At 43.3% G+C, this 60,948-nt stretch overlaps 1 protein-coding gene across 4 annotated transcripts; it reads left to right on the forward strand.

Moving 5' to 3' along the window:
• Nucleotides 1-13,925: 13,925 nt before the first annotated feature.
• On the forward strand, nt 13,926-60,723 carry LOC117969655 (synaptotagmin-6-like). 4 transcript variants are annotated; one of them, XM_059004856.1, is made up of 7 exons: nt 13,926-14,448; nt 45,136-45,496; nt 46,114-46,672; nt 55,759-55,879; nt 56,970-57,141; nt 57,416-57,566; nt 58,540-60,723. In XM_059004856.1, exons 1-7 carry the CDS (start codon nt 14,292-14,294, stop codon nt 58,609-58,611), a joined length of 1,593 nt encoding a protein of 530 aa, XP_058860839.1. In that variant the 5' UTR covers nt 13,926-14,291; the 3' UTR covers nt 58,612-60,723. The 4 variants fall into 4 exon arrangements, with proteins under 4 accessions (XP_058860839.1, XP_058860840.1, XP_058860841.1 ...); XM_059004857.1 differs by having other exon boundaries at nt 13,929-14,448; nt 45,219-45,496; XM_059004858.1 differs by lacking the exon at nt 13,926-14,448 and adding an exon at nt 27,319-27,760 and having other exon boundaries at nt 45,219-45,496.
• Nucleotides 60,724-60,948: the final 225 nt, after the last annotated feature.

A 60,948-nucleotide genomic window follows, 5' to 3' on the forward strand; every position in this document is an offset into this window, starting at 1 on the left:
TGGCCTGTTTTCTTTTGCAGAGGCACTGTCTGTGCGTATTGATGTATTCACCTTGTACCAAACCCCTTTCAAGATTAATTCCTGTGATAAAACCAGAAAGCCACGTTTTGAAATCTGTTTGTATTGATCAGCAGCATATCAAGATCAAACTGGTTTGAACTGGGACTCTGTTAGACCCAGTTAGGATTGCGAGTTGATAGATCTTTATCTCTCCATCTCTGATGTATGGAGTACGGAGTCCAATGAGAAGCATGCTGAAGATACCAACGTGACTTTAGAGAACATTGTGGCCAGACGGATCTGAATGACTTCACAGCTTGTTGCAGGGGGGCAAGTTAATGGACGCACGCTGGTATACCAGAAGCACTGAGAGTTTAAACGTGATTCCACCCCGATGCCTGGTATGCTTTAAACGTTTCCACCAGGGTGTGATGACTGAAACAGAAAATGATTTCCAAAGCAAATCTGAACGACAACAGGAATAAACTTAGATAACTGGGTAACACTTTCCATGAAGTGGCTCTGTACATTTCCTTAGTGGTTACATGGTAAATCCAGGTGCACTTACACATGATTACAATGTTATTATGCAGAGTTTCAATGTGTTTTTACAGAACTGCTCACGTGAGATCTGCTCAGCAAACGGAAGTACACAACAGGTAAGATTTATGGAGTTTTTTCATCAGTTACCACCCTTTTAAAACTTGTCTCTCTTCAGCTGAAATGGTAACTTTGTCCCAGATGTGTGTGTGTGTTTCTGCCGAGGTAGAAGATGCTCAGAAAGCTAAACTAGTTTTCAGTGTAAAGTGAAATATCATTGGAGGAGAAAATGGCTTTAAGAGGCAGCTTTCTTCCAACAGCTTCTCGCCCACGCCTTTCTGGAAACCATTGTTCTGCTCCATTCTCGTCAAAAGCTCCCGGGGTCGTGACTGTGTGGGTTGCTTGGCTAATCACACGAATAATCAAAACCGGTAATTAAACAGAACCGAACTGACTGACTGACTGACTGAATCAGTGCATGTCTGCAAGTAAATCACACACCAATCTGTGCGTAATTAGTATTCTCAATGGGATCATCACCATTGCAGCCTGTTCTGTCTGGACTCCTCTCCCTGCCTGTGATCCACTGTCAGGTCCCCTCATGCTCACATGAAACTCTTCATTGCCAGGATGTCTCTTACCTCGTTTCCATGCACCCCTCAACCCGGGTTTAAACCCTGCTGCCCCCGATCCTGCGTTTCCATGTGCATTTAGCCGACCCCTCACCCATTGGCTGCCAATCTGAGTTGCCCTTGATATTTTTACAAACCATTTTCCCAAAGCAGGATAGGATGAAGTACGCCACAACCCCGACCAGTCAAGCGACGAGGCCACCTGTGTCAAACCTCTGTTAACTAAAACCAGCGTGCTGTAAAGAGAGAATGGAGTTTTTTTAAATTGATGCTGTTGCTCTGTGTCTGATAAAATGTGCCCTGTTGCAGAGCATAACTGTTGAACAAGAAATTCGCTCAACTCCAGAGTTTCTTCCTAGTTAAATATCACTTTTTAAATGATCCTCACCTGCTTGATAAGCACGCACTGCTGGTCGAGTTTCAAAGCAGTGGAGAAATTGATGACAAATCCCATCTGACATCAAATGACTGTGCTGGCATGTCTAAAGCAGTGGATCCGAACGCAATGCCACATTAAGGTTTTAAATGAGTATTCATCTGTTGCTGTGAAGCTATTCTCCTACTAGAACTAGATGCATTATCACTGCTCCCGTTTCACCTTTTGTCTCTCATCAGTGGATGAGAATCTTTATTCTTGCTTTGAAAGATTGTGGAGGGAATATTTTTAACCACGGTATTGAAGTCGCCATTCATCACTCAGATATGTTTGTCATAATACTTGCATAAAGTCGCTCTCAGATGGAGGCAGACCAGGTTTTGTTAGAAGTCCCATTGCTTTGAATCCCCTCTTTCCTAGCTGAGCTCCTGGTTAATAATCTCCACAGCGTGTTCCTTGAATAAAGGGTTCTGCGAGGATAAAGGGGTGATTGATCACTGGATGCAGACTCTCTTTGTGGTAAGGACCAGAATGTTAGATCTCATTTAAGAAATCATTATTGTATGTACTAATGAGATGATATTGCTATTTAAATAGAACTGGTCTCCTAGCCCCCTCAGTTTGTATCGAGCGAGGTGAGAGGGAGTATTGTACACATGACTTGTGTCATCTTTCATCATCTTATTAGGATCGTTTCTGATTCACTTTTAGCATGGGGATCATGCTTGGGATATTGCGCCGCAGCCAAACCACGTTGATTAAAACCAGTGACAGCAGGGTTACAAACTCACACTAGCCTTATACAAGTGTGCCATAGTAAAAGCATGGCAAAGTGTAACAGAGCATAGGGGTTTGGTAAGCACAGAGAGGCATGGTAAAGCATATTAAGCAAACGCAGTGGTAAATGCATAACCACTGGAAAAAGCATGGGGGAAAAAAGATTGCCTCACAAATTTACTGTGGTAACTTTTGTAAGGGCAGCCCTGCACCCAGCCCTTGTGTTCAAAACTCCCCACGCATTGAAAGCACGTGATCGTCGTGCATTGGCAGTGTGATTTGGGTATCGCATTTTAAAAGAAGAATGCATGCTTGCTGTATTGCGCGTTCAATCCTGCACGTTCCAGATCTCTCTAATGAACAGAAGTGAACGCTGGCTCATTATTCTGTCGGCTGCTATCATTTTGAGATTTGCATTTCCTTTTGTCAGTAAACCACCTAAACCTGCTAAGAGTCGCTCCAGAGACGGCCTTTATTAGTGCCTAAGTCAGTGAGGCCGGCTGTTCATTAAAACACTGCAGAAAGCTGCACTAGGCTGTGCGGTGCTGGGTCTGGCTGCGCTCCTCTCACGAAGCTAATCAACATGCAAAGTGGAAAAGCTTTCAATTTAGGGTCTGTTCGGAAATCCAGGGTCTAATTATTATAACATTCTGTTACATTAGAGAGTTTAAATACTTCAGTGTCTCCCTCTGCTCTCTTCTAATGCTTTTAAATGCCACATCAGGGCTCTCATGTGAAGGTTTTGCTTCAGGTGTAAATTAGCCTGCATCTTGCTATGCTTTAGTTCTTCAATGATGGCTACATTTCCATATTGTATTCCATATTTCCTTAATGGACTCGGGGCTTGGTAAAACACTTGCAGTATAGGAAGGAGTCTGTGCTCTTTTAAGAGGGTTTGAATGCAATGCCCATTGAAGATGCTCTGCGTTCATTAATAATGTGGACCCCCCTGTCTTGAGCATGGCTGTGTTGTTGGGGGGGGGGGGGTGATTTTTCATGATTTGGCACCACGAGCAAAGAAAAAAAGGTTGGGAAGATGGTCTCTCTTAGAGAGTAAAATGTAAGACATAAATGACTGTGTTTTCTCTTGTGCCATCTGTTCCGAACAGAGAAAGCTAATTGAATATATTCTGTTAGGAGTCTTGTCTAGGACTTGTGCAGGAAAATCACATGTTTCCTATTACAGTGAAAAAAAAAAGACATTTTTTATTGATGATAAATTTCCAAACGCACAATCTGCTTGTCTGCAGTAATAAACGAGACCCGGCACTGGCATCCTCTCTCCTCTTGCTTTGCTGCTGTTTAATTCCGAGCCCTGTTTCTCATTAAGCGTTATGGGGATCGCTCCTGTGGATGGAGCGCTTTCTTTCTCTGCTGCTCAGCGCTGTCCTGCGCCCTAACGAGCATATTAAACTGCGCGTTCTCAGCTCTCCAGCACTGCTGCCCTGTCTCAAGCACAGTGGAAACACACCGTCTAATTTAGAGATTCAAATTGCCATTGTTTCATGACCTCCTTTGTGTGCAGTCTGTAGATTTTTCTTATGATTTCTCTGAGCGAAAGCTCTTTTATATGTGCAGTTCTTTGAGTTTTAAAAACGACACTGCAGACCCGCTTACCTTCCTAAAGAGGTCTCTGGTGGAGCTGCACGAGTCCTGGGGAGAACCTGCTGTGGTTCAAATTGCATTACAATGTGAGCGAACACATGCTTTCCTACTGAATGGCGAAACGACAGCGAATGATGCATTTAACGTGTCCATGGCATTCTGGCTGTTTGTGTTGCTTTAGGGTCTGATTTTAGGGATCACTAGCAGATCATCTAGTCCAGTAGGAGTGGAGGCTGGGGTGTCACAGAACTCAATCCTGGCTCTCAAAGCCCTGTTTGTTCTCTTTGCAAAACCCAAAATGGCAAATCAATAGAACTGATTAGAGATGCAGCTGACAGACTCCCTGCGGCGAATTGGCTGCTGGGCTCGGACAACAAAGAGAGAAGAGGAGCCTGGGGAAGGATGGATGAAGAGACAGGAGTTTTATTATTCTGTGATTGATCACATCCAGGGGAGGAAATAAAAGAATTGCTCGCATTGTATGGAAACTGTGGATTTCAATGTGAGTGCCAGGTGGAAGGGAGCACTCCTGTCGGTGATGAAACAGGATGACTCCCTACAGTGCCTCAGTATCCTTCTCTCTTTCTCTCCCTCCATGCTTATCGCATCCCTTTCTAAAAGCCCCCCCCCCCCCCACAGATGGGCTGAAGCAATACAAGCTCCTAATATAATTTCAGTATAGAGTGTGCACAGTGGTATCCTGTTATTATATTATGAACATTTGTGTCGCTGCCCTGGGAGCTCTTTATAAAGGAATATAGTTTTCAAGCAAAGCAGATTCTGCTGTTGTAATTTGAGCCTAGTCAAACCACTCGCATTTCATTCCTTTCCATTGAAAAGCTTCTCTTTAAATTGGCGTTCCGAATTGTAACGGCTGTGTAATACACAGTTACTGTGTGGAACCCGGCCACACTCTTGTCTCCTGAATTCTCCATTCTCCATTCTAGAAGTAGAAGCGAGTGTTCTACTTCTAGAATGCAGCTTGTTGGTTATGATGTATTTATTATTATTATTTAGTGCAGTGAAAGGGCTGTTTTCAGGATCTTCATTGGCTTTATAAAGGAGCTGTTTTAATGTCACAGTCCCCAAGTAAAGGGATATGTTATTTTTCTCCTATCTCTTCTGAAAGCTGTGCAGAGTGATAGCATTGAATTCACTAACTCACTAAGGAGTTACAGTATTATACAGGGATTATAATAAAGTCTTGTATTCGCATTCCCAATGCCTGTGATATTACTGGATAAAACAGAAACAGAGCCCCTGTCAGAGGGTCATCCGCTCCATTCCCAGCAGTCTCATTGCTGTCAAACACAAGAGCACCATGCTGTATACCCAGCACTCGCTTACTAAGTGTTTAACTGATTAGATATAAGCCACCTTGTAATGGTCTGTTAGAAAGGGCTACCGGGGGAGTGCGTGCTTACCAGCTACTGCAGCAAACATTGCTTCTAAATGCAGGATTTCTGAAGCGAGGTGGAAATGCCAGCTCTCAGATATGATGCTCTGATCAGCTCCAAACAAACTGAAACAAATGGAAATCACTGAAGAGTGTCTGGATAGAAACCGAGCCGTCACAATCCACAGCACTTCCTATGGAATTGCATTGCTCTCTGTGATTGATGCTCCTTTCTCCTCCCTCGCTGTTCCTCCCCCATGTGACTTTCAAAGCACCCTGTATACGTGTTAGAAACACTCTCTTCATTAAGCCAAATGGACACACTTGACAGGTGGATGTTATTCACACAACAAATGCCCGACTCGAGGGGACTGATATTGAAGACCGCTTTGCACGATGCAGGTACTCCTGAAAATCCATTTCTGTCATACCCTGAGGAGAAACAATTGAGTGGATCGTTGTGGTCACTGCGGTGGTCACTGCGATGCAAAATGAGATGATCTGTCACAATCGGCTGGAGACACGATGACCAAGGGGGGGGGGGGGGGACGGACATTACTCAACAACTTCCAAACAACCTGGAATCGAGGCAGAAGTCTGACATACCAGAAGGTGGCATTTAGCCCAGCAAGATGGTTCACTAGCCCTGGGGCAGTGGCTAATTGATTTCAGTGTTTCTTTGTCCATGCGTTTATCCCCAGTGCTTCTCGTTCTGTTCTGATAGCACTGAGCTTCTATTGGTGACCTCTTGTTCTGTGTTAAGACTGAAATAGAAATGTGTGGGTTATCTGTACCAATTTAAGATTCCGTACACTCCAATTAATGACTCCCCCTTGTTTCTAGGGCTGCTTTCTGATCTGTTCTAGGAATGCGTTTAGAGACACTGGCGCTGGAACCCAGGCTAGCTGTGTTGCTAGCTGTTGTCAGTTCAATGGAAGGGTCTACACACTTAATGTGAAGTTTTACCAACCCCTGCACTGTGCAACACAACCAGACCCCATTGACAGACCTCCATACACTGCCTTCATATCCATGGAGCCTGCAGGGCGCTGTCAGCTCCCATTAATGAAGTTACATCTTATATGAAAATCTGATTTCTGTTTTTCGACCATTCATGACAACTTGATTTTGATGCAGATTTATTCTCTGTCATTTTAGTTTAGCGTTTATTTAAACAGTTATTATTTAAACGTATTATTGAAGGGATTTGAGCTTAAAGCACAAAGCCACTCGTGGCCAAATATCTTACGAGCAATTGCGGCAGGAATCTTACAGTATTTAAGGTCGGTATACAGTACAGAGTTTTTCCAGAATAAATCATACATAATTATATACACATTGTCTGTGATCTCTTGTTTAATTTGAATGAGTACTAAGCTCAGAGGAAATAATCTCCAAACCCATGTGCTGTAGCTGTTTGTATGACTGCATGCGTGGGTGGGGGTGGCCTGTCACTGCGCTGTCCCCAGCAGCTTGAATCTGAGGAGGGGTCAGTGCTTGCAAATGTATATCAGTGCTCTGAGTCACATTAGCTTTCAGATTCACTGCTCTCGGTTTGTGTGGGAGTGTGCCTGTGCGTTATCGGAACAATGGGCTGAACTGTGTGGCATTGTTTGTGCCTGCAGGGGTCCGGTTGGTGGTAGAAGTGGGATATTATCCAATTAGACAGATTATTGAGTCTCCCCGGACTCCTTTTCTCTCAGGATTAAGGCAGATGCCAACAAAGCTGTAACATTGTTTGGACAGGAATTCGTCCCCCGTCAATTCCATTACTCAGTCCAGACACAGGAGTTTGACTGCAGTGAGCTTTGCTTTCTTATTTGTTTGCATGTCAAGTCTGCTTGTGAAAGGGATCAATCTTGCCATATGAACAGTCTATAACCATGGTCTGCGTCCCAGTCAAGCTCCAGTTCTGAATCTAAATGAGAACTGCTGGATTGCATTCAACAGTTTGTTGGACAAAAGGTAGCCTTCAACTGGAGTATTTGAAGATGATCTGTTGAGAAAGAGATACCCTTGATGCAGAAAGCTTGTTAATGCTCTGCCAAATCACCTCAGAGCTATAATAAAGATCAAGACATTTTTTTTTTACAAAACATATGACTGTCATGCCATGCTTGTGTTAACATACGCATTGCAAATATTTCTTAAGAATACAAAAATTGAAGTCACCTCGTCAGTTTCAATGTTTAATCAACGTGATTTAAAAAGAGACACTGCATTAGTTACAACGATTAGATCAAATACGCAGACAGATTGCCAATTAGAACACAGGATAATTGACAAGCACGCCAAATTAAGCAGAAACATTAAACAGAAATAGCAGATTTGGCACAAACACTGCAGCAAAGAAATGAAATGAGACGGCACGTTATGAAGTAGCTCGGGCAGTGCTGCACATGCTTTGGCGCACGTTGTTTCAACGCTGATGCGCTTCCTCACATCAGCCTTGGGGAGTCTTTTCAGAAGTCTTTTAATAGAAAGCACATTTTAAGGCTGTGGTTGTGTGCCTGCAATCTGCAATCCAGCTTCACTGAATAAATAACTGCATGGCAGTTTTCAGAACAGTCACTTGCAACATAAAGCTGTCTTGCGTTTTTTTTTTTCTATCATTCACATTCTAAAATTAAAACCTGAATTATTTTACTGTTTGAATGCACTTTATGAAGATGTGGGATTGCGATCAAGCTTCACTAAGCTAATAATGGCATTGGCAGTACCCCTGTACGACTCCCCCTCACACATACAAACACTAGATAATGATACAGCCCATTACACTGCAGTATCATTCTATCAATACTGTGTGTGATGGGAGGGGAAGAGCCAGAGTCTGCTCTGCATACATTTGAGCGCACTTTTGACTTTTGTAAAAGACAGGCTAGGGGCTTGGAGCTATCATTGCTTATACTCTAGCCATGACTCTCTGCATTGCAATTAAAGAAACTGAAGATTTAGGAAATAATTGAAAATAATCCCAAAGCCCCCAGAGACTCATACTGTAGAAAAATATTGTCTGATTCAGCGCCGGGCCCTGCTTCCCAGCATCGCTGTGCTGTGTTCCTGGAAACCTCTCGCTGTGTGATGGGGAGCTGCAGATAATCACATTGCAGGACTGTCACACTCCTCTCATACACAGTCCAGATCCCAGCCATTAGCTCACAGCAATAACTCCATTCATTTTATCTGCAAGCATTTCAAAATCCTTTACAGTGCTCTGTCGGGTCCACCTTCTTTTTGTAAAATTATATTTATTAGGTCCTGGTCTTTGTTTGTTTTTTTTATTTGGGAAAACTGCAAAGCGGTCTGTAATTCAACATGTCACTGTAACATTATTCAGCAGGTTTCATTCGACTTTATGAAGCAAAATGAGTTCATTCTACAGGGGGATGCACATTTAGAGAATCATGATAAAAAACTCCATCACAGAATAACTGCAAATACCGTTCAAATAGTCAAGTTAAAACGACCTCTGAAGCTACGCACCCTCTTTAAAAAAAAGAGAATACAAAACTAGGTTCACATATCTAGCATGCTTTACTCTGCACACCCCAGACAGACTCTAGTTTCTCAATTGCTCCTTCATCTGGTCGATGATGTTGTTTATACTGTATGTCTGATGGTAGGACCTCTTTGGTTCAATTGGGATTTCTTTGTGAGGGATAATGCCCATTTGGTTCAGGTTTGCAGTATGCATGCCTGTTATATTCCCGGGCTCAGCAGCACTGGGCTTCACTTTCAGTCTTCCCTCAATCCCCATTGCATTGTGTTTCTAACAAAGCGAGATTATGATCAGTAACGCAGAGTCAATCCTTTAGAGTACCGGTGAACTCAAGATACTGCTAATCTTAAACAGCTCTGATGTTGACATCACGGAGACCACAATAGGGGTTTGTTGCCTCCTAAAATGAAAACCATTCATAACTTCAATCACATGTCCTGAGGTAGTCGTCAAGGAGACCAATCTTTCTCTTTTCTCTTGTGTTCATTTCCACACAAGCTAGAAAACAGCAAAGGATTTTAAAACACAACAGTTGAATATCTAAGTTTGAGATTTAACTACAGAACACAAAAAGTGATGAGGTACCATCTATTTAATAAACCTGCATATTCAACTCAAGTAAAAAACAAAACAAAAAAAAAACATGCAGTGCTTTTTAATATATTACGGAGAATCAGTTTTAGTCGGTCAGGTTACAGCTCTGTTGCGCATTACCCGAGTATAACCGCAATCTGCCGCCATGGATCAATTTCCCCTTGTGAAAACACAGTGTGGTCTAATTGAATGATCCAACAGTAATGGACCTAAACAGGGCGCTCTTTATATCTATATGAACCCATCCATGACTATTAAACACGCGATAGTGCCACATTTAGGAATACTAAAATAAACCTACCTTTTAAAATAATAATATAATAAATTCAATGATTAATGGAAGTGGTTTTATACACCCACTTCTTAGCATACACTCAAACGCAATGGAATGAAGTTGAAGAAAAATGTGGTGCGTGCGTTTTATATGACGCTGTTTAGCTCCTGAACGTGGCGAGCACAGCCCGTATGAAACACTGCGCTGTCTGTCTCGATCTGTCTGTCCATGTTTATCTGTTGCTCTGTACAGGGACTGTGAAAACGACCCACCTGCTGCAGAATGACCCCCTGCCTTCAGAATGCAGCGTGCACAACATTCCCTGACAGGTGGCATCACTCACCGTTGTTAGAAATAGCTTTTCATTAGCAGAAGCACAAAGAGGCAAAGCTGCTCTTCAGCCCCCTGTTATTGCAACACACTATAGAGTGGTAGAGTGCTGGTGACCTGACAGCTCTTCACTGTGGTTTATCAAAAGGCCAGCCAATGCACCCAGCAGCTTCACCCAGCCCCAGTCAGCTGCCCTGCAGCTCTCCTTACAGTCTGCACTAGCCTGCTCCCCTAAGGGCTTTGCAGGCAGGTCCCAGTCATCCCACAGGGGCTCAGAGCAAGCTTTCCAGCAATACTGCGCCTGGCTCGGGTGTCAATAAGCAATCGGCTTTAGGGGTAACTGTCCATAGACAGGCTGGTTCAAGCTTGAAATAATGGGGTGCTTTTATATCCTCTGCATTTTCAGTATATTTCATACTATCCTCTGCTGTAATTGCGAGTTAAGCCAGGCACAGCCGGTGATACATTCACCTGACTCCGTATTGTTGCGTGGTGTGCTGTACTCTGCTTTCATTTAATCAAATAAATTAGATGTTCTGAAATTTAGTGGGAGAAAATATGTAGGCGTCATAGTAAAAAAAAAAAAAAACTGTGTAACTGAGTGCAGCAGGGCAATTTATATTAATAGAACAGCAGAATTATGCTGGTAAATTCAAACACGTCTTCTGTTTGATACTCATAATTACAAAGTCATCATGCATAGTTACAATGTACTTGGTCTGCACAGTTTTTGCATGACATAAACCTGACCCTAACCCTTTTCTGATACAATTGTGTACTTAAATGTAACATGCAAAAAGATATACACATTTAATAACTCTGCATAATAACATCACAATTGTGTAAGTACACTGTATTTACCATGTAATTACAATGTAAATGCACAGTAATGGAGACACTTTATATAAAGTGTTACCCAAGAAGGATTCTAATTATAATGATACACAGACTAAAGCTTCTAAGTACTTAGTTTATTCTCTTTATTGTATAACGATAAGGATTTTATAATAAACACACGGCTATTTACATATTTATTTATTCAAGAACACTTATATTAAAACAGCATTTTAAACACCCACTTGGAAAGTAACACTAGAATGTTGTTGAACGTTCTTCCCGCAGTCCTGTGTGTTTTCATAGGTGCATCTTTCCAGGCGCTGCTCGTCCAATGATCTGCCTTCAGATTGCTTGTGCTGGCAGAGCGTTTGAGCGCACAGCGGGAGGCTGATTGTTTCTTGCCCAGGGGGGTGGGTTGCTGTGGTGGGAGACACAGTGCGATATAGAACAGAGATCTAGCTCAAACCATACCTCACAAGCTTTGCTGGCCAAGTCACCCTCCAGCATTCTGTCCTTACATTATTAACACCAGCCAACAGGAGAAAGAGTTCAGCAAACGGTCATTCTCGTGTGCAGCACTGTAAAAAGCCATGCAAAGATAGGTGCATTTATACAGTTATACATATCGGAGACAATTACTAAGAGCTTGCCCTGCGACACAATGCAAAACTAAAACCTGTCTTATATTTGCACCTCCTGTTTCTATAGCAACAAGCACAATCACAGAAGAAAATGCATTAAAACAATTTGGACTGGGAATGAGATGAATCATAGAACACTACTCTGGTGCAGAGGAAAGCACGCATTCATGAAAGGTGACGTGTTTTTGGAAAGGCAGTCTCTAACTCTGACACAGGACTGGTGTATTATGCATTGCTTTGTGTGAATTCAGCTGAAAGTGCCAGCTTTCGTTTGAGGACTGTTTTATATGAAGAACAGTACGTGCTTGTTTTATGGCTAATTCAGTAACATTACCCTAATGAACTATTTTCACATTCTTGTGTTTTTTTTTTCTGTGTTTCATCCTGCATTGGCCCACTTGTGCAATTGTGCTTGTTTTGAAAGTAATTTGCATGAACTTGCAGTCTGGAGCCCCAGCTTTTAAATGCGAGCACCGTGCACAAATAACATCAGCGTGCAGGGTGGGGTTTAGGGATTGGAGATGTGATCCACATTACAGGACGATGCAAAGTAGGAAAAATGACATCACAACGAGCCCTTCATTAAATCAAGTGATGTGGGAGCACCGTTTGTAAACGGTCAAAACCAAACTCAATGTTAGCTATACCGGCTAGCAATGTCAAGCTATTTAAATGCTCTATGCCATCATGCTTTTAGTTTGTAGTCTGGGACTAGGGTTTTGTAAGCGCGTACGCATGATATTTCAGTACTGCCTAGTCCGAGTTGTCAAGTATAAAGCACCCAAAGCACAATCAGTTCTGGATCCCTGGGCCTGTAAATACATGTGATAATGAGCAGATCGGCTGGGAGAGCAGATAAAGGAGGCCGCTGAGGAAGTGAGATGCAGCTTTTAAGCAAGGTCCTTCTCATCTCCCCTCATCACTTCCTTTCACACATGCTGCCCTGGCAATAGGGTTTTGGATAACATGAAGACTGTGAACAGAGAATCTCCAGCCAGCTCAAGCTAAATATACTGGGGGCTCCAGAGATAGGATGACATTTTATCACTGAAAATGATCAAAATGAGTAGATTAAAGAGGGAATTTCACAGCCTTGACTACGTATCGGTCGTAATGTCTAAAAATGTGACGTTTCATAGCTGACAGGACTTGTCGTCTTTATTATAGAACAGCCTGCCTATGGGTTGATTGGATCATCCTATACCCTGGCAAGACACAATCTACAGCACTGAGGTTTCACCCTGATTATGAGAAATCTTTCTGGGACTCTTGTGACCTTTTCTCCCTATCCCTGAAAATCAAAACTCATACAGATTAGCCGACTGCTGCTCGCTGACCCTTAGTAACCTACACAAGAGGCGATTACCTTCGAAATCATGCGAAAACAAACTGTTAAACAAGGCAGTGTTCTTTGTCTTCATCGATATACAATTTGTCAATAGAGACAGGGATTGCCTGGGATACCGCTTGGAGGGGTGGTCTCTTAGGGAGGTGGGGCTGTGTATCGGGCTGTGTCGTGTGATGCGTTTCTGACCCTGTTGGTGAGATGAGCTCCACAGCCACACCTGCGGTCCAGACTCTATTGCAAGTAACTGTAGCGTACACAACAGCTCCATGAATCTGACCTGATCAGCTGCACAGGTCTGAAAGGTGCAGTTTTTAAAGAGGAAGTCATGTTGAAGCAAACGTGTTATCATCTTTTACAAACACAAAGATCTTATTTTCTGTGCCTTTTTCATATAAAAAATGTTGCAATTGCACTTCCTGAGGCAACTTAACACATATATATACTGTGTATGTATTATTATTATTATTATTATTATTTATTTCTTAGCAGACGCCCTTATCCAGGGCGATTTACAATCGTAAGCAAATACATTTCAAGTGTTGCAATACAAGTAATACAATAAGAGCAAGAAATACAATAACTTTTGTTCAAGCAAAGTACAAGTGTGACAAACCACAATTCAATAATACAGCAGATAATAGTGATAGTTACATCAGGATATGATTAAATAGTGATAGTTACATCAGGATGTGATTAAATACAAAGTACTACAAGTTAAACACTTGGCAGATTACAGTATTCTGAAGTACAGGATTAAATGCAGTATGTATATATAGGAATGGGAATAAGACTCCCATTGTAGTTTCACCAATTCCAGATTTTATTACGAGCTTGATTAGCCACAGTGTGTGCAATAGGAGTCTTATTTCCATCCCCGATACACACACTGTATATATACTGTAATAAAGTGTTTTAATTTATATAAGACTCAGATTAGCTCAACAGTATCAAACAACACCACGTGGAAGCCTTACAATTAGGCAGAGTGCAGTGTTATGCACCAACATGCCCAGCTGGATAAGCACTTGCTCAGATCTCTTTTAAGTTCTGCTCCTGCAAAGGGTTATTCACTCAGTCTGCACTACAGGACTCTGCTGGGCTCCACCAACATGTTGCATTAAAAGAAGATCACCAAATTGAATTTAGTGGGAGGTGCTGCAGGAGGGACCACTCCTTGTCAGTAAACAGATATCTGATCTCAGAGGCAATCAGGCAACAAGAGGAGAGGAGAGGAGAGAGGCAGTCGCGTGGCTCTGTTACTGGGAGAGCTAGGTGCTGCAATCTAGTGCTACAGAGCTAAAGAGATGCAGAGAGAGACTGCGTGCCTGAGGACTTCATAGCTGCATAGGGCAGCTTTTTAGATACAGCTAGCCAGAAGGAATAACTGCAGTTTTTGCTCTGTTTTGAATTGAAGCAGTTTTCACGAGGATGCAGTTTGGGAGATGAGTGGTCTCAGGGAGGAGCATGCTGTGCTGTGTCAGAGGGCAGTCCACCTCATCACTGATCTTTGCCACAAGAAAAGCCCCAGCTTGGACCTCGAAACCTGCCGGGACTTCTTGCTGTTGCCGTCGGACCAGAGCCCTAGTATCACCGATCCAGGTAACGTTGTGTGCGGGCCGCGCTGGCATTTAAATTGAGACTGGAAGGTTCAATCAAGGTACACTGCAGCACTTGATCTATAAGGACAGCATGCAGTCTAACTTGAAGTGTTTTCAAATGAAAAGCTTTACAGTTTCTGATACTGTAGTGGTGTGTTTGAGGGTGTGTCCTGCTCTATATGGAGGTTTGATTGAATTGAGCTGTAAAAGAAGACTTGAGCACATCTGTATGTTGGATTGAATCTGAACATGTACTATATACTGTGCAGTGCTGTTGTGTGATTGTTACTTTGAACCCCTTAATCAAACGAATTGATGTCTCAATTAAACGACACAAATAGCATGGGAAGAGCCTTCTCCAGAGTTGAGCAGAAATCCTGATTGTTAGTAATAGCAGTAAAAACCATGCAGAATGATTCCAAGCATCGTGAAATGGGAAGGGGATTAGAAAAAGGTACTCCAGAGGTTCATTGGAAAGTTGTCCTTTTGTCAGGCTGTCCGAAGGTATGGGCTGGCAGGCCAAGTGAGTGAGGCTCACTCTTTATGCAAACGTTATGTCAATTTGAGCAGTCTCACTCCTAAAGGAAAAGCCAGTGCATTCTAGTGCAGTATTCACAAACCTCACTCCTGTTTTTTTATTTCACGTCTCACTCAATCGGATGCCCTTGGCATCTCAGCATCTGAAGGGGTTACAGTCAAAGGTCAAAGGTAAGCCAGAGCCGTTTACAGAACCTCTGCTGAGGTTGAAAAATAGATTCTCTAAAAAGTCTCACGGACTCTGCTACAGCCAGCAAGTTGGCGATTTGGGGCCTGAAGTGAAGTTGCTCCTAATTAATTAGTGCCGCGAGTTCAGAGAGAAACTGAGCTGTTTTTATGTTTGGAGAAGTTTGGGTTTGAAGCCTAGAATTTAATTCACATCACCAGGCATCTTAAACTAGGGCTTTTGAATGTCAAACCGTGCCTGAGGGAACGAGTGTCATAGCTGTCACAATGGAGTCGGGGGGTCTTTTTGAAAAGCACAATGGATTTTGACACATGAGGATCTCAACGTGCACAGTTTCATAGAGCAGTCTTCAGGCAGCGAGGAGGATAGTGCTGTCGTTGTTTCCTTTTCCTTGTTCTCCTCGTTTTAAGCTTGAAGGAAAGAAACCGCGGGATCCCATTGAAAGCAGTGGTGCACTGCACTCATGTGCTCAGTGCTCCACTGCAATCAAATGCTTTGCTGTTTGTTCACTTCACTTGACCAGAAAAACAGCTGGACTGCTGCTGTCTATTTTAGCTGTAGGGGCGCAAGAATTCCAGTAACTGCCGATGAGATAGCGACCAACTAAGAGCTGGGAATTGGAAGACATATTTACTGGTCTCTTACTGGTCTCCCAGCAGGTATATGCAACACCAAGCAAGTTTTGCAGCAAATAGATTCATTTAGGATAGCAGACAACAATTTACTTCAGAACTTTACAGTAAAGGGATTTTTAATGGACCAGCTTACGAGCTCTGCAACCAGCACCCAGTCTCCTAAACCAGTACATCCAGCTGGAAACTAGCAATTGTTTCATTCACCCAGTAGCAAAGTGTAGAGCATTTAGGCAGAGTGCGTAATATATGAAAAGCTGGCTAAGCGGCAAAATTACAACGGAAGGCAATATATTTTTTGATTTAAAATATGCAGATTATTCTATAAACCATTCAACTTACTCAAAAACAGCTTCCAATATCTTAATAAAAAAAAAAAAACACTTGGTTACCGCCGTGCTGTAGTGAAGTACTTCTCTTTCCTCTGCTGATACAACAAAGTAGTGTTCTCTCTTAGCCAGTTTACTGTTGCGCTTTCATTCAACCGGACGAAGGCTGTGTGATCCTGTCTAGAGAGACCGAGACCTGGAGAGAGAGTGTGGATACGCTCGCCTCTCCCTGCCTCATTGTCTCAATCAGGGTGGCTGACAGTAATCCCTGCATCTTTTTCATTTCCTGGGTCTCTGCATACAACAGCAGATTAGGATTTATTCTTCCAGGAGAAGCAGCGAGACTGCAGCATCCTAAAGGAGCTCTGAGACGCGTTCACTGCAGCTTTATTTCTACAGCTGTACCTGCACAGAATTGCTTGTTTTATTGTGGGTTGAAATGTTTTTTTGATCAGCAGGTAGCTCATTCAGAAGCCAGAATGACGGTCCCTGATAAAAAACTGTGCGATATTTTCAAAGCATATCCTTCAGTCTTTCATTTTCTATTTGTTTGTGTGCAGGTCATGGTAACATACTCTTTCCTGGTACCGACACCTTTTAATGTGTTATTCATACCCTTGGAGGGAAATAAATGCATTGCCTATAGTCCTGGCATTTTGGAGATTGTGCCAGTACTTAAACAAAAAAAAAGATTTTAAAATGGTCATGGTCTGTTAAGATAATTGAAACAAAAATGTGTTGGCATTTTCCATGGAACCCACTGTACTGTTGGAGTGTAGCAGGGGGATAGGTTAACGGTTACACTCTGGTGTATCGGCACTACTTAGAGAGAAGACATGTTAGAGTTCTATTGTCCACAAGGGGGGGGGGGGGGGGGTGCACACATTTTAAAAAGCCCCCATGATTGTTAATACTAAGCAAATCTAAACAAGAAGTGGGATACAGTAGCGAGGGTAACTGTGATATTTAATACCCGCACCAAGTTGCTTTTTAAGGACAAAAATTGTAAATGAGAAATTCATTCTTTTTTTTTTTTGCATATTACTGCTCAACAACTTATGCAACGGGGTTGGATAAACGGTGGTGAAAAGTCCGAAACGCAGCTGGTCCGAGTGCCTTGTTGCCAGGGAGTGGTAACAGCGCCTGGCACACTTCAGATGTTGGCATCCTGCCTAGGGAAGGTTTTCTGGAGGCAGCCAGGGATCTTTGTGGATTAATCGCATTTCCTAGTTTTATAGCAGACTGGCTTCTACTTAAAGAACACCCCCCTCTTTGCAAAGCTACATGCTCGGCGGGCAATGAGACTCTCTGGGTCAAAGACAATTCTAGTACTCTACATTAAAAATCCATTTAGAGCAGGCGTTCTCCAAGTGTGCATTCCCTTCTTGTTTTAGACTGTGCTGGAGTCAGTCATGCAGCTAACGTTCCTAAAAGACCAATACATGATATAATACAAGCTTATCACATCCTTGTCTCATAAGGGAAAGGATTGGAATTGTATGGGACAGAGCTGCAAAGCATCTGAGAGCTTAAAGCTTATTGAGGCTTGGGGGTCGAGTGGTTAAAGAAAGGCACTTCACCTCCTTGTGCTCCGTTCTTCGGATGAGACGTAAAACCAAGGTCCTATTGGAAGTGACTCTGCGGCAGCAGCAGTTGGTGCCGATGCATAGTTCAACCCCTAGTCTCTGTAAGTCATTTTTGATACAAGCGTCTGCTAAATGACTAATTTAATAACTACATTTTCAGGTTTTGGTGCATGTTTGCTTTTAGGTAACAAGCACAAATGCGTGCTATTAAACTTGTAGGAAAACCAGGAATGCATCAAACTGCTGTGCAATGGGAGTCTTATTTCCAACCATGCAACACATTTGGATGCGAGGTTTTTGAGCCCCCAAACCCCACACTAGCCACGCCCCCTTGTTTTGCAGTAATGTCACTACAGAAAAGATCCTGCTGCATCAGCACTGCAGTGCTAGTTTTGTGAGGGTGTGGTGGTGATCTGTTCTCATCAGAATCCCCCTATCTGATGTCTTGCTAAATGCACCCAGACAGATTTATTAACTGCTGCACAGCTTCAGACAGGAAAATATCATCTGAATGCCAAACGGTAATAACACAATCTTTGCTGTGAGTTATATGAAATTTGCGGTAGGCAAGAGTCTCTTTATGTTATCCTCCAAAACATATTCCTGATTGAGCAGCACAAGAAAAAGCAGCAGCAGGAGAAGTGCCTTAATGCGAATAATAATAATGGTTGTTTGCTTGCTTTTGACATGCTCTCCATCTTGCCTGCGTCCCTTGACTACTTTTAGAAACTCATTTGTATTTTAGCTTAAGGGGTGTTACAGCTAATACAATAATACCATAGCGCTAAACCGAAGTGACATGCAGGTCAGATGTGTGCATGTCTGTGGGACCGGATCAAGAAATCTCTGTTTGCCTGCCCCTCATTCATGCATAGCTCAATTTGCTTGCAAAGTGAAATTGCCCCCCACTCCACCTTCAGCTCATTATTTCAAACATCCAGCTTCTTTCCCTAATTTAATGTCATGCTTTGCAGTCAGTGACGCAGAACACACTGCAAAATGACCAAGATAGTCCAGGACTAACAGACTAACTCCGAAGTGAGGCATTGCGATCTGAGAGCTTTCTTTACCCTAGTGTAGTACCGTTTCACCACACCAGCTCTGCATCCTGAATGGAAGTGCATGACAAGTAAGATTCGCTGAATTCAATTTGAAGGCGTAGCAAGCGAATAAAAAGTCTTGGAAACTGCACCTTGTAACTGATGCTGCTGTCGAGGGTAATGCAGCATCATTGCTTTGCTGTTGCAGTTTGTGTTGGTGGCGCCTCTTCGGACCCTCTTGTAAACAAGGCTGTTCATCTCGATGAGCTTCTCTGGGTGTAATATGTTTGCACAGATAAATAAGTAAACAGCTTCACTTCCGCAGGAGTGGGAAGCGTGGTATTAATATCCATACCCACGGTGTTAGAAAGCTGTCTGACTGTCCCCGTGTGGAAAAGAGACAGACTGCAATGGATTGAGCTTTTGTAAATAATGCAGTTGCCTTACTGTATTTGGACTGCATATATGTGGTGTAATTTAAATATACTATCCTCCAGACAAATGAATGCTTTACTCCACTCAGACCTCTTGCTTAAGCATGCCCGGTCTGTGTAGATAATCTTCTGTTCAGATATATGGAAAGTGTAGTGGTACCCTTAATATTATCTGTATATACGGAAGCCTTCACTATCACCCTGTCTCTGTGGAGCTATCCTATATAAATAAATGATAAAAAATATGCTTCTAAAAATCCCTTCATCTGGGGCCCATCTGCTCAATAATCAAAGCCAGGCAAAGGTCTCCTCAGGCTTTTTTTTATTTATTTTTATAGTATTTTGCAATTTTACCTTTTTTAAATTTTTTTCACAGAATAAGATTGCAAAATGGAATAAACCACAACTTTCTAAACTCCCTATCACTGTTCATTACCTTCAAATTTCTTAAAAAAAAATCAAATTTGTTAAAATACAGCTGTTTTGTTTTTAAACCACATACCCTGTTTAAAATGATTTTGTTGGCTGTAATCCCTTCTTTGGTGTGCGTCTTGGAAGCTTCCTTGAACAGCTTCATGAATAAATAACCCAGGTTATAAAGCAGAGCTGTATGTAAATCCATTTATTTGTCCCTTACTGCAGCGAGATACCAGCTTCTGGAGGGCAAAGGTCAGCCCTCTAGGATGTCCGCCTGAGCTCACCTGGCCAGTAGGGTGCGCTGTAGCACGATGACGAGAAACAGTCCCTGTTGGTTTTGCCTCACTAATTATAAGCAACGTTTTTATTTACTGGGCTTACTTAAGACCAAAAAAAAGCTGTCCCATCCAGACCCTACCCCACCCTGTTCATACACCTGCAGCTAAAAGCACCCAAGAGAATATTAACAAACTGGTAAGCCAATAAGGTCTTCTTTTGTTTCACATGACGCGCAGTGCACAGAAGTATAGCTCTAGCGTAAGATCCTAGTGTGCTGCACAAATACACATTTCGTGCCTAATCATTTGTATACCGCACCTTCAGTTTTGGATGGTTCCTATGCAGCAACACCCTGTATTTGGAGAATTTGACCTAACCCACAATCCCAGAGGAGCAGTTTAATTGGTGGACCATCACAGCGCAAAATACAAACCAACTGACACAAGTACCTTTTGCACTTTAGTTTTGCTCACCCAAGTCATGGTTTTTAATGCGACAGGATGCTGTCCAGGACTGAATGTTAACCGAAGAGAGGTTCAGACCAGCCGCGCGTCATCCTTAAGCCTTTTGACCAGTGTTGTTTGAACACCCAGTCACATGATCTGTGTACAGATAACATAGACCGCTGGCAAAATGAACTATGGGGTCCACCTCCAACATCTTCTCAGCAAAGCTTCCTAACCTTAATCATGCATTGCTTAAACCCTTTGCTTGATTTCTCTTTTATTAACACTGCTCGGCTCAATTGAATAAACACAGTCTCCCTTTCAGCACAGTCTTTGTGTGATTTATAACTTTTAATAAGCTGGTTCGACAAAGCTCATTAATCAACAGTACATTTATATATTTTTTCCAGTATGAATTGCTTTTATCAGCCTTCTAGATAAATAAAAAATACCATTAGAATCTCTTAATGACAATACCCTTTTTAAAGGGATTTGAAGCTAATTAAATAACTCCATCAACCTCAACTCCTTCCTCCTTTCTTTTGTTATATTTATTTAAAAATATCTGGCCTCACAGTAGGATCTGCATGCCTTACTTTCAGGTAGTCTTTACACCCAGAGTGAAACTGTCCGCTCATTGTGAAATCATGAAGCGCTGTGGTGCCTCTGTCTCAGTGGCAGGCATTGTAGTGCCGGTGCTGCAAAGCCAGTGATAAGGGAAGCGCAGCGCTAGCACAAGGAACTGAGTGTCGTTGGTTTTCTAGCGTGGGTATGGTGCACATTATCTTCATGGTTTCTCATTGGAAAGTGATTATCCCCTGCTAGCTCTCGGTCTAAACCGCGTACTTGAGAGAAATCCATGAGCGGATTTATAGAAAGCTGAATCCCTGCTTATCGTATTAATCAAGCTGTATTTTTTCTCTCTGTGCAGATTTGCTTTCCTCGGTGCTGGGTATGCAGTAGATGCTCCGTGTTTGCACATCAAGCCATTAACACCTGATTACATGCAATGGTCTTACTGGGTGCTCTTAATACGCAGGCAGTTCCCTATTGCCAGATGAAGGCTTGGTAGCTTGTTTCATACTGGTGGATAGTCAGGAAGGAAGCAAAGCCAAGGGGAGTGAGGGGAGAAGAAAACCCAGCAGTCAAACACATTGGACTGAGTAAATGTTATTCAGAATATCAAGGAATCCGTTCCAAAGGGAGACCAATGGAGCCTCTTTAAATATTGAAGGAAAAATGTGCAAGTTATTGATTTGAGAATAATGTAAACTAGCAGGGCATAATCAACAAGAGAGTACATCATGTTTAGTTAATTCTCCTGAAATAAAATGCAGTTTAAATTGAATGTAACCCCCTGGTAGTCTTACCTTGTACTGACGTCACACCTCTAAACGCACGCCTATATTCTAATTGGGGCAGCAGTGTGGAGTAGTGGTTAGGGCTCTGGACTCTTGACCGGAGGGTTGTGGGTTCAATCCCCAGTGGGGAACACTGCTGTTGTACCCTTGAGCAAGGTACTTTACCTAGATTGCTCCAGTAAAAACCCAACTGTATAAATGGGTAATTGTATGTAAAATAATGTGATATCTGTATAATGTGAAATAATGTATAATGTGATATCTTGTAACAATTGTAAGTCGCCCTGGATAAGGGCGTCTGCTAAGAAATAAATAATAATAATAATAATAATTGGTAATCCCATGCAGGCTTGCCTCGCTGAGTTAGCAAAGCATTGAGGGAATATAATCCACCAGAGAGAGGAGGGGAGGGGGGGGCACTGTGACTCACTCCTGTCTGAAAGTTCAGACCAGTTTTACACTCATCTGAATGTGTTGTACACGGAGAACGAAATGCCACAACAGTACCAGCGAAGCTAGGAGTTGAGCTCAATGATTGCGTGGCAGTCGTAGTACTGCATCCCATGTGCTATTAAAACAGTGGCTGATCTCATTACCTTCGTCCTGAAAGGACAACAGTCGAAAACGTTTTGAGACAGCCAGTTCAGAGTCAAGTCACGGCCAGAAACGAAATATTTAATGGAACCGCCGCAGGGTATATGTGCAGAAATGATTGATTTTGTCGGCTTCTTATTCTTTGTTTCTCTCTGTATCGAATCCTGTGTTGGGCAGGTCCACATTGTTTCCTAATTTTTAAGGTCATTTTTCATTCTTAGACACTTCCATTCCCCCCCCCCCCATCTTTTAAACCCTTTACACTGCTTCAGTCTACAGTGTGGTGTTTAACATTATGAGATGTGATGAATATTTAAAGACGACACAGAGATATCATTTCAGTGCATTTTTGATGCAGTAATGTAGGATTCAACATTAAATGTGTTCCTTATGATTTATAGGTTGCGGGTTTTAAGGTAGCATTTGTAGCTCTGGAGGGGTTGCTAAGCCCCAGTTGGGACAGTCTGGTCACATGATTGCTTGTGTACTGCCCTGAAGTGATGAAGATCGTTTGGGTCTTTTTAAACTAGGAGTAAGTTGCATAGTGCAGTAAATGTTTTGCATGCTTGTCCTGCACAAAAAATGCTAATCAACATGGAGGATCTCCTCTAGTTTCAATTGTTATTCAACTACATAATTATGAGGAGAGAAGTACAAATGGCACACAAGAGAATTCAGGGTAGGCACATTGATTTAAAAACCTTATGGGACTAAACGTCAACTGTTTCGATATTTTATTCATAATGTTAAAGCGCTGACACTAATATTGTAAGCGTCAGTAATTAAAATGTCACCATGTACTGTGTGACCTGGAACGTGGGGTCCAATCTAATCTATACGCGCATTGCATTCATGTGAAATGCATTTCATATTCTCATTAACCATTTAAAATGGGCAATGGGTTTAAATCCTGCTGTCTTTTCCTATGGGGAATGTTTACTGTTTAGCACAAATCAGAAAGGCTGCCCATGTTGCTAATGCATAAGCAGCCACTTTGATAACACACACAGTAGGACGTGACCGATCAGCCCATATGCGACCCGCACAGCTGGCAATCAGAAATGCATGGCATGAGAACGCTTGCTGTCCATCCACGTGGGGATGAGAACACGTGGTTTGTTGCGCTGGGAGACGGGTCTCGCTAAACTCATTCCACGCATCGAAGGACCAGCCCCGTTCCCATAATGTCAAGCTGCTTTACACCACCCGAGAACCAGACTGAAGGCTAAACACAAGCGCTGCTAAAATCGCACGTGTGTGTGTTTCATTCTCAGCGATTCTCTTTATTCTACTTTGATCCAGCATGTATACCATTATGATGTCAATTTAGTATGTTCCTTTCTGTTGTACCATTCAGCAGCAGCCTCGTCCCATTGCATCAGCCCTTGCTCTACCATTGCCCCTGAATACAGCATTGCCACTGAAGATCAGAGTTGTGTTGATGCTCCTCCTGTTCTATTTCAGTTCTGCTAATTCGCTTTTAATAAAAGCCAAGCCTGGCTCTAAAATTAGGAGTCTATTCATCTGGCCGCTGTTTGATATTCATAGGTTGGGTTTTTGTTTACTTGTGTTTTTTGTTTGTTTTTTTTGCAAAGATTTAAACAAAATGCACACACACAAAGCAGGGGGAGAGAGAGAGAGAAAAGAAGGGATATATTTTAGCTGCAGTTAACAACAGCGCCTGGGATTAATGGAGAGGGTAGCATTGAGAGACTCTCTCCAGGGTAAGTCAGGTACAGTATCTGCTCCAAGCCACTTACACACACACACACACACACACACACACACACACTGTCTCCCTTGCTTGCACACAAGCCCAGAACGCACAGTGTCATAGAAACCAAGTGGTAGGAACTGTGCATGCTCGCTCAGTCTGAGAGCAAGCAAGGACTAAGAGCAGACTAGCAGACAAGCAGGGAGACCAGCAGCTCAGAAACAACGACTCCAGCCTTAAACTGGTAAGCTGTACTATATATATATATGTATGTGTGTCTGTGTGCGTGTGCGTGTGCGTGTGCGTGTTAAACGTTACCTGTATTTTATTTAGTCTTTTTGCTTGTCAGTTTTCAAGAAAGCTGTTGGGTTTTTTTTTTTTTTTTTTGAATGATGGAAACAAATGCGGTTTGAGGTCTGTTCTGAGTTTAGGGATGAGCAGTTAGTTAGTTAGTTGGTCTCCTGTCTTTTTTATTTATTTATTTATTTAATTGATGTTCTGACAATCTTTTTTTTGAGCTGTCTTCCGACTCTCCCTCCCCCTCTCTCTTTCTCTCTCTTACATCAAAAGCCGGTTGTACACTCTGATCTCCCTCGCGGGTGGAAAAAACATCTATTTTGTTTTGTTGTTTAATTTGATGCTTTACATCAAGGGGAAATGATCGCTTCTGATATCTTTTAATATCATTGAATGCACTGCCTTTCTTCTAAATGTGTGTGTGTGTTTTACTCTCAGTATGAGGTTCTGCGTTTCCCTTCATCTGCTGTATGCTTTAATAATTTACCCTTTTTCCCCATGCATTTTTATTAAGAACACATTCTTCATGTCATTACACATGTATTTGCTTGCCTCTTTTCTGTCAGCCTTTCTTTACTTCTGAAGGTTAATTATTTATAAAACATATTTAAAATACATCATAACAAGTACTTGCCCATAACTATGAAACACTCAACAGTGCTAAATTTAGGAAGACTAAAAGAAACCTAATAAATTCAAGTTTGTTTTTGCATTCCTCGGTTTAAATCCCTACACTGTCACCTTTTATAGCTGCAATGTGCAAAACAATGTGAAGTTCACCAGATTTATTTTCAAACTACACAATCATGGTGTTTTGTTCTCGTTGGAGTGAATTATCTGAAGATTGGAGTGGTACTAGAAGTACCTTTTCAAGCAGTGTTCTGCAAAGTCTCTCCTTCCTTTCCTTTCTGCTCTTTCTCTGTCTCCTGGTTTTGTTTGTTCTTTCTTTCTTTCTTTCTTTCTTTCTTGTTTGTTTGTTGTCAGTAATAATGAATTATGCTCGGGTGCCTCTGCTGTAACAGAGTTACAAAGACGCCAATATTAGCTGAGATTCGCTTTTAGCTTTCTCTGTGAGTAACTTCAATCTTTCCCTGGAGGCAGCACCCTTTCTCTTAGGAGGTGAGGGAGCAGTTCAGTCTCCGTGCCTCAAGCCTGCCCTGGACTGGAGGGAGCACCCTTTCTCTTAGGGGGTGAGGGAGCAGTTCAATCTCCGTGCCTCAAGCCTGCCCTGGACTGGAGGGAGCACCCTTTCTCTTAGGGGGTGAGGGAGCAGTTCAGTCTCCGTGCCTCAAGCCTGCCCTGGACTGGAGGGCCCATCCTTAAGGAGCAGAATCTATGACTATCCAGTCTTAAGTGTCAAATGTGAGCAGCTCTTATAGATACAGCTGTTCAATAGAAACTACACTAGCTTTGACATCCTTTTACAATTCTCTTTTGATGTCTCTCCCTTCCCGATTCCCTCTTTATCTTTTTCTCTCCCCCCCCCCACCCTTGTGTTTCCAGCTCCCTTGACTTTCAACAGCTCTATAGTATTTACATTTCAAATCCCTGAGCACACTGAAAACACACACCTCATCTCCCCTAATTAACTCAGACGGCAAACTAATTAAGACGCGGGAGGCGCTTTACTTCTCAGAAGACAAATCTCCCGAGTGCAACTTTTGGGCAGGAGTTGTGCAAGTAAAGATCACGACACTGGGACAGACAGGGAGAGCTACTGATTTCTATATTGGTTATGAATTGCAGTGCCTGTGAAAGGCACATTGCTGCTCGACAGGGCAGGTACAGCCCACCCCAGACAGCAGCAATCTGCCTCCATACACCCCCTCTCCACTGCCCTGTCCGTAGAGCGGGACAGCCCAGCAAAGGGGCTGGACTGGGAGGAATTGTTTGGGGGATTTTTTGGGATGAAGACTAATATACCGGGCTCCAGACTGCCAAATTAATTTCCATTACGACCTTGGCTGGATTCGAACCCAGACCGACAGTGCTAGTGGCTAGAGAATTTAATTAATTGATCAATTCCAATCCAGCTTAATTCATTAATTATTGTAAATAATGATGTCATTCTTAATTGTATATATTTTAATGCATCCTCTTTCTAATACCATTAACCCATGTTTGTTGGTGTGGCATTAATGTTAGCATGCTTGTCAATGTCCTAAATACAAAACTTACACTGTGTCCTTCGCGAAAGCAGATTGGCATATGATTTTCTTAAACGCTGTCAGTTATAGAATTTATATTTATTATTGATATGACCCGCCTCTTTGTCACAGCGTCCAATAATCAGAAGTTTCAGAATGTTCTGTGTCCAATAATGAACCAGGACGGTTACCATGGAGAAAGACTCAAGTTTCAAAAGCCCTTGCAGTACTTGCCTGCTGTGTGGGTTACTTTTTGAGTACTGTTTTTCATTTTGGTGCCAGGACTGTTGTCCAATTAGGGTACAGTACAGCCCTGTAATTCCCCCAGGGCAAGTGTACGAGATATAACTGTGTTAATCAGGCTTTTTAATTGCATTGTTTGAAAGGTTGAAATGAGCTAATGCCTTTTCTTAGGCACTGTATCGACCCAAGCAAAAGGGATTGTAATACATGACAATATTTCAGACTTGTGTTCCTTTTGGGTCATTGCATTCCCCAACAACAAAACAATACGATATGATGTATTTGAATCTGTCAGCATAGGTACGTGTGCGCAGTGTTGGATAAAGTGTGGTACTCGCCCGGCTTGTGTTTGTGTTGTTTGTGGTGGGACATTTACCAGTTTAGCCTGCTCTGAGAACTTTCTTAATCAATATCTTGGTTTCCCTGAACAAAGAAAAAAAAATAGTTCTCCATAAATGACTAACAGTTATCAAAATTTTAAAATCCATATATTTTTTTCCCCAGGCATTCTAAAAGAAGATACATACTGAATTGCAATTTACACGGTTTAACCTAAAATGGGACGTCTGTACAATAAAACAACACGCGGGGAACGTACACAAACTGGACCGGTTCAAACCTCGGAAGACTGCAGTAAAGAGACGCCGCGGGATGGGATAGCAGTGTAAAACCGAACATGACTGAGGGGCAAAGCCGCTTTTAATTTACAACACGGTGTTTGACAATTAGCTAACATGCCTGATGAATTCAAGCCAAGATGAAAAGGACCATTAGCAACTGAGTTCAGCAGACAGGCAATTCAAATACTGCACAGTTACAACCGAATTACATACATTAATACATGCGGGATTGCGGGAAACCGCCGCTGCCACGACACGTTATAATCGCCAATGATGAACATGCACACACCTTTTATATAAACGCGGCACACAAAATAACAGACTTCTCCTGAGCTGCACGGTGCTGAACCGAGTTCATCGTAAAGTTTAACCAGTCACAGGTGCGATTCGGACAGGTCGGTAGAGACTAACGAGGACAAGATGTGTCTGTGCGGAGTTTGCAATTTCCAGGTAGGCTTCCCAAAATACTGGGAGGGAATGAGACGTAAACGAAGAGCCTTGCACGTACTGTGGCAGTGGCACAGAAACGAGGCATGGAGAATCCACCTCGGCGAAATGAATGAACTATCCTAAAAAAAACCACAAGGTAACACTACAAGTATGTAAACACCGGCGTATTTAAAACGCGTTGGTGACTGTATTAGGAGAGCAAACCAAGGTGTTTTTATGTTAAATACGCGATGGGCAACTTGGAAATGAAACAAAACAAACTAAAAAAAAAAGTACATTCATTTGACAAAAATAGTAACTTAACAATGCGTGACCTTACAGCCGCAACAGAGCTGTCTGGGTGTGGCTTTTTCTATGCATCTGTTGTCGTTGGTTTCAGTGTTCCCTTGTAAACGTTTTTCTTGCAAAAGTAGATCATTGTATTGCTTGATACAGGGATGTGGCGCTGCTGTTGTGTTTTTTTATTTTCGGGAAGACAAACACAAAACATCATAATGTTATTTGTATGGAAATAGGCAGGAAACGAAGGAAACTCTGGTCCTCGCCGCATGAGATTTGCATGCTTAAGAGATTTGGCTGAATGAAGGAACACAGTGTAATTTGAACTCTGGAACCATTGCAATATAATATACCTGTCAGTCAGTTTCACTGTATTACCTTCCGAATGCATCTTCCGCAGTGAAAATTTATGACGGTTTAGTCATAAATCGCTCCTATTTTTGGAGAAAAAAAAAAGTTTCGCTGACGTTGTGGAAACGTGAATTCAGTCTGTTAAGCACTTTCGATTTGTTTTTATATCTCTAATTTTTTTTTAAAAAAGTAATTAAACCCTTAATTGTGGAAATGAGTCCCTTAGCTTCATCTTAGAATCTATCATTATATTTTTGGATATCCAAAAACATAACCTTTTTAAAGTCCATGTAGAGATGCAGTTATTTTTTTGCACACAAACCCGCCTGGGCGTTTGACTGGCGACACTGTCTGATCCTGCCACCCTGAACCCCTCCTGAATATCAATCGGCAGACCGTGACGATCCCTACCCGCTTCCAATCTGCTAAGACCTTTTAAACAGGGTTATTCCTGAAGTTTAAACGTTTAGGAAATGAAAGATGTTAAATACTTGCTGGGACTGAAGCGTTTCTCCTCATGTGACTTGTTGCATTGCACTCCCAAGTCAATGAGATTCTGCTATCACTCCTCTCTAATATCTAGTGGCTGGTTCTAGGTCCTATGGGATTCTGAATCCGTACACTCTGCAGTATTTTGTATTCTGTGGATGGAGAGCTGTGTGCTGTACTTGAATTTTTCATGTTGTTGTTTGCTTGAAAATATATTCCTTTGCTCCAAAGAGCCAGCTCGAGTACCTAACAGTATGTATGCAGTAAATATCTTAAGGCATATGGTATTCTCTGAATATTTTCCATATGTAGAGATGTCTATATATAGACTGCATATGTGCACATGTGTTTGATGAAGAAAGGTCGTTCTTGAGTCTCTTGTGATGTGTTCATGCCTGGCATAGTTTATGCCTGCGAGCTACAGTATTATTTCATCACTTTTCTTGTTAAACCCTGATGCTGCTGTAATCAGGTCTTATCTGAGCGTTGGTTTATCTGGTCACGCTAGCCAGCCGTGCAGTGTAAAAAGTCTCTGCCTGATAGATTGCAGGATTTACAGCTACCTGCCTCGCAACAGCGGTCCAGGAGGAGAAGCACTCATCACGTTTGCTGTGATTTAGCACAAGGCAGAGCCTGGCATCTGGGGAGGAATTGGGGAAGGAATCTGTGAGAGAATCTGCCAGTGTCGCCAGAAAAGTGTGAACTCGCAAACCCCTTTTAACATGACTTCCGAGGGACTGGACAGAAATGTTATTGTTGAAACTGCCTCTAAAAGACAGGTGATCATTTGTATTCAATCCCGTGTTAAAGATGTAGGGCAGAACCCGATTATCCAGTTCATTGTGTTGCTGGATAATTCTACTGTTAATGAGCAGTAGCATCGTTTTCGTATGCTTTCACAGACCCTGATTAGCACTGGTCTTGGCTCTCCTAAACCAGTGCTAATGGGGGTTTGTGATACTAAATGGCCTTGAGAATCTAGTTCATTGGGATTTGTTTTGCCTGGCTCAATGAATTTCAAGCAGCATGTGATTAACCATTCCTATATTTCTCCCAGCACTGAAGGAAAATGGGAATGTCATGACTTAGGTCAAATATGTTCAGCCAAGACTTTGAAAAAGAGATTGGATCAAATTGCAGGTTCAGTAAAGTCATTGCTATCACTCACAGCAGGGCACACCTTTCATTTTCTCATGCTGCGCTTCATTAGAGAAACAGAAAGGAGCCGTGCCGTCTTCATCAGGCGAATCAAGCCATGCAAGATTCAAATACAAAAGAAAAAGTGAATTCATCTGGGTTAATACAATTAAAAAAAGCTCACCCATACTGCACGCTACACGGCTGATCATCTTCCTGAAGTCCTCGCGTAGGACCAAAATGATCTCTAACGCAGTGTGTGTGAGTCTCTCAAGTGTATTTCAAGTCTTTAAAAGTAAGTTAAACCACAGGTTTGACCCTAATTTTCTACTGGCTCATATTTCCCATTCCTGTTTCCCTCTATTAATAATCCAGGCTGAATTACCTGATGTGACTCGACTCCTGAATGATATTTGAGACTCGATCACAGATTGGTAATCGATGTGTGTTTTGGCTGGCTGTATGATTCATTGCAGTAACAGTGCGTTGCTTTCCATTGAAACAATACCAGCCTCAGCGTTGTTCAAAGGAAGTGCTTCAGTAATGAATACTTATGAGTCAACATCCAAATCAAGTGCAAAGTTAATTCGAGGCATCTGGGGAACGGGCAGCGGTCCTGTTCATTCGATGGCAGTGTAAGACCAGGGCAGACACCCCTCCAGCTCGAACAACTCTGGGGGTGTAGTGTGGGGCTGGCATTGCACAGATACATTTATAAGCATGTGTGTACACTGTGCTGTTAAATGGACTTGTCCCTTGTGGTCAGAATTCTCATCAGAATCTACATCGATGGGACTCGGGTGGTTCTTTTAATATATTTATTGAAAGCTTCCGTGGGTTATTTTAAGAGCTCCGACATGCTAGTTCCAGAACAGTAGAACTTTTGGATTTTTAAAATTACAAATAAATAAACGTATAGCTTTTTTAAAGTGCAAGCAATGTCAATTAAGATGTATGCTTTGGTCTTGTATTTTTGTTTCAGTGTCTGTTCACAATTCCTCATTCATATTAACATATTTTAGTATTCTTAGTAAAATGCAATGTATGATTTTTTTAAAATTGATTTTTCTATATCCGTTTTAAGTCACAAGTTTCAACAAGGATCAGGTACATTTCTTCACACAAGGCGTAGTTTTTGGATACTGTAGGCATGCGGTCTCTGAGCATGGAGCTGAACTGCTGGGTCTCTCTGGCTGCAAAGCACAGAGGAGAAGCAAGGGCCCGAGTGGAACGTCACAGTGATTGTGGCGCACTGCAGCTTTAAAAGATCCACACTTTCTGCCTGGCTGTAGGGAGTCTCTGCTCCTGGGGGAGCTGCTGTTGTTAAAATGAGGAGCAACAGCTTGAAATGACCACTGCGCTAATAAGGCCATGCATCTGAAATTACACTTTGGTATTTACAGTGCCTGAGGCAGCCAGTTCTGCTGTAAAAAAATAAATATATATATATAGTATGAGTATACACAAATCCCACTGAAATATGAATTGCCTGTTGTTTAAGGAGAACAAACGTATTTGCATTCCCCAGGTGGTCGCGGCTCGATAAATCAGATTCACGCACACATATTCGGCTCCTCCACCAATTACTCCCCCATTAATTCCATCTTGCAGCTGTATTGACCCACGATCTGCTTAAATCAACTGCCGTGTCATTTCGAGGCTGGCTGGGTTCAGTTTTTTCCGCAGTGATGTTTTAACTCTTCAATCCTCTCAACACTGCCGGCTGGTGCATCTCTTTTATTTGAAGTTCATTTCTTATCCTCCTTTTTTTTTTTTTTGAAATGGTCAGGTTGTCATGGAAACCAGGTTCAATGGTTGGCAACTGGGAGAGCTTAACCCCATGGCTTCAGTTAGCTGGTTTTTCAAGATTGCTTTATAGGATTTATTGGCAATAACTTCTTTAGTCTCCTAGCTTAGTGATTAGGCCTACTGGGAGATGCATAACTAGTATTGTGGTGGTATGTGTAGGATAGCTGATTAGAGAGTATTAGGTACCATATTTCTCAAGTCACCTCCATGCCTATACCCTGCAACAGCGATGACAGAACCATCGTATGACAATGAGAGTCTTCTCCTGAGCAACACACCTGCAAAACAGGAACACATAAGAGACCAGGTCAGCTGTACATGTTAACGTGTTCTAAATGTTTGAATTAAAAAGAACACAATACAGTAATAACACCACGATCTGTGCCTTTTAGAATTTTTTCATTGGGTAATATACTGTGCAGGAGATGATACTGCATCCAAAATGAGATATACTGGAATGATCTGAAGTCTGTCTGAAAGAGGCTTTTAAGACGTGTAGGATTTTGAACTCAATCACCTATAAAGATCACTTTGTCTTTATTATCGGATCTGACAGCACGCTGTTCTACCCCAGCGACAGCAGCGTGGTGCAGGATGCCTCTAAGCACGCTTTGGCTGTTTTCTTGGAAGCTGCTTGTTTGGTTGAGCTGGAGGTCGTAGTGACTGAATATTTCAAAGAGCTGTTTTTTTTAAAGGCTATAGACACACATGCGTAGCTGCCTTGTATTGCACACACACATTTGTATGTACTCCATCCATAATGAACTGTGAAATCTACAAACAATTTTTTAAATGTGGGGCTACACCTCAGTTAAATCAATTTGACTGTCCTGGCTCGAAATGTTTCATCCGGTATCATTTACTGCAGAAGAAATATTAAAATGAGCCCTAGGCTGGATTTGAAACTAATTGAGATTTTAAAATGGGGTTGACGCATGCTGTGTGTGTGAAATCTGCTAAATCTTACAATAAATGCTATATTGTAAATCTCATCTTAAAGGGATGCTTATCTGATGGTCTCAAATCCGCTTTCTTCACTCTTATTTTAGGGCTGTATAAACCAGTCTGGTTTTAGTAGCGCCGCTGTAAGAAGTGAAGGAATACTAAACCACAGTGCCGAGGTTCATTAGACATCAGCTTGCTTTATTAGCTTATCTCTTGCGTGAGGTCAGATTGAGGTACATGATTGACATGTGACCATTTCCATATTCAAGTACAACTTGGCTTCCATGTTCGCATTATGTAGTTTTCTCATGCCGTGGCATTTTTTTTTCAATGCATTTAAGTGAGATCATCACACATTCTAGTTCCCAGCCTGAAAAACTCTATCGTATTTGACCATTCATGAAAATCCCAACATCTATATAATATTGGCACAGGGACTGAGTAACTTCTATTATAATGAGTGAAATGGTGATATAAAAACAGTAAAGTCAAGTGGCCGTATGTACAGTGTACGGATGTTCTCATAAAAGCAGGTGCAGAAATCAGCAGTACAGATTACACACTACACGTGGCTAGCAACGGGTGCATGGCAGGAACAAACACTAATAAAAAGGGTATCTAAACACACACTGGAGATAAGGTTGAAAAGGAAAATTCTGCTGATGTGCATTCTTTTGAGAAATATCTGCAGAGGGAACAACAAAAAAAAAAAAAGCGAGTTTATCTGCTCAGGAGATAAAATGTAATTTCCGATCCTGCTACAGCAGCTGTTTGTGTGAGAGCCTGTAAATCCTAGAGTGATAATGAGCAGGTTCTGCAGCTTTATAGCCCCGGACAGCACTGAGCCGGCTGGATTTCAGCACTGTGGCCAGCAGCAATTGGATACAGTCTTGTGTTCAGCACCATGGACAGGGGTTAATGCTGTAGTGCTAGGTAGATTGGTCTTGGTTTTAACCAGTGCTGCACAGCGCCTGAAAGGATTCAAATATTTGTACAAAATCCAGATTCTATTGGATGATGGCAAAATGGAATCCGAACCGTCTAGGCTATAAGCAGTGAAGACAGGTGCAAAATAAAAACAGATATCGTGCTACAGGCTGATGCCAGCGGAGGATAAGGGTCCCCCATCTTTTAACGTGGCCCCTAAAATGTTCTCGCCTCTTACTAGCACTATTCTTAATAACTGGTATGCATGAGGCATATCAGAAGCCTGGTTTAAAATGCATTGATTGCTAGGCAGAAACCGAACAGATTAACAGAGCATCTTGCCTACCACTGGGGGGAAGAGCTCACTGGATCGTAGTACGAGATCTTCAATACAGCAGTGTGCACACTGTGAACACCCCCATTGCTTCTGTACCTTTGATTTGTTGTGCACATGAAATGATACCACTGGAACTCTCAAAATAGGCAAATCACTGATTGTCTAATTTAATTGAAGTCTTTAATATGTCACACATGGAATTCATTTAAAATAGTAAGTGAAAATGCATGAGACTTTTTAGAAGTTCTTTAATATGCCTAATTAAAGCACAAAGCGATCTAACATTTTCACACATGAGTGCCTGTTGTTTCTATATCACTGATTACTGACCCAAAATTGAAATTCTCACACCCTGAGGGTTATAATACATGTGCACATGACTGTCCTCAGTATGGCTTGAAGGCTGGAACTTGCGTGACTACATTAGTTTCTGTGGTGTGTTAAATCAGTGTGGCGGCTCGTGGTGTTTTTGTGCAGGAAGCTGTGGGTTTAAAGATTCCATTACTATCGATCTCACAGCTCTTACATTTCATCCACATGCCTTTCTTTCATTTACAGACATAAGCAGGTCAGCTGAATGAAGCTGTTGCATCACACTCAATCTCACACCATGTAATCTGCTACAACCAAAAAACAAATTCACACAAGCCTGTTGCATTAGCAGCTACAGCCCCACTATTGTGAGAGAAAAAGCATTCCTTCCAGCCCCTTTTCACTTGCCTCAAGAAAGGACTCCCGAAGCTCAGCGACTTTTACAGTGGTGTGAGCACAGAGTACAAAGTGCCAGTTTAGGGACTCTAACTTCTAAGCAAGCTGTATGGATTTCCAACGTCGTTCAGCAACTGGCCCAACCATCTGTCGCTGAAATATATACCGCTTGCTTTGCTGAGAAGCACAGATGAGGAGGTGGTGACCTGCTGGTCTGCAGCGGTTAGACAAAAGTACCACCATCTGTAGCACATGAGGAATTCATTTGTGTGTTTTTTTTTGTAAATCGTATCGGGAAAATCAGTGAAGGGTTTGTCAAAATGCCAGTGCGTTTTATCCTGAGTACTCATGTCATTCCATGCGTAGAACATGCAGCCTCTTCCTTCTATATGATACATTACTATACTATATAAGGGCTCCTTGTTGCACAGGGTTATTGTGCTGAGAATCTTGTGGTACTTTTTTTTAATGCAAATGCTGCATCCTCGTACCCGTGTTGCAGATCACAGCTCCACCACTGGATTGAGTTTAAACTGCAGCACGTGAAGTGATAAGCTACCGTTTCAAACATCAGCGTATCCCCAATTCTAGAACAAGCGAAGAACCAGAAGCTTTTCAGCACGAGAAAAGGGGAGTTCAGTGATGGTGTTAATAAAAGCTACCAAAATGGAAGTACTGATTATATTGACGCAGCTGTTAATTATCTGATGCGACTCGGAGATATGTTATTCATTAATTGCAGTAACAAAAACAGCATCAACAAAACATCCACGAGACAGCTTGTACTTGTCACCCCAGGATACAAACTTGCTTATGATGACATCCTCCCGAAACATTAGCAAATGTGTTCATAATTATCTTGCGCTGCTTAATTAAAATTCTCAGTCTTCCCTCCCGGCTTTGAATGTTTAAAACATCCCATTAGCAAACGCGCCACAAGCAATGGCTTTTAAGTGAATCCATTAAGGATTTCGTGTGGAATTAGGCACCTGAGCTTTTTAAAGGTAAGCGCTGCTGACTGCCGGGGCCTTGTCTGATTGGTCATTGCAGTTTAAAAACAAGCACACAGAGCTCTATAAATTGTTTATATAAAAGATTATAAATTGTGGGCAGGAATGTCAAAGGCGTTTTGTGTTTAAAACGGTCACGGCAATGCTGTATGTGTAGGGTTACAGTTTTTCTGGGTTCGTTCATTATTATTAGTTTGAGAAATTCGCTAGCATTTTGTAGACCACCAGAACGTTTTTCATTCCTTCTGAAAAGTGAATGGACCGGATCTTTCTGTTATTGCCTTGTTATGCCTCTTGAGTGGTTTTGAAGTATTGAAGCATTCTGAGAGCTGTTCAAAACCCATCAGCTGTACTTCTTTGCTTTCTCCCATCAAGAAGCTGTCCTGCGAACGCTTACTTTGTACAGTGAGCGATCTCAGGCTCTCATATTAACAGCAGTGCCTGGAAATGTGCGTCTCACTTTGCTTTAGGAGAATAACCTCTGGACCCACAGCGTGCCAATCAATCTGTTAGTTCAGCAGTATTAGCGAGGCAGTGTCATGATCTGTGCAGATAGATGAGACAACATGGCATATTTTAATTGATCTAGAAGACCTTCAAATGAGCCCCTGGTTAAATGCAAACTACATGGATTCTTGCACTACAGAGAATGTGGGTGTCACGTTGGTCTGAATGATGATCCTTTACATGGTGTGGGTTTAGAGAACAGCTTATCCTCTTAGGATGAAATGTATTCTGTTATCATGGAAAGTCAGTCTGTCAGTATGCACGTGCATCTGTCCCACTTCCCTTTCTTCATGTGTGTGTTGGTGTAGATCATGGGGCTGTTTTTCATCAGTAAGACCGATCGCTCTGTTAATTGATTTATCTGTTTGTGTGTCGCTGGCTCACCTGCTTGTTGCTGCTGTGAAATTGTTTTTAAATCTACACATTCACATTGGGGTACTTAACAAGCATTACTTGATTCAAAGCTTAGTGAAGGAGTAACAGATCGGCTCTGAATGGGGGTGGGACAGTCTGTAAGATTTGAAGGGGTGCACAGAATTAAAGTGAGATTTTCATAAGGTTTCGGAGTGGAGAATGTTCTCCTGCTTGCAATACTGGGATTCAGCAGATATTATTATTATTATTATTATTATTATTATTATTATTATTATTATCACTGGAAATGTCTGTGCATGAGAGCCCGAGCGGTGAAAACTGGGCGTCCCTGCTGTCCTTTTTAATAGTCCGTTATCAAGTGAGTGTAAATGAAAAGGTTTTGAAATGCTATTCACTGTAATGTTTTGAACAGTCCCTTAGCTGCCCTTCTGGAGAGTGTGTGGAGAGGCAGTTCAATGTGACCACTTGAGTTCCTGTAGCACCCGCTGCCTCCCACCAGCCAAACAGCTTCAGCTTGGAAAGTTAGACCTTTTGCAACCAAGAGCAATTTGTTCATTATTTCTCAGAGTAATTGGCAAGAGCTTTTGTACATTTTTATGATTTTTAAAAACTGCAATTAATATCAGCGTCCTGTAATGCGCCCTGCGGCCTGACAAGGGGGAGACTTTAATTCCTGTTCAGTCATTTTCAGTTTCAGCCTCACGAAAGCGCAGAAAACCAAAGAGTAGTTTAAAAAGAGGTGATGTCTCTCCTTCCCTGACATCCCAGGAATGTACTGGTCTAAATGGTCTGGTAGTTGTACTGTTTTTAAATATCGTTGATGTTATGAATAATACATTTAAAGATCAAGACCCCCATTAACGATGTATTTTCAAATACAAATTCCACACTTGTATTGTTACGCAAGATTATAAACAGCTGGCTGCCCGACTCTGACCGGCTAAGAAAATACTAATAAAAAATACAACAGACAGCAATGGAACTGTGTGTGCTGTAGAAGCCCACAGCCTTCATTACATTGTCAGTCGTGGTATGATGTTAATCTATGTACCGTCTAGTCACTTTATTGGCATGAATGAAAGGTGAATGATATCTATTTTATTCAAAACGCTGCTGTGTGCCGGTGTGTGAGACAGCCTATTGTGTAAGAAATGTCAAATGTAGACGCAGTGCTTGCACTGGCTCCCCTGATAGACAGGGGGTTGTTACACTGTTGTGTAGATGCAGTGCTTGCACTGGCTCCCCTGATAGACAGGGGGTTGTTACACTGTTGTGTAGATGCAGGGCAGCAGTGTGGAGTAGTGGTTAGGGCTCTGGACTCTTGACCGGAGGGTTGTGGGTTCAATCCCCAGTGGGGGACACTGCTTTTGTACCCTTGAGCAAGGTACTTTACCTAGATTGCTCCAGTAAAAACCCAACTGTATAAATGGGTAATTGCATGTAAAAATAATGTGATATCTGTATAATGTGAAATAATGTATAATGTGATATCTTGTAACAATTGTAAGTCGCCCTGGATAAGGGCGTCTGCTAATAAATAAATAATAATAATAATAATAATAATAATAATAATAATAATAATAATAATAATGCAGTGCTTGCACTGGCTCCCCTGATAGACAGGGGGTTGTTACACTGTTGTGTAGATGCAGTGCTTGCACTGGCGCCCCTGATAGACAGGGGGTTGTTACACTGTTGTGTAGATGCAGTGCTTGCACTGGCACCCCTGATAGACAGGGGGTTGTTACACTGTTGTGTAGATGCAGTGCTTGCACTGGCGCCCCTGATAGACAGGGGGTTGTTACACTGTTGTGTAGATGCAGTGCTTGCACTGGCACCCCTGATAGACAGGGTGTTGTTACACTGTTGTGTAGATGCAGTGCTTGCACTGGCTCCCCTGATAGACAGGGGGTTGTTACACTGTTGTGTAGATGCAGTGCTTGCACTGGCGCCCCTGATAGACAGGGGGTTGTTACACTGTTGTGTAGATGCAGGGCAGCAGTGTGGAGTAGTGGTTAGGGCTCTGGACTCTTGACCGGAGGGTTGTGGGTTCAATCCCCAGTGGGGGACACTGCTTTTGTACCCTTGAGCAAGGTACTTTACCTAGATTGCTCCAGTAAAAACCCAACTGTATAAATGGGTAATTGCATGTAAAAATAATGTGATATCTGTATAATGTGAAATAATGTATAATGTGATATCTTGTAACAATTGTAAGTCGCCCTGGATAAGGGCGTCTGCTAATAAATAAATAATAATAATAATAATAATAATAATAATAATAATAATAATGCAGTGCTTGCACTGGCTCCCCTGATAGACAGGGGGTTGTTACACTGTTGTGTAGATGCAGTGCTTGCACTGGCGCCCCTGATAGACAGGGGGTTGTTACACTGTTGTGTAGATGCAGTGCTTGCACTGGCACCCCTGATAGACAGGGGGTTGTTACACTGTTGTGTAGATGCAGTGCTTGCACTGGCGCCCCTGATAGACAGGGGGTTGTTACACTGTTGTGTAGATGCAGTGCTTGCACTGGCACCCCTGATAGACAGGGTGTTGTTACACTGTTGTGTAGATGCAGTGCTTGCACAGACTCCCCTGATAGACAGGGGGTTGTTACACTGTTGTGTAGATGCAGTGCTTGCACAGACTCCCCTGATAGACAGGGGGTTGTTACACTGTTGTGTAGATGCAGTGCTTGCACAGACTCCCCTGATAGACAGGGGGTTGTTACACTGTTGTGTAGATGCAGTGCTTGCACTGGCGCCCCTGATAGACAGGGTGTTGTTACACTGTTGTGTAGATGCAGTGCTTGCACTGGCGCCCCTGATAGACAGGGGGTTGTTACACTGTTGTGTAGATGCAGTGCTTGCACAGACTCCCCTGATAGACAGGGGGTTGTTACACTGTTGTGTAGATGCAGTGCTTGCACTGGCGCCCCTGATAGACAGGGGGTTGTTACACTGTTGTGTAGATGCAGTGCTTGCACTGGCGCCCCTGATAGACAGGGGGTTGTTACACTGTTGTGTAGATGCAGTGCTTGCACTGGCTCCCCTGATAGACAGGGGGTTGTTACACTGTTGTGTAGATGCAGTGCTTGCACAGACTCCCCTGATAGACAGGGGGTTGTTACACTGTTGTGTAGATGCAGTGCTTGCACTGGCGCCCCTGATAGACAGGGGGTTGTTACACTGTTGTGTAGATGCAGTGCTTGCACTGGCGCCCCTGATAGACAGGGGGTTGTTACACTGTTGTGTAGATGCAGTGCTTGCACTGGCGCCCCTGATAGACAGGGGGTTGTTACACTGTTGTGTAGATGCAGTGCTTGCACAGACTCCCCTGATAGACAGGGGGTTGTTACACTGTTGTGTAGATGCAGTGCTTGCACTGGCGCCCCTGATAGACAGGGGGTTGTTACACTGTTGTGTAGATGCAGTGCTTGCACTGGCGCCCCTGATAGACAGGGGGTTGTTACACTGTTGTGTAGATGCAGTGCTTGCACTGGCTCCCCTGATAGACAGGGGGTTGTTACACTGTTGTGTAGATGCAGTGCTTGCACTGGCGCCCCTGATAGACAGGGGGTTGTTACACTGTTGTGTAGATGCAGTGCTTGCACTGGCGCCCCTGATAGACAGGGGGTTGTTACACTGTTGTGTAGATGCAGTGCTTGCACTGGCTCCCCTGATAGACAGGGGGTTGTTACACTGTTGTGTAGATGCAGTGCTTGCACTGGCACCCCTGATAGACAGGGGGTTGTTACACTGTTGTGTAGATGCAGTGCTTGCACTGGCACCCCTGATAGACAGGGGGTTGTTACACTGTTGTGTAGACGCAGTGCTTGCACAGACTCCCCTGATAGACAGGGGGTTGTTACACTGTTGTGTAGATGCAGTGCTTGCACAGACTCCCCTGATAGACAGGGGGTTGTTACACTGTTGTGTAGATGCAGTGCTTGCACAGACTCCCCTGATAGACAGGGGGTTGTTACACTGTTGTGTAGATGCAGTGCTTGCACTGGCGCCCCTGATAGACAGGGGGTTGTTACACTGTTGTGTAGATGCAGTGCTTGCACTGGCGCCCCTGATAGACAGGGGGTTGTTACACTGTTGTGTAGATGCAGTGCTTGCACTGGCGCCCCTGATAGACAGGGGGTTGTTACACTGTTGTGTAGATGCAGTGCTTGCAGACAGGGGGTTGTTACACTGTTGTGTAGACGCAGTGCTTGCACTGGCACCCCTGATAGACAGGGGGTTGTTACACTGTTGTGTAGATGCAGTGCTTGCACTGGCTCCCCTGATAGACAGGGGGTTGTTACACTGTTGTGTAGATGCAGTGCTTGCACTGGCGCCCCTGATAGACAGGGGGTTGTTACACTGTTGTGTAGATGCAGTGCTTGCACTGGCTCCCCTGATAGACAGGGGGTTGTTACACTGTTGTGTAGATGCAGTGCTTGCACTGGCGCCCCTGATAGACAGGGGGTTGTTACACTGTTGTGTAGATGCAGTGCTTGCACTGGCGCCCCTGATAGACAGGGGGTTGTTACACTGTTGTGTAGATGCAGTGCTTGCACTGGCTCCCCTGATAGACAGGGGGTTGTTACACTGTTGTGTAGATGCAGTGCTTGCACTGGCACCCCTGATAGACAGGGGGTTGTTACACTGTTGTGTAGATGCAGTGCTTGCACTGGCACCCCTGATAGACAGGGGGTTGTTACACTGTTGTGTAGACGCAGTGCTTGCACAGACTCCCCTGATAGACAGGGGGTTGTTACACTGTTGTGTAGATGCAGTGCTTGCACAGACTCCCCTGATAGACAGGGGGTTGTTACACTGTTGTGTAGATGCAGTGCTTGCACAGACTCCCCTGATAGACAGGGGGTTGTTACACTGTTGTGTAGATGCAGTGCTTGCACTGGCGCCCCTGATAGACAGGGGGTTGTTACACTGTTGTGTAGATGCAGTGCTTGCACTGGCGCCCCTGATAGACAGGGGGTTGTTACACTGTTGTGTAGATGCAGTGCTTGCAGACAGGGGGTTGTTACACTGTTGTGTAGACGCAGTGCTTGCACTGGCACCCCTGATAGACAGGGGGTTGTTACACTGTTGTGTAGATGCAGTGCTTGCACTGGCTCCCCTGATAGACAGGGGGTTGTTACACTGTTGTGTAGATGCAGTGCTTGCACTGGCGCCCCTGATAGACAGGGGGTTGTTACACTGTTGTGTAGATGCAGTGCTTGCAGACAGGGGGTTGTTACACTGTTGTGTAGACGCAGCGCTTGCACTGGCACCCCTCATAGAGAGAGCGGATTGCTTTACTGGTCTAGGGATTTGAGAGGGTCACAGGGTTTAATTACATCAGTTGCCCAGGATTGCCATAAACTGCACACCAAGTGTGATTACACGAGACTGTGGTCAATTCCATTACACAGATAAGAGAGAACGATGACATGACGAGCATCAATCATTCCTCTGTCTGCGTTTTGTCTTATTGAAAAAGCCTCTTGTTTCCTCTAATCTCACCTCTGTGCTCAATGAAGCACCCAGCGTCTTAGGGACTGAAATCAGGGAGAGAAACTACAGTGAAGTCTGTGCATATCCCCTTTAGTCACTGTGTGCACAACTGCACCATGTTAAGTTTCCTATCCAGATCTATTTTATAATATATATCCCTAATGACATCTTCGATACAACGATCTATTTCCAGATCTTCTGTACCTGCTGCTGCTGCTGCTGCTGCTGGCTGTCTTTCTCGTCGCACTGATAGCTCTCATTTTGAATAGCCATGGTGGGGAGGGACGTATGTTACTGACATAGACCCTGTAGTTTTTCTGTTGATATCTGTAAGAATGCTATCAGAGCTCCGCACAGTTTTTTGGCAACGGCCACATTTGTATATTTCTTAAGGTCAACGCTCTGATCATTCCTGTGACCTTTAACTAATTGCTTTTTTTTCAAATTGAGAAATAAAAGGACATTGATCGGGCAGAGTAAGACTTTAATGACTTTATTTGTAAAGGAGACTCAAGTTGTTTCTTAATGTTGCTGATACAGTATTTATGCTGCATGCTGCGTTGCCTCAGGGAGATGTTGGGTACACTGATCGTCCACTCGTCGGCAGAATCCTCCGAGTTTTCCTAGAAAACCCTCACTTGACCTCAGATTGATCCACGCTGGTTGCAATCTGAGATGTTGCCGGAGTGGGAAAAGCCTGGCTAATCGGATCACAAAACACAAGCACAGCCGACGTGCTGGGAGGAAGAGATCAATCCTGTCCTTGAAAGAGGTTTAAACAGAAGTGGGCATGCCTCCTACAATACCTTTGGTAACGTGCAAATCACTCCAAAGCCAATGTAAAAGGATCTGAGAAGGTCTGAGGAGATGTGGCCAGACTAATGGGTGAGGCAAACAGCGAAGACGTTGAGCCCACCAGCAGTCATTCTGAGCTCTGTGACAGCGGCAGAGTTTCAGAGACGAGGGGAGATCTGTCTGCTTCAGGGTAGCAACAGACTATTGCAATCTACCCTGCTGTCAGCTGAACTGTAGTGACAGAGGCTGTGTGAGAATTATGCAGGAGCTTATTAGGGATAGAAACAGAAATGTAAACCTTCATTCCTGCACCCTTAATTGAAAGGCTCAGAGGACCATTAGAGATTTTCATGGCCTATGGAAACGTCTCGGATCCTGCCCACCTCTGGCAAACCTCCCAGCCCAGGCAGTGTGTTGGTAGCTTCTCTTGTGAGCACATTAATAAACTGAAAGACTCTGTGCTCATCCGGAGCCACTGCAGCCCCTCCACTGAGAGCTGTTCAAATTGCAGTACGTTCCACTTACTTTGAAAAGCAGAATTCATTTTAAATGCAAATATCGATTGAGATCAGTTGAGATAAATGAGAGAACAGGATCAAACTTTCATGCCAGGAAGAGTGTTTAAACGTCACTTTTTTATTTTTTTTATTAATACCTATTATAATTCTTCAGTGGGCTCTCTTCACAACACATTTTAAGGACCGTTTTGAGGAATGTTTTGTTAAGGACTGTTTTTGAAAACCAGGAATAAACTTCTCTAAACCTACTGAAAAAAGGCTTTGCGATTTGTAAGCTTAATTAATCAAAACCGTTTTTAATATCATAATTCCATTTGAAGGATCGGATGTAAAAAACAAAACAAGTGTTTTCTTCGTTTTCTCTTTTTAATATACACCCTTGCCATCTGACATCTTCCAATATCTGCAGTAAAGAACGCTCCAGACCTCACTTCGGCTCGCTGTGCTTTGAGACCTCTCTCATGTTTCTTCTGCTCGGACCTTGTCCCACAATGCACTGGGTTCGAATACATTCATACCTCTGTCAAGCGTGCTTAGTGCTGAGTGTTCCAGTTGGGCACTTTTTTAAAATAAGACCTTTAGTCTTTCCACCCTATTTCGTTCGGTTCTTTTTTTGTCTTTTTGCTCAGTGACCTTTTGAAGTTCAAGCAAGGTTTACCTGAGGGATGTCGCTACAGGCGTGAGGGTCTGTTGAGGGGTTACCAAGATATTATTAAGCAAGCAAAAGGGTAAAAGCAGCGATCCAGTCAAGCGTTCATGATTTACAATTAGACAAAGAAATAAGATGCACAAGAAGCGTCTTCAGCATGCTGTCATCTGACCGGCAACTATTGCATAATAATAATAATAATAATAATAATAATAATAATAATATTGTTTTGCATACTAGACAGTGCCTCTGGGTGGCCAAGTATTGTAACTGCTGTAGCAAATCTTATCTTCCTGTTTCCTTACAGTTCTTCTGTTCTCTCTCTTTTTCTCTCTCTCTGTCCTTTTGTCCTTTTCCTTCCCTCTTGTCCTCTGCTTCCCTATTGTATGAAATATTACCAACCTCTCCTGCCAATGCCCATAACCCCGCCCTCCATTCCTCCCCTTGCATTTTCATTTCATTTACTTCTTGTTCCTTCCACCTGTTTCTGCACCTCATATTTCTCTGGTCCACACTTTGACTGCTCTGTTCCTGTCTCCCTGTTGCACTTTCTACTTCCCCTTTGCCTACATTGCCCCCTTTGTCCCTCTCACTTTCCATGCTTCCTTTTCCTTCTCTTTCTGATCCATCTGACCCAATTTCCTCACGATGCTCCTTCCCCCTCCACTTGACACAACCTTCCTTCTCTCCTCCCTCATCCCACCTCCTTCCTTTCTCTCCTCCCTCATCCCATCTCCTCCTTCCCCTCCTCCCTCATCCCACCTCCTTCCTTCCCCTCCTCCCTCATCCCACCTCCTTCCTTCCCCTCCTCCCTCATCCCACCTCCTTTCCTCCTCTCCTCCCTCATCCCACCTCCTTTCCTCCTCTCCTCCCTCATCCCACCTCCTTCCTTCCCCTCCTCCCTCATCCCACCTCCTTCCTTCCTTCCTCTCCTCCCTCATCCCACCTCCTTTCCTCCTCTCCTCCCTCATCCCACCTCCTTCCTTCCTCTCCTCCCTCATCCCACCTCCTGCACCTCCTCCCTTGCAGAGCTCTCGATCACCCTCCTCGCTGTGGTAGTTATCGTGTGTGGCCTGGCCCTGGTGGCAGTCTTTCTCTTTCTCTTTTGGAAGCTCTGCTGGGTGCCCTGGAGGAACAAGGCCCTCTCGTCGAGTGACACCGGCCTCGCCCCGCCCTGCCAGGCCCCCGCTGGAGGCGGAGACTTCGAGAAGGACAGCATGGCGACGGACAAGCTCAAGGAGCAGAGCGGAATGGGCTTCCTGGAGGCAGCGGTGAAGATCAGCCACACCTCCCCGGATATCCCTGCTGAGGTGCAGCTCTCCATGAAGGGGCACATCATGAGGCACACCCGCATCCAGAGGCAGTCGACTGAGCCAGCCTCCTCCACAAGGTCAGAGCCCCGCTCCATACTGAACCCCTGTAGTACAATCAAACTGACCGCTCAACCAAACATACCTCTTCAAACCAGAAACGGGGCTCTGACCTGCTGTAAAATGCATGCAGTCTAGGACCAAGTTGAACGGTTCACCAGGCTTATGCTGTTCATCTTATTCCTAATATTAAAGATGTAGACCTTTTCTGAACACAGTACACATGGTATACACTCTGATGTGTTAGTAACTTTGGGGTTCTACTGTATTTTAGACTTCTTTATGTAGTGACTTCATTGAAAAGGTTCTAGCCTGTTTATCCTGGATAGATAGAATAAGGTTGTGTGTTGTTCCCATTAGACAAAAAAGGGACCGTTTCTCCCAGCTGTGGATGTTACCTTTCATCCAATACTCTGCAGTTTTGACTGCATCGAGTGAGACGAGAACTATGAGAATACTTGACGTGTACAATAACTGCTAATAATGGTTAGGACTGGAGCTAGGGTCAGGGCAATACAACTGAATTATATTCAGGGTGGTGTAATTAGTAAAGGATCATACAATGTCCCTACAATGTCACCTGTTATAAAGCTCAGAGTTCAGTGCTGTGATGATGTCTTGGATTGTAACCCCACAGGCACAGCTCTTTCAAGAGGCACCTCCCGCGGCAGATGCAGGTCTCCAGCCTGGACGACGACACGGACCTCCTGTACGTCAACGAGCAGCCCACCAGCATCGGTCGCATCAAGCCGGAGCTGTACAAGCAGAAATCTGTGGAGGCGGAGGAGTCCACCAAGGCCAACCTCAAGCCCTGCGGCACCATCAACTTCTCTCTCCAGTACGACTACGAGATCGAGGCGCTGGTTGTGCGCATCCTCAAGGCCTTAGACCTGCCCGCCAAGGACCTGTGCGGCAGCTCGGACCCATACGTCAAGATCTACCTGCTCCCCGACCGCAAGTGCAAGTTCCAGACGCGCGTGCATCGCAAGACCCTGAACCCCACCTTCGACGAGGCCTTCCACTTCCCCCTGCCCTACGAGGAGCTTGCCAACCGCAAGCTGCACCTCAGCGTCTTCGACTTCGACCGTTTCTCCAGGCACGACATGATCGGAGAGGTCATCCTGGAGAACCTGTTCGAGGCCTCCGACCTGTCGAGGGAGACGTCGCTCTGGAAGGACATCCAGTACGCCACCACGGTGAGATCGCTGCTTTCTATAATGGGCTCCGCTGGGGGAGGGGTGATGCTGGGGTTGGCACTTATTGTAGGACTGTCTGAGTTAGTATCCATGATACAGTATTGTTGAGTTAGAGCCATTGCAGGCTGTGGGTTCGGCTGATCTAAACATTGGCGAATCTGAATCCAGGCGTCCTTTTAAATCATTTCAAGAAGAGGGCTTGGACACTGCTCTATATTTTTGTCTTTGAACGTGAAAAGACGGGCTTGGTCCTAGTTTAATATTTACCTGTTGACCTCTCCCCCACCCGCATTCACTGTGCTGCACTCTCCTCATGCATGTGCGGAAGGCATGGAATAGCATTAGAATGCTGGCGTCTCACCGGTCATTGTGTGGCTTCACTCGGAGGTTCTGTTGCTATGAGGCTGTGAGCCAGTCGCCATGGTAACCTTGGAAGTTCCTTTATTGAGAATGAGCATTGTTGTGCGGTTATTCATTAAAAACCCATAAATATCCCTGTCAGCTGGGTCACAGGATTATAGATTTTGGTGCTGAATCTTTTTACTGATTTTTATTTAGTGTGTGTGTATATAAAGTATGATAGCAGTCAGGATCTCATTTGAGTCTCCCAAGAGTTTAATAATAAGACACACCCGAGCTTGTTGCCTAGACACACTGGGGCTGATCAAGCTCGTAATAAAACCTGGAACTGGTGACACTGCTATGCAATAGGAGTCTTATTTCCATCCCTGCTGGAAAGATATATATATATATTTAAATCAAACTCGATCCTTGTCGCTGGCACTAGCATGCGTGACCTACCTCCGCTAATGAAACTAACATATTGAATAGGAAACAAGCTCTCACCTCGCTGAGCATTTGTATCAGAAGCACAAAGACTTCTTGGAAACAAAAAAAAAAAAACCAATCCACCCAGGATTGTTACATTGTAACATTTAATAACATGCCATTCGTTTCTCATTAAAGATGGAGCCAAATAACGCGCTACATCCAAAAATCAATGAGATCTCTCCCGTGAATCCGATTACAGCTTGGAGAATGCATTTCTGCAAATTGCATTTCAGTCTGCGAAGGACCCTGACCGGAACAAAAGGTCGCTTCAGCCGAGCGCCTGCGTGTTCTATTCACCAGTGAAGACCAGGACTGATTTTATAAAGTGTAGGTGATGCTGGCTCAAATGCGAGATGGTTTTCACATTGCTGTTTGTCATTAGAAGAGTAGGTGGCACATTCATAATCTATCACACCCCTGGATCCAACCCAGCTGTTCGCAAGTGAAACTGACACGCGATTCTGCACAATGGCTTAAGAGCTGAATGACATGCAATTATTTCATTTATAATGACCCCCTGCTTTCACCGCTTAATTCCCCCTTCAAATTGCTCCTGTACTGTACTGTGCTATGCTTGCTGTTGATGCAGGTGGTGGTGATTCACTTCTACATGGTTCTGATCTAATTGTGATGTAGGCTGAGCTGCACGTCACTGATATACTGGTTCAGTTACAGTTGTCTTTTCTTTCTCTGGCTGTCTCAGACTGAATTAATTTCTGCCAGCCCAGCTGAATTTAGTGGTGCCCAGGCTGTTTGTATTAACAAGCATTGGTATTCAGACAGCTACAGCTCAGGTCAGTGTGTCTCACCTGATCCGATTAGAGGATCGAGTACTGTGACGCTGAATATACAAGGAGCCACCCTCTCCTAACTCCTTCATTTTAATAAAAAATCTTTCATCATTATTTATATATAGCGCCTTTCATAGTCGCAATGGAACTTCATTACGGGAGTCGTAGAATGCAGCAGCACAGGGTGTAAGCAGTTTCATATTCAAGCTATCAAGTTAATAATGCTGGAAAAGTACTGTGAGTTATTTCACGTGATCCGGGAAACAGCACAGCAAGGTCCAATACATCTTCCAGGTATTGTAACTGTTTTATATGGACGTGATTACTGGCTCTTGAAGAAGGACTCTTGCAGATCTAACCTGTCTTACACCAAGTCGAATCTCTTCAAAATAGCCGCTAACCTTTTATCCAGAAGTAAAATAAATAAATAAAAATATTATGAAATGAACAGATCTATCAATATCTTCTTTCTGAACTGTGTGTGCTGGAGGCCGGCTCGTTTTATCCCACTCAGTGCACAAGTGGCCAGACGGAGATAGCACTGATAATAAATCAATCCAGCCCCAGACTGCACACAATGATAGCTGGGACGGGCCGCCCTGCTCCTGTCCTGATTAGAGGGAAGGTATTGATTTTCAGTTTGTTAGCCCTCTCGCTTATCACCTTATTAAACGAGTTGGGGGGGATGGATCTAGGATGGGTAACCATGTGGACCAGATTCACCAGCTATTTATTCACATCAAAATGCATTCTTCAGTTAATTCAAGTGCTCAAGGTTGCCCACGTTGTGATTTGTTGTATAACCTCATCCCTTTTTATTTGACTTTCACAGATAATGGTGAAAGTATAAAAACCGTTGATAAACCTACCCCACCCTGCTCATCAGTTACTGCACCTGAGAAATGAAACTCTGTTTCTTTTGTAGCGACCCAACTAAGAAAACCCAATCCAAGCAGCTTTTACCCTGCATTTAGAGTTCTGTTAAGTGATTCTTCTCTTGAATTTGACATTTAAAAACAAGATTAAAATGCATCAAGTTGTTAGCTGTAAAACTCCCTTCCATTTATACAGTTTTTACTGGAGCAATCTAGGTAAAGTACCTTGCTCAAGGGTACAGCAGCAGTGTCCCCCACCTGGGATTGAACCCACGACCCTCCGCTCAAGAGTCCAGAGCCCTAACCACTACTCCACACTGCTTAGCCAACTAATCTTCTACTAAAACACATACATAACAATTCATAATTGTTTTATGATTATGATTATTGTTCTTATTGGAATGATGATTGCACAGTACGCTACATGTTGGTGTATCCGAGTCCCAGTCTGGTTTTTGACAGGAGGTCTATGCTAAGCTCTGGATGGATTACAGCCTGTGATCTCTGCACTCTCGCCTCACTGCACTCCTCGTCATTTCTCCACGGCGACACATTCATCACAGAGATGCTAACCCGTCCCGGAGCCTGGGAGAGAGCTCAGTAATCTTGTAGTTGTTGCTGAAGTGGCAGAAAGCAGTTAGGCTCTTGCACACTGCGCTCGTTTTTATTGAGCAAGCCCGATTTGCCGCAGACACAAAATGGACCTTTTAATTGGTGCCATAAAGTATGCTGTGACACACGGGTGCAAGAGGCCGGCCCAGGCTTTCATTTTAATGGAGACGTAACTGGGTTATATTACGAGGCAGTGCTGTCAAATAAAACTACATTACACGCGTCTGACAGCAACGACAACTTCAGAGCAGCATCTTAACACACACTTAGCAAAGCCTTTATCTATTGCATACAATGGGGTTCCAATTGAGACACACAAGTATTTGCTACATGTAGCGGGTGCTTCCAATTTTTTGTCCAACCGTTGTATAAATCTATAACCAGTAATGAATGCCTCGGACAGTTGTGATGAAGGTTTGCTTAAGAGGCAGTTCAACCCCTTTATCATAACTATCAGTGATTTGAAGAGGAATGTGCTACTCTTCCTTCCTGAGCTAATGCATCATGTCAAAGTGGTTCATGTTTCAGCTCGCGTCGACCACGGGAAAGCACTGCAAATTCACTAAAAGCCTTTTTACCATCGAGTCGAATACCATTGTCTGCTTGCCGATAATATCCGTGATTTTTCTCTGAATGAAGTCTGAAAATGTGCTTAATGTCATGTTAGTCATGTATTTGACGGATCCATTTTTATTAAAAAGGGTTTTCTATCCTTCAAGAAAAAACAGCACATTCAACATGTTTCTATAAATATATTGATGCCTAAAGGTTATGCAAGACTTCTCATTTAAGATTAATTATATTTATATATCAGTGGTTTGACATCTTTTAAAACTGTTTTTTTTCCCCATTTGTTATAAGCTGTCAAATGACCGCTCAGTGTTGAGACGAATACATGAATATTCAAACAAACCCTGCTTGATAAATACACAGTGGTAACAATGACCATATTCATTCATATAGCACAGTAGTGTTGTGACTGAAACGCACCCTCTAAGACTTTAAGAGCTGAGGTCGAGGCAAAACAGGGGGGCTGAGAACTCCCTAACGTTCTGAAACGGCTAATCTGCCAGGGGAGTGGGGGAGAGCATTCGAGATTCACAGCTTCCAAAGACAAAGACAAAGACAAACGCAGGCTTTGAAAATGCACCTGCTGATTGGGAACGAATTGAGATGCAAACCAAACAAAGGGCTGGGAGGCTTCTGCTGCTGCTGCTGCTGCATCTCCAATTGTATTTACATTTGAATCGGAGACTCTTTTCTGTGGTGGTGTCCAGTGGCTCAGGCTTCAAGAACCTCTATCAAAGCATCAAGATGGAAAAGCAGTCAGATCTGACGCGTGCGGTGCCAGCAAACGACCTCTTCACAGCCTGGATGTAACCTGCATAAACACTGCCGCTGATGCATCAATAACAGAGCGCTTCTCACGGCTTCACAAAGAGCACTATGGAGATCCGAGCGAGCAGCGCGGGGAGGCTATAGACACAAGCCTTTCATCGGACTGAGTCGGCTTAAGGTGGTTTTGTGAAAACCCTTTTTGAAGATCACAAATGTGAAACGATCAAAGTCTCGGAGAGTTTGAGACACACACATAGACACACACACACGGCATGATTGAATAAAACGCCAGCATGCAGAGGGTATGGGTTGCGAGGACAGGTAATAAATTCCTAGGAAAGGTCAGTTTTCCAGTCTCTGTAAACGGGACTAGAGGACATGAAAGCAGAGGGGAAACTGTTTTTAGAAGTTTGGAAGCAGTGAGTGAGGTTGTAGCAGCTAAAACACTGGGGTCATTCAAGGAACAATTAGACTGTCCTGGAGGCGAGCGGTTCTGAGAAGGGAGTGTTTAGACCTGTGCTCGTTATCAAGGTGCAGGGTAATGACAGTGGTGGAGATCTGAGAAGGGAGTGTTTAGACCTGTGCTCCTCATTTAACTCTCCATTCTCGGCTTTCTATCATTAACCAAACCTTAATAATGAGCACGAAGCAGGTGTTGACAAGAGAAAAAGAGCTGCGCTAGCAAGCTGCGTTGCAAGTCAGGGTAGCTCCTGTCAATCGCACAAGTCCACTGTATGAGCAGAATAATGACTTGTGCATGTGAGGCTAGGAGACCCCTAGGACCTCGGCGAGCGTGCACAGCCCATCGTTAGCATCATCAGTACTGCTGAGGTTGAGATGTCAGCCCGTGAAGCAGTCTTTGTGTGGCAATCACAGAGCTGAAAATGCAACAGCTACAGTCTGTAGGGTCATGATGAAGTGCCAGGGGATGGCAGAGCTATTTGGACTAAGTAGTGCGACACTGTGTGAACAGAGAGAGTAATGACGTTCTGTCAGCCGGAAACAAAGGCACACGGAGAGCTAGGATACATGGCACCCGGGAGAGGCAGTGATTCACAAACAGGACTGGGGCTTCGCTGGGCTCTGTGTGTGTGTGTGTGTGTGTGGCGAGATTAGATTAGGAGGTTAGATCACTTTTTATTGAAGAGGCAGCAGCTGGATGTTTTTATACGACTCACAGTTTATCATGTGTTGTACTGCAACATCCTCGCAGCAGGATCATGTTTTTCTCTTCAATTGGAAACGGCTGTCATTGAATTATATGACCTTTCTTTGAATTATCTGCATAATTGTAAAAAAAAAAAAATTCTTTCATTATCGCTAGCGGCAATATTATATATGAGCACTTAACTCAATGACTCTGATCTATTGATCCGTGTTATTAACATCTTTTTAAAGACAATTTCAATAAGTGAAAATAACAGGATCTTTCATTTTAATTATTACTGGTGCTGTTTAAATAATTACAATAGACCCCATTATTGACGTGGTAAATCCATCTCTGTGAGAAGGCTATAAAGGTATTTAACTTCCATCACATTTGATTTTGAAATTGATCAGTCCCAGCCCTGTAGAAAAAAAATCATTGGTAAATTGATTTTAAAAAAAGACAAAAGAAAATGACTGCCCTTTAAGAAGGAAACAGGCCTACCGTAGAAGCCTATTGTTTTGTGTTGAGACTAATTTTCCCCTACAAGTGCTAATTGCAGCATAATTAAAAACAAAACAAAACAGCAAGCCAGGAACCCACGTAATTAAGCTCACTGCAGACATGGCTCCTTTCCAAGGAAAGTGATTTCAAAATGATTTCATATCAAAAGTATAAAAGAAAGGCAAGTCCAATAATTGCTTATCAATATAAATGAGTTTGAGTTTGATCAGGTTCTACATTAAATAACACCATCAGATTGTTATCGATCGACACTCAATAATCGTACAAACAAAGGAAACTGAGGCAGTCCAGCAGAGACTGTCGTGGAAATTGGAAGTGAAAGAATCCGAGATGCGCCTCCTTGATGAGGAACGGTCTTGTATCTCATTAGCGCTCCCTGCATTGAATCAGGGGGGTTGTGGGAGCCCATGGTGGCCCTACACCACGTTGACAGGGTTATGGCAGCGCTTTCTGTTTTTACTGAGATACAGCATCCCTTGATTTATCAAGCAAGACAACGTTCCAGCAATGAGATTACAGGTCAGCCTCATTGGAATAGCTTGTGACATCACAATCAAAACGAAGCTGCCATTGAAAAGACAGCCCCGGGTTTTCCAATGCTACTCATCCACTGTGCTCTTTACACAGCCGGGGGGGGGATCAAATTATCATGACTTCTAAGAAAGTAATATACAGGAAATGGACAGCCAGTGGCATTTCCAGAGCTTTTCTTTCATAACCCGGGGCTAATTTCTTTATTGGCCTTTACCAGTAAAGACCTTTTCATGAATCTGCCATCAAGAGCCATAATGCTAGTTACTGGTGGCCAAGCGTTGACCTTTTCCTGAGTTTAATTGCAACCTTAAACTGCGCAGTGAACAGCTAGCAGTCAGCAGTCAGCTGTTCAGTGGGGGAAAAAAATGATTTTTTTTTTTACTCTTTGTAGCTCTAACAGAAGAACGTTTTATTCTTCCAGCACCGAGTAGCTTTACAGAAAAAAAAGACATTTTAAACTTCAACTCGTAACATGTGCTGATTGAAAACGCAGGGGGCAATACCTATGGGCAGCGTTTACAATTCGTATCGGATGGAAGTATAACTGTCCCAGTCCTGTCCTGTATACAGTACCTGCTAGGCTTCACTAGCTGTCTGTAACGCTGTGTGCTTCATAAGCTCCCCCAGGGTGACCCGGCTTGCAAAATTGGCAGGGATACAAAAGCGAGGGGAGAGCGCCGACACGGAAAATAGGCTGTCACCGTCGACTTGACAAAATGATTATTACACTGGCCTGCAAGCATCTCAGCCACTTCTCATGTAAAGATCAACCTGTCATTGAAACTGTACATCTCAGGGGCCCTGTTTCATAAATGTTATCTTAGCTTCTACCTTAAAGGAGTACGAACCAAGGTCTCAAAATCCATTTTCACGCCTGGTGGCAGCACAGTCCCTGGCCTCCTCCTCGACTCTCTCGAAGGTCTTTCGCTTCCTTGCTTGTAGTTTGGATTTCAGTTTGGGATATCCACATGTTTCAAAGGCTGCGCTAGAGATGAGAAGCTGCTTCTGCTTCCTGGTACCTAATCACTTCATGTGTTCAAACTCCGATGGTAGATGCCCGCAGATCACATGACCTACAGCACGGTACCAGCAGTGGATGATAGCTTTTTTTCAAACTTTCCTGAATTCTCCACAGCAATAATATTAATAAAGCTAATAATAGGTTTCAAGCAGGAAAAGTCTGCAAGCTGGAATGAGATTTAGACATGTCTACTGGACCAGGGCTACGTTCTGTATCATTACAGTGCCTTCTCATACAAGATGAAAATAAGCAATTCTGAGGACAATGCAGGTTCACGTCGAGTGGAAAGAAAGTATGGGGCAGAGTTAAGGCAATTATTTTTGAGCTGCGGTTTGGATGAAAGTGAATTGAAAGTCTTCTGTGTGCGAGGCCTTGACCCCTCTAGCCAAATGTGTCTGTCAACCTGTTATGAGATGTTAATCCTGGGGGGCTAGCTTCCCTAGCAGAATTTCAGCTTGTTCAGACAGGATAAAGAAATCGTCAGCTCACTGCTGCACAGCGGCTCAGATTGGAATGATGCTGATATTTGATTTCCAAGGAGTATAGCTGAAAAATAAATTATAATAAACACTGAGAAAATTTAAACTGTGTGACAGATATTGACTATTGGATCTTATTCCCTCCTCTGTGAACCTAGAAAATATACATGTGGATTTTAATTTGATTTACTGTTGCAACTCTTCACCTCCCTGTGTCTAAGGAATCGGTGTGTGTGTTTGCTGTGTCTATAAGGAATCGGTGTGTGCGTTTGCTGTATCTATAAGGAATCGGTGTGTGTGTTTGCTGTGTCTATAAGGAATCGGTGTGTGCGTTTGCTGTATCTATAAGGAATCGGTGTGTGTGTGTTTGCTGTGTCTATAAGGAATCGGTGTGTGCGTTTGCTGTGTCTATAAGGAATCGGGGTGTGTGTTTGCTGTGTCTATAAGGAATCGGGGTGTGTGTTTGCTGTGTCTATAAGGAATCGGGGTGTGTGTTTGCTGTGTCTATAAGGAATCGGTGTGTGTGTTTGCTGTGTCTATAAGGAATCGGGGTGTGTGTTTGCTGTGTCTATAAGGAATCGGGGTGTGTGTTTGCTGTGTCTATAAGGAATCGGGGTGTGTGTTTGCTGTGTCTATAAGGAATCGGGGTGTGTGTTTGCTGTGTCTATAAGGAATCGGGGTGTGTGTTTGCTGTGTCTATAAGGAATCGGGGTGTGTGTTTGCTGTGTCTATAAGGAATCGGGGTGTGTGTGTTTGCTGTGTCTATAAGGAATCGGGGTGTGTGTTTGCTGTGTCTATAAGGAATCGGGGTGTGTGTGTTTGCTGTGTCTATAAGGAATCGGGGTGTGTGTTTGCTGTGTCTATAAGGAATCGGGGTGTGTGTGTTTGCTGTGTCTATAAGGAATCAGTGTTGTGTTCCCTGTGTCTCTGCAGGAGAGTGTGGACCTGGGGGAGATCATGTTCTCTCTGTGTTATCTGCCCACTGCTGGGAGACTCACCCTCACTGTCATCAAGTGCAGAAACCTCAAAGCCATGGACATCACTGGATACTCAGGTATGGAGCAGGCTGGTGCTTTAAGGAGCTCTTGCTATGGTAGTGATCACCTGTGTTTCACATACCTGTTGTGCGGCGTGTGGATTGATTGCAAGCCTCCGCCCCTGACAGGCTGTCATTCCCTCTTCTAATGAACACTGAATTCATCACAATGCCTGCCTCTGATCCACACATCCATCCTACAGCTAGAATATAAGGCTTTACTCTCCGTGTGCTGTCCAATCCCGTGCCTCAAAGTGCACCAGCAGCACAGCAATGGGAGAGGGTCCTGAATTATTTACTGCAGACTCACGCACAAGAACAAAATGCAACTAGCTTTTAAACCAACACCGTGGCCACTTTATTAGGAACTAATAAGGAAATGGAGTTTTGCCACAGTGGTCTGAGGGTAGCAACGCTTGGTGCAAACTGGGATCTGCGAAACCAGCTGAAAGGAATTCTGCAATATTCCATGTAATGACTGACAGTGCAGTCTCAGCAGCTCCCTCGATCATTTTGAACACTGGTAGTAATACTCTCCTCTTTCTGCACACGTTATTACAACAACTCTTTGAAGATGTGACAGCTTTGAATTTGTTTTTAATTGGAATCATGAACCAGAACTACAGCAATTAAACTGCGCCCTGGAGCAGCCTGTTTTTTTGCAGTAAACTCTTCATCAGCAGTGTGTGGTGTTGACTGTGGATAGCTGTGACACTTCGGTTATATTGCTGAGCAGGTAGATGGTAACATCTCTGGGCTTCGGATCACAGAAATAGACCAGTTGCAATGCAAGATTTATTTATGGCTGAAGTGAAATGGGAAAAGAAATTAAAACCTTTTAAAGCTGCTTACTCTTTATTTAAAAAAAAACAAAAACAAAAAAAACTTCTAATTAGGAGTCTATAGTAAGAACAGAATCAACCCACAGACGCACCGCAAACTGCTGAAAAGCCTTGTCCTTGAACACTGCGAGATTAAGATTTCTAAACAAACTGTTCCGTTTCATTGCAGAAAATAAAACATTGTACCTGTTGAACATTAAGAACAATAAAAACTAAATCTGGGCTTTACTCTCTGTCTCTGTCTCTGTCTCTGTCTCTGTCTCTAGACCCGTACGTGAAGGTGTCCCTGCTCTGCGACGGGCGACGCTTGAAGAAGAAGAAGACGACGATCAAGAAGAACACACTGAACCCCACCTACAACGAGGCCATCATCTTCGACATCCCTCCTGAGAACATGGACCAAGTCAGCCTACTCATCTCCGTCATGGACTACGACCGGTAGCCTTCTCTCCACCCTGCTCAACGCATCCTACTTCAATCACTGCTGTTTGGAGTGCTGGGGGGAAATGCAGAGTTGCTGATATTGGCACAGGGGCCCATAGGGACATTGCTTTGGCCTTTGCACTCCAGTGGGTTGGGGAGGAAGTCCTTTTTCAGTGACCCCTGCTGGTGAAGTCAAGCCAGACCGGGCCTCCTTCGCCAGGGGTCAATGAAACTGAAATGTTTAGACGACACAGAGCTGATGTTTGTCGCTGTCTCCCTCTCTATGCAGGGTGGGGCACAATGAGATCATCGGGGTGAACCGCGTGGGGATTACGGCTGAGGGGCTGGGCCGAGACCACTGGAACGAGATGCTGGCTTACCCCCGCAAACCCATTGCTCACTGGCACTCCCTGGTGGAGTCCAAGAAATCTGTCAAAGAGGTTTGTGCCAAATAGATCCTCAAATCGCGCCAAGTTGGGTGAAGCTGTGCATGTTTTCTGTTCTCAATAAAATTTGTATGCCGCAAACAAGACCATGCAGTCTCCTCTGATTTTAAAAGCCAGTACATTAATTAAAAAACTGACAACATGACCAACGATCAGTCCTCTCCAATAAGATTAGCAGACAGGGACTCCATTCCCACCAGGTTTAATACTAATTTAAATCCTTCTCTTTCAGCCGTTACAGTTCAGTCTTTATTGCATCAAACTCTATAAATCACAACCTGTCACCCTTAAGAATGTACAGCGTTTAACGATGCCACAGTGCAAGAGCTAATGGAAGTGTGTGGAATGAACTAGACGTTAAACCATTGTCAAAAATATGCAGGCAAAATGTAGGTGTGAGCTTTAGTGTTTTATATAGTGTAAAGAGTACAGTGCAGGTCATTTCACATGCAATGCTACTTCACTGTCCTTTCCTTATACAATTAAAAAAACATTTATAGAAAGTATTCCCAAGGAGTTTCAACATGTTTCATACTGAAGTTTAAACATTATAGGAAGCTGTGTGGTCCAGTGGTTAAAGAAAAGGGCTTGTAACCAGGCGCTCCCGGGTTCAAATCCCACCTCAGCCACTGACTCATTGTGTGACCCTGAGCAAGTCACTGAACCTCCTTGTGCTCCGTCTTTCGGGTGAGACGTCGTTGTAAGTGACTCTGCAGCTGATGCATAGTTCACACACCCTAGTCTCTGTAAGTCGCCTTGGATAAAGGCGTCTGCTAAATAAACTAATAATAACAATAACATTACAAAAAATGTAAAGCAAACGTAGCTGTTTTAAGCTGCAAAGCCTGCAAATTAAAGTGAAAACGAAAACAAGTGGTTCTTAAAGCACCCTTCAAGTTTGATTCATTTTATGCTTTTTAAAGTTCGTAATGAAATCGCTCATCTCTGCTGTTTCTCCTCCCCGCAGTGGCAGGGTCGTACTGCCAGCTTCGACAGCCAGTGCTCCTGCCCTTCCCCCAAGCCTCCTGCCACCCCCTGAGAGAGAGACCCAGAGAGTGAAGGAGGAGCGAGAGGAGCTGCCCTGGCCATCGCCGCCAGCACGGCTGTGAACATACTGTACAGTGTCCCTGTCTGTCTGAGGAAAAAGGAAAAACACTCCCTCCTTACCCATCCCAGCTTCACTTCCAAAGAGAGACCACAGAACTCTCCTCAAGCACAAGGAAATCGCAGACTGAACCCTCCACACCGTGCTGCTCCTGGCAGCGCAGCAACGAGAGCTGGAATCATTTGAGAACCCACGTTTGCACTCGGAGTGGATATTTTTGTATTTCATTAATCCTGAATGCGAGAAGTGTAATTTTAATTTAATTTTAAAGGCCTGTAGATCTCTCCCAGGTCCAAGCTCATGTATTACAGGAGAATCTTCTCTCTCAAAGCATTTCTTCCTATATCGGAGCTCTGTTCACAAACTAGCGAGTTATTTAAAGAAAGCGTTTTAAAAATGTTTTTGTTGTTCTTGATGGATTAAATAAAAGTTTGGATTTTTATTAAACTAGCTGTAGATTTCTGCCGGTACCTATAAATAAATAAATAACATTTGTCTTAGAAATTTAGCAGTTTTGTCTTTTAAATAAGTAATAAGCTTTGTGAATAGGGCCTGTTCAAAATCTTTCCGCTCCAAGCTGGGCACTGCTGTGAGAGTGGAGACTACAGCTCTTGAATGGCCACTGAAGCCTTGGTTTGTGTCTGCTGCCACAGACAGTGGAATCAGATGGACATGTTTTCCCACCCCGCTGGACTCGGCCTTGGGAAGAGGACAGACGTCCCACTTGGTCTGCACCCGAGGGGTCTAAAGGGACAGAGAGAAGAGAGGAATCAGTTTTAGGAGACCGGGGAAGGTTACCTGTGGCAGAAACAGGGCCTGGCTCCTGGGAAGCGTTGCTAACGTTTGATTGTAGAATCAATCTCCACTTTGAGCTCTTTCACGGATGGAGAAGGAAATTCATAGCTCACAGAATTGATTGGGTTTGACAGAAGGGATTATGTGTTTGAAATAAATGCTTTAAAAAGGGAGTGATAACCAGGGAATGGAAATCAATTTGAGCTCCATCACTCTTCTGTTCCCTTTTCCTTATCTTCTTTTGGTCCTTTGCTTTTCTTTCATAATAAGTTGCTATACACAGATATTTAAAATAAACGAATAAAAAGTTGCATCCTGGTACCTAATCATCTTCCTGGACTTCAGGTCAGTTTCACTAAAAAGAGGTCCAGCTTTATGTATGACCTACAGCACAACACAAGTGATCAGTTACCAGGAAGCAGTAGTTTCTTTACATTTGTTTTTTTGTCCTAGTAAAGGAATCTCGTCGACCTCAGCGGAACCTCTTTATGAAAGATCTCTACCTCCCTCACGTCTTCAGGATTATACATTTCAATACATTTGAAGCATGCAAGGGGAAAATGAGGTTTCGTGAACGGGCGCGCATCGCTGCCCATTTGAAAGAGGGGTGTGTGACAATATCAGGGTTGACTTGCCTTATTTCAACCTGCCTAATTATTGCATTGTATGATGCATGATTGCATTTTGACTTTCATCAGAGCTTCAAAATTACAGATCCATTTTTTTACCACACTTTTGGGCAGCAGGGTCAGAATTCTCAAGTAATCCAAATTTTTTTTTTTTTTTTTAAAACAGAAATTAGTTACAAAACACACCCTCCTCCCAGGCCTCCAGTCTACAGCACACAGCCCCCCCCCCCCCCCTTACAGAGAGCACAGTAACACAACCACGCCAGGTTTTTGTAAAGGATGAAGGAGTTTTTCCTTTGCTTTCCTTTTTTCTTTCACCTCCTTGTGTTTGATACCGTTTCCCCGACGCAGCTGAGGAAGCAGAACTCCTTTTGTAGTTGGGTTAGTTGACTATAATGATTATGTAGCTTCCTTCCTTTCTCTTTGGAATTGATTAGATTGTGTTTTCGTGTTAATTAGTCTCATTCGTATTAGTGTTTCTTCTTGTTCATGTGGAAAGAGTACCTTTACAATTTTGTACTAAAATGAGGATTGTATTTGTAATATGAATGTTTGAAAAGTTTCTCTGTATTTTAAAAGAAATAAAAAAAACAAGAAAACTAATAAAGGTGTTGGTTCTAAACGTGGTTTGTGCAGCGTGGCTGATTTCTCACTCGTTTTAAATGACTGGCTCACCTCAGGTTATGCACAGAGCTGTTTCTGGGGTTGTGTTTGAACATGCAATATTAACCAGGAGCAATAACCCATATGTAAAATTCCCTCCGGCATTGTTGGCAACGATGAATACAAATAAAAAAAAGCTGTCAATGACATATTTCAGCTATATTTACTTTCCATATGGGGGGGA

The sequence above is a fragment of the Acipenser ruthenus genome, chromosome 30 (assembly GCF_902713425.1).
Source record: "Acipenser ruthenus chromosome 30, fAciRut3.2 maternal haplotype, whole genome shotgun sequence".
Taxonomy (NCBI): Eukaryota; Metazoa; Chordata; class Actinopteri; order Acipenseriformes; family Acipenseridae; genus Acipenser; species Acipenser ruthenus.

Excerpts from the sequence above, each read along its gene's own strand:
- LOC117969655 (XM_059004856.1), top strand. The coding sequence starts at position 14,292 with ATGAGTGGTCTCAGGGAGGAGCATGCTGTGCTGTGTCAGAGGGCAGTC. Across the intron at positions 57,142-57,415 it reads TCCGTCATGGACTACGACCG|GGTGGGGCACAATGAGATCA; the intron begins GTAGCCTTCTCT and ends CTCTCTATGCAG. Across the intron at positions 57,567-58,539 it reads CCAAGAAATCTGTCAAAGAG|TGGCAGGGTCGTACTGCCAG; the intron begins GTTTGTGCCAAA and ends TCCTCCCCGCAG.